We start from the raw sequence: 72089 nt of genomic DNA on the forward strand, positions 1-72089 counted from the left end.
TCGCAGATTTTAAGGGTTTACTAGCGATGATGCAGGAACTTAGTTAAAAAGGGTCAATCTTCAGCATCAGAGAGCATTTGCTTAATATTCTTACATGAGTGGAAAGATATGAACATGTTTATTTGACACATGACACAGCAGAGGGATTGAGATGAGGACAGTGACAAATTACTGTGTAACAGATGCCCCCTAAAGCATGAAGCCCGAGAGAGTGGGAGGGGTGAAATGCTTTACAAACTGTCTAAACTCGAAAACCAACTGGAAAAACCTGCAAGTGCAAGTACAACTGATATCTCTGATAGTGAAATACATGTAGTCTAGGCATGGGTGCAGCCATCCAAAAGACATATAAAACTTGGTTTGTGGTATGGACGCAGCCACCCAGTTGATAAGACCATATATAATGACAAAGGTATGGTCGCAGCCATCCATGAAGACTCAAGTATGGTCGCAGCCATCCATCAAAGAGTCATATATGTAATCACGAACCAATCCACGCAGCCCGAACATATGTAATCTTAGTCTGGGGTCTTGAAACCCAACCAATCATAGTACAAATTCTAGCATGCAAACAGATGTGTTGAGGTCGAGCATGATAGAAAGTCACTTGATTACCGGTCAATGATGAAAACCGTTAACAAGCGCGAGAGAAACCATCAATAATGCCAATGGCTCTCAAGGTACTGTCTAGTAAAATCCACTAAGTGTGAAAAATGAGCTGAAGTCGAACACTCGTGGAATCACCCAATCGAAGACCAATGATGAAATTCTATCGTCAAGAGCGAAGAACTTTCCATTGAGGCATGCAAGCTCCAAGGTACCGAACGAGATCTCCAAACCAATCTCCTGGATAATGAGCTGATGTCGAGAGGAGACAATTTTTCGTAGGAGGGCCATAATGTTTCCCCCATCAACGACACGAGATAAGGAATAAGTGGTAGATGATGAAACAAAGTATCAGAGGAGGAGGTAAGGGTATGAACTACAGAAGGATTATACTCTTGAACATATTGGCGACATGACTCTGGAATGTGGCAGCATTTTGGTACCAAGGGATCGGAGGCTCGATGGAGACAACATGGATCAGATGGAATGAGGAAAAATGGCAACCCAAAACCCCGGAAGGCCAAATGATGATGTATGGATATCCCAACCCGACAAGAAGCAAAAGTGTCGATGTTCAAGAGTGACTAGCTGTCGCAGATAACCAATGATGACTTCCAAATTTTCCCCCACCATTGCTGGCGAGTACCCCAATTATTTTTGGAAACAAGCTTGAAGGGGATAGCATATGCTTGTAATATAAGTTCGACCTTCGGACGAATCCAACCTAGTGATAGTTTAATGAGCCCTAGGGAGGAGAAGCTCGAGTCTCATCAAGTGACGATTCCAATGTCGTCAGGGTTTAACGAGTCCGACACAGGTAAAACTTGGAGTCTTTTTCATGTTTAGAGAGTTTGAAAAAGACACGGAAAAGAAAACTCCAGGGGGGTCCTTTTTCATACATTTGTGTCTCTCGAGCCCGAAAAAGTATAAAATAATACTCGAGAGAACCGCTTGACCATTACGATCAAGGAGTACTTTTCATAATTAGTGGCCTCGATCCGAAAAAGTAGAAAAGAGATCGAAGACACGTCGTTTTGTAACCAGTATCAAACCTGAAACGACAAAATTCCGGTGATCTTTTCACATTTATACGGTTAGAAAAGAGCTGAAAGTGGACTGCCTTTTATTCCGTTTAATGAGCTAAAAGGAAAAACTTGGCAATCTTTTCATATTTTACGAGTCAGAAAAGAGCTTAAAAGTGACTCGTCCTAGAGGAACAAGTGGTATAAAGGGTAGCAACTGGTTCCGGCAATGGTGGAACTGCTCAAAACATGTAATGGTCAAGAGGCTGGCTAATAAAACCACTCATCGTTGTGGTCCCTCAGGAAAGGAAAAACAACCAAGTGAAAGCATATGATCGGCCAAAGAGATGGTGGCAATGGAATGAAAAAACCAAGGCTCATCTAGTAGAATTTAGCGGAAAATATGGCAATCATGAGATGTAAATCAAGTATGGGTTCATTTTTACACAAGCTTGAACCATGGAGAACTCTGCTTGGATTCGGTTTCATGTTTACACAAGCTTGAAACGAAAAAACTATGCTTTTTATAAGTTCGCATGCCCCCAGCATAATGATGCAAATCGAGGTACATGCCCCCCAAGCTTCATTGCATCCAACAGAGTGGATGGAATGAAGGTTCACTTTCGAGATCTTAGACAGACTCGATTTGGATTTTACGAGATCTTAAGCAAAGACTCGATTTGGAAAGGGATTTGTTTAATTTTTTAATGAGGTTGACATGGGAAAAGAACTATCCTCATAACCCTTGTTTCATTTTTTAACGAGGTTGACATAAGATCAAGAACCGTCCTCGGACTCCTTGTTTCATTTTTTAATGAGCTTGACACAAGACAATGAACTATGCTCCACACCCCTTGTTTCATTTTTTATCGAGGTTGACACAAGAACAAACTATTCTCGTAACCCCTTGATCATGGGCCATACGAGAACATGGCTCCCAAGAGGTCTTCACTAGATGGAAGAAATGTACTCTAGGAGGAACACATGTCATGAGGCACAAATGACAGATCAGGTTCCAATGCCCCCAGTACATGATGTACGAGACCATTTGCATGATCATCAGCAGAGGCAGAGACCGAATGGGTAGCCACATAATTGACCTATGGCAAGGAAGGTACTGCTTGCAGATGAGAACCAATGGGGGATGATGGTGTTACAAAAGGCACCGAGTGACTAAAGAATGACAATTGATCAATAGTCACCATTCTTCCATCGTGCGGAAAACAAACCACATGGAAAAGTGAAGAAACAAGAGCTCCCGTGGCATAAACATAGTCACGGCCAAGGAGAAGACTGAAATATAAAGCACCTTGGACGACCATGACATCTATATAGACGGTTTTGCCCCCCAAAGTAACAGGAAACTTTGGGAGGATCCCTAAAGGTTGACTGGTTCCTCTGTCGAATGCCAAAAGATTCTGTGTGACTGGCACAAGCTGTGGGAGCCCAAAGCTTGCCAAGTAGTGGAAGGCATAAGACTGATAGACACACCCTCATCCAAGACAGTGCCAAGTACTGCCTTATCATAGGCATGTACTGTAATCTGCAAAGGCACATAGGATGGAAGGCGGAAAGCAATCAAGTGACTCAGTCGAAGGAAATGACCGAACTACTTGGTGGGGGTATCATATGATTGCCCCCATGCTCTACAGGAACCAAAGAAGGACTCTCTTGATCAAAATGGATAGGAGGGTTTTTTTCGGACTCAAGAGAATTTGACGAGACAAGAAGAACATAAGTAGTGTAATCATGATGCTCTTTCGGAACGGAGTGATCAACGGGTGGTGAATCCAAGTCGACACTCTTTCCAACCAGTGATTGGTCAGGAACAGGTGGAGCACAGCCAGGCTCAGAAGGAGGAGGACAGACAAGAGAAGAATCTAAGTTAATCTCTTTGTTGACGGGGAGAGGGTCTGGAGAGAGCCTCTGATAACCAACGGGAAGTTGGGGTGAAGAAGCTGTAAGACTTTTCAAAATGGCAGAAGCTTTATCCATGAGAGGACAAAGGTCAAGGGGATGGTTGCCTTCACATAGCCTACATGGGAATCGAATCTTCCCTTTCTTCTTACTGTTGCCAGTTGATAGGGTAGCATCGCCATAAGTTTTATAGGATGACGAGGGACGAGCCAGATCGTGAGACCATACTTCTAAGATCCTAAGAATACCAGGACAATCATGAAGAAGATGGTCACCCTTGCAAAATTTACAAGGAAACTTAACCTTCTGCAGAGGAGCAGAAGGTGGTCCGACCTAAGATGTACTCGGAGGAATAGCTACATAGGTGGCCTCGCGTTTATCAGACATCTTCTTCTTCTTCTTCTTCTTCTTCTTAGTCTCCTGGTTACTAGATGTGGAACTTTCACCAAGCGAAGGAGGAGAGGAGGAGGAAGAAACAGGGGAAGAAGGCATAGGCTCAACCTTGGAATCATCGTGTCATGGTTCAGACGAAGGAGACGATGGAACAGGAGTCATGACACTCGGGACCACCGAGGTTGAAAACAACCAAACGGGCAAACCGATGGTTAACCCAGGCAAGGACAGTGTTGCCATATACGGAGCACCGGTATTTCCAAAAGGAGGAAACAGACCAGGATTTCCATCTGGGGGAAGACCTTGACTGGTAGACTCGGGGACTGTTGCCATCGGGAACGAGCCTGAGAAACACTCTTATCACAACTAAGAACTTGAACTGTTACCAGGAATATTTCGTGGGCAGTAAATTTTATGACACAGGAACAAAACTTGACCTTTTCATGTTTCAAGAGTCGAGAAAAGGACGAAAAAGGTGACTCTATCTCTTTCGAGGTTTAATGAGCCTGAAAGGACAAGTGCTCAGATGGACCTTTTCTTTTAAGGAGTTCGAAAAGGAACGAAAGTGACTGCTCTGGAGAAACTAGGAAAAAGGTTTGCCAAACAACCCATAAAACTACATATACACCTTGGCGATCATATGAAAACCAAGGACTTTCCGTACGGCAATCAATCTTCCCGAATGTTGTGTTCGGTGCGTTACGGTTTGCAAGGTGGCAGACACGGCTTCCTAAGGATACAGGATGATAACCTAGTGGGGTATCCCAACATATACTCGACAGTACTAGGAGCACAATTCCATACTAGACCACTATTGAATCACTGAAGGAGGAATCACCCAACCTTAAGTGAAAACAATAGTGACTAGGTTTAACAACGTCGGAGCACATCTCTAGCCTAGACCTCTGAATAATGTGTGTTATGTTCCAATGCATTGTTAAGTTCATTCAGTTCATTTTAGAGTTGATCTTGAATTATGTTTCAGTTTCTAGGCCTTACCGTATGTATAGCAAAAAAAAACATAGGATGCAGCTAGAATGAGTAAAGCATCTTTTACTTCAATGAACACCTACCTACAGGAGGATAGAGAGAACATTCCCAAACCAAGAAAAACCAAGATAAGCTAAGAGACACAATGCATAAACACATCAACCCTACAGTGCATGGATACTACTGATGATAGATTTTATCATTTACTTTCCAATATGCAAGCTCGAAATGCAAACACACTTTCACTTTCGTATACTAAATGAATGTAGTCTTTTGATTTTGATTGTTTTGAATTTAAAAGAAACAAACAAGCAACTGTAAAACTGGTTGATCCAAACAATTGTGATTTATGTTCGGTAGTGAAAAGAAATCGAATCAATACCAAAGATTGGTTAAATAATTGTCACTAAAAATCAACCAGAAAGAAACAAGCAATGAAGAAGGCTCAAACAAATTGACAAGAAGGTTGCAGATGAACCTTGGGCAAACTAGCAACCAAGTCAAGTAATTCAAGAATTTGAAAAAACTAGGTCACAAAGCCAAAAATGCAAGATCCATTCAATAAAACCAAAGAGAGAGCACCTTAACCATAAGCAATAAAAAACAAGCTAATGGGCAAGAGAAAGAAAACAGGGGATCAACAGGACTGGTGAATTCATGAGGTAGAATTGAAAAAAAAAACTCTACAGGAATTATCGTGTGCATAACACCAGCAACTAGGGACGATTAGCCACTAGTTGTAGCAACAAAGCGACGTTGTCGTGAGAGTACACGTCTCTTCTGCGATGGGCCGATTTCAGGAATTGTCGTGACTGTACAACAGGATTCAGCGACGCACAGAACTTTACAACAGAGACAAAGTGACGTCGGCACGACTGTTAAACTTTTTTCAACGACGATCTTAAAAACAATGAAAGATAAACCAAAAACTCCCAAACAAAGACCAGCCTATTCCACAGATAATAAAGGGATTTCCCAGATTGACCCAGGTGACCCCAAAAACTGATAGTTTACCCCAAAATTCAAGAGACACCAAATCAAAACCAAAACAAGAGCAAACAAGAGAAGAAACATGCAAAGGACTCCCTAGCGGAATCACCAACTTGTGAAGCAGGAAAGTGTTCCCTCTGCGGACAGAGGCAACCCCTCTAGCCCTAGAGTGGGTCTAGTCACAGCAAGGACAAAACAACAATTAATTCCCTTAAATAGTCTTCGTTGGAGACCTACCTCAAACCGGTGGTTGATGAAGTTCTGTTGTGCTGCTCTAGCTTCCGTTTCCTTCTCCTTACTGAGCAATCAACCTAAAACACCACAAAGAAACAATAGAGCACGTAATCGAGAAACAACAATGATATATTTACTCATAAAGTCAAGAAGTCATGAGCTATCAAGTAAATTACATACAAGACATAGGAAATAATCATTGATTGTATTAATGATAAATCAAGAGCAAAGCTTACAACCAAGTCTTGACGTCGCAAGCCTTCTCGGAGGGTCCAACCAGTATGTTTCTTCAAGAATTCACTCTCAAAGATGGGTCTCCCAAACAACAATATATATCTCTCTCTCTCATTCACAAGCTTTAACACAAGGTTAAGGGCACTCCACACCTTCTTTCAAACTATGTATCAATCCCACACTTGTCACACTCATACCAAAAACTATCTATCAAACTCAAAAGCAACAGCACTATACAACCAAAAGAACTAAAAACTAGCAACTAGTAGATCATAGCAATGGTGAGTGATTTTATAGGAGAAGGAGCCTCAATGAAACGAGGGAGAGGGAGCTTATCCTCAAGGGAGGTTGTACAAGAAGCGGAACCACCATCCCAGAGGCGGAAAGGCGACCCAAACTGACCCAACAACTAGCTCCAAAAACATCCAAAAGGCCGATTGTTTGAACTAATTCGCCAAATCTGGATTGTCGCGGGTCATGAACTGGGGACTAGCGATGGCGTCGCAACGATACAGTGCATGATAGCCGTCGCGGATTTTAAGGGTTTACTAGGGACGATACAGGAGCTTAGTCAAAAGGGTCAATCTTCAACATCAGAGAGCATTTGCTTAATCTTCTTACATGAGTGGGAAGATATGAACATGTTTATTTGACACATGACACAACAGAGGGACTGAGATGAGGATAGTGACAAATTACTGTGTAACATTTAGGATCACATTTTTATTAAAATGCTCACAGAAAGTCTTCTTGTCTAAATATGGGGTATAACAGTTAACCAATGTCACCGCTCTTGAAATACCCCTTAGATTACCTTCAAGAATAATGCCAACTTTGGATTAAAAAAATGAGAAAGATGCATAGGAAGGGTCCCATACAATAGCAAGATGCATGAATGGCCATATGCCTATGAAGCACAAACACACCAGCCAGGGAAAAATTTCGAAAATAAATCCAGAGCCTTTGCTCCAGTAGACATAGTTTCCTAGATGAGCATAATCGCAGGGCAATGAGCTTCTAGAAAACATTTTAAAGAGAGGAATTTGGAGGCTCCTCTGAGACCTCTAATGTTTAGAGAAAGAATTTTCATTTCAAAGAATTAATTACGGGCATCATTTCTGCAAGGGCCCGGGTAGAAGTAATGTTGAGGCCGCCATGAGAGTTAGCCTCTTTGGCTTGGGATTTCTTATTATCCTTTTTCTTTCTGCAAACTGTGACTAGGGAGAACGTTGCCTAAAAACCTAAGTTTTGGCATCTTTGCTCCACTGCCTTCCCACGCTAATGGCAGGTTTCTCAATTATAAACTTGCCCTACCAGCATGGGTTTTCATAGGAAAACCTGCATTAAACCTCTTCTGCCAGGTTTTCCCAAACTAGAGGAGAAGCTTCGCTCTCTAGAACCTTCGGGAACAACGAGCTGGATATTGGTTGTTGTTGATATGGTTGAGCTCTCTCATTTGGGTCTCTTTATCTTATCATCATGGGATTTACCCTTGATATGTTGACCTTCCTCCCTCTTTTTTGGATCCCTAACTCCCTCTCCCTTCCTATAAATTCACTCCCTTCCATCCCCAAATGGTTGGTCATTGATTGTTGCATCCCTATGCCGAGATTATGCTTACATGCTACCCATTATAGGTTGGAGAAGGAGTGTTTGATGGGTCTTTTCTTGGACTTGGACATCCACCAAAAGGAGGGCTCCAACATCAAGGCATAGGTTTTATGCTTCCCTTTTTAGTTTCTTAATATATACATCTGATGTTCACTTTCCATAATTGTGTAAATGTTTATGCTATTAGCTTAATGTTCCTTGATCTGTTAAGTAGTTTATGTTTGATGTATGTCATATATGCTTTCGTATCTTGCATAGTACTTTGATCTTCCTTGTAGGTACCTGGACATGAAGAACAAATAAGGAGCGGGACTTGGAGCGAAAGATTCAAAGCCACCCTTAAGGATTGAGCGATTAGCATCAAAACGAGCTAGGTTTCTTCTTCCTCTTGCATTTGTCAAACATAAGCTAGGAAAGTGTATGTTAGTTTGTTTAGTTTATTTCTAGACCCACTCATTGGGCTAGAGGGATCGCCTTTGTTCGCAGAGGGGATTTTCCTTCACAACAAAATGGCAACTCCACTGGGGAAGCTATAGCCTGTTCATCCTCCTTTCTCAACTGATCTCTTGATCAGTTTGACCGACCATCATGTTCTCAGTTAGTTTGGGTTGATATAAGTTTGCACAATCACTGGTTTCTATCATAGAGTTCTCAGTCTGGATGTGTTTGTGAAATTCTTTTTATTTTTTGCCTCATTCCTCGCCTAGCGTGCTTTTCGATCTGAAAATCGCACTACCATCGCATTTTTTATTAAAACAGTCGTGTTGATCCCTTGTTCAGCGCTAGTTTGGCCTTAACAGTGACGTTGATCCCTGAGATTGGAAAAAAATCTAGGGTTTATCTATCAAACCCTAGTGTGTCTGAGCCCCTGAGATCCTGTTTTGTCCTGTATGCTTAGATTTGTCAGTGTTTTTGATTGATTGTCTTGATTAATTTGCAAAATTTGTCTCATTGGCTTTGAAGTGAAATATAATTGAGTTCTAAGGTTTCTAGTCAATTGGTCATCACTTGCTACTTGTTGGTGTCATTGAGATGTTGGTTTTGTTGATTTATTGAGTGTTGTTTTCTGTGGAAATCATTGAAAACATCATTTTGCATTTGTTTTAGCCTGTCTTTCAAAATTTACTTTTCGTGAAAATGCATTAGATTAGTTGCATTGAAAAGTTATTTTTTGAGATTCATCATTGAAAATAGATCACATTTTTTCAGTTATTGAAATCTAAAGATTGTATTAGGTGCATTAAATCGTTCAAAACGAAAAGAAAAGCATAATTCATATAAGTGCATCTTAGTAAAGGTGAAAATCATTTTACTTTTGAAAAGTTGAATTTGGGAAGTGCAAAGTAAAAAACTAGTTAAGGGAACTTTGTTTGTTGCATTACTACTTATTGCATCATTGTTTGAAATCTCTCCCCTTACTAGTTTAGCTTTCATAGAATTTGAAAAGAATAATTTTCTCATTTATTTGCATTTTATGATTCAGGTGACATCGTTTGAGCCTAAAATTGAAACTTAATTCAAGAAAAAACATTAAAATTTACTGAATTAACATAAGGAGAATTTGGAACTTAACGCAAACATTTAGAGGTCTAGGCTAGAGACATGTTCCAGTATCTATAAACATAGCAGTTGTCTTTAACTGCCTGCATTGCCCAGGGGTGAAATCTCATTCTAGTACGAAAGTATATCAGAGGTTCTCCAGTACTCTAGCGTATATCAGAGGTACTATAGTATGGTAAGTATATCAGAACGCTCTCACCAAACAGTTATGCATTAGACAGCGTTAACACGGACTTGTGCTCCCCGTACCGTTAAGTATATATTAGGAGACACCATTAGGTTTCTATTCTTTAGCCACAGGTAACCGAGTTAGCCGCCTTGTAGACATGATACACCAAACACATCATTCAAGGATATCGGTCGTCGTACATTAAGTCCTTGGTTTCAGCTAAGGTGTATATAGCGGTTCACGGATACTTGGTAAACCATCTTTCCTAGCTTATCCCTCTTTTATTTGTTTTGTTAATTTCTAAAATCAATTAATTGACCGCGGAACAACATACTTCCTGTGGAAATACTCCTTAGTAGATCTTAGGTTGATATTGATGGTAACATTTCATGAGTTTACCAGTCAAGGAAACCCTTCTAACGAGAATCCTAGTTCTTTTCCTTCTTTTGGAAATACTGGTGCTCCCTATATGGCAACGTTGTCCCTTCCTAGATTGAACATTGAACTACCAGTTTGGTTAGTGTCGACCTCGGTGATTCCGAGTGTCCAAACTTCTTTTCAACCGAATTCTCCTCCACCTTAACAACATCAACCTCGTGTTGATCCTAAAGTTGACCCCTCGCCTTCTTCACCTTCTTCATGTAGTATACCTATGGGGGATAATATGGGGTACAGAGAGAGGTACCCAAGGGAATAATGTAATAATGGGATGGGTTATAGTAATAAATAAGGTGGTTAACCCGTATCATGTAAGGGACCACAAGTAGTTAGCAATAATGTAATAATCCCATGGTATTAGATAGATGGTATTGAGGTAACCATGGTAATGACCCATGGTATTGTATGTATGAGGCCTATATAGAGGCTAGAGACTCCCCATTAAGATATGTCAAGGATTATTATATGAAAGGCATATGGCTTGTGGAGTGTTCTCCTTCCTTAAGGAGTGAATGTATGGTGTTGCCATACCCTAAGGGTTTGATTAATAAAGAAACATTTCTATCTATTTCTATCTTATTATTTATTGGGTATATTTGTATTTTCATATCAAAGCTATAACAAGTGGTATCAGAGCTATAAAAATCAACTGTGTTGCAGACATTTTTTGGGGCGGCGAGTTTGCAGATCAGATATGTACGTTTTGGGACAAAATTTGCATGATCTAATTGCATATTTGTGTTTTTTGTGAAAAAATACCCAATTTGAAAAAAAAAATCGGCCGAATCGGAGTCCAAATGAGGGAGATATCGCTGATTTAAAAATCAGTTGTGTTGCAGACATTTTTCAAGGCGGCGAGTTTGCAGATCAGATTTGTACATTCTGGTGCAAAATATATAGAATTTAATTGCAGATCTGAGTTGTTGGCAAAAAAATACCCAATTTCAAAAAAAAAAAAATCAATCAAATCGGAGTCCGGATGAGGGAGATATCACTGATTTAAAAACAGCTCTTTTTTCATAAATTTTTTGTGATGGCGGGACAAGTGCAGCGCGAATATGAAATTCCAATGCCTAGATCGAGATTTCTATCACATGGGAAGAAGCAAAAGGGTTGTTCCATTTCAAAAAATAGGTCATAATAGGGATTCTAAGCAACATTGACTAAATTGTGGCCATTTCAAATTTTCGCCAAGTAAGTGAATTTTTTCAAAACACACTTCATGGCAATTCCAAATTTTATAGGAAAAGTAATGGTCCTACTATTGAAGAACACATAAAAACACAAAAGTCGTTATGGGCAAAACATTGGAGATTTTGGGTAGTGGCTAAATTTAAAGATGAGGTGGCCACATGGTGGGAATTACTTAACCAAAAGAAGTGTTCCAACCTGCCCGATGAAGAATTTGAAAAATTCCTTTTAGACAGATGGTCTCATGCCAGAAAACAAGATAATGAGAAACATGTGGGGTTATTTCCTACTGGTATCTCCTTATTACAGGTTCATGGATTGATTCAGAAGGAGAAGATCATTGTGTCTATAAATCCTAGTTGCAAGCATAATTTTATCAATGTTAATTTGGCAAAAAAATTGCAAGTTCCAACAAAACACATTGAAAACACACAGGTTGATAATGAGGATGTTCAAGTTTATAAAGATTTGAAGCTTTCTATGGATAAGTATGTGTTGCATTGTGATTTTTATACTTCAGATATGGATAACATGGATGTTGTTTTGGGATATCCTTGGATGGAATCTGTGGGTACTGTCAATATTAATGTGTAGAAGAAATTCCTGAAGCTCTAGTATAAAAAGAAGAAAAATTACATTGCAGGATATTTCCATTAAGACCCGAGCAAAGACCATGGAGGCAGAAGCACAAAGCTCTAATGACACTTACACATCAGATAATGAGCCTTTGATGGCTGACAATCAAACACAAACATCAAACCAGGTACCAGAAAAACAGGTAGTGTCCAAGGAGGCTGAAGCAGAAAAAGTTATAGGTACGGATACATCAAATGAGGACTCGGTGGTTGAAGTAATATTGGAGGATAAGAAACAACAGCATGCACCACAACATGTACTAGATATCAATTAGCCTCCATTAGGTGGTGAATTAAAGAAAGATACACTGTTGGTTAACACTTCAACATATCACCACCCACATCACCCCACAAGAAAACAACCAACAAGATGGCAATGAATTAGCCACAAGGACAACAACCCTCGCATGACAGATAGAGAGGAGTGACGATCCACCTACTACACATCAACACAGAAGAGCCGCCAGGGTCAACTTCCATCTCAAGCGAGCGAGGCACCAGCTGGATCGAGGGTTCACCTTTCTCTTGGATGGCTAGATGCATGTGCATGGTACCAGTGGACTACTCTTTTGAGTAGATCTTATTATTTGTGTTCTTCGTATGTTTCGTGGACGAAACATGTTAAGGGGGGTGGAATGTAGTATACCTAGGGGGGATATTATGGGGTATAGAGGGAGGTACCCAAGGGAATAATTTAATAATGGGATGGGCCATAGTAATAAATAGGGTGGTTAACCCGTATCATGTAAGGGACCACAAGTAGTTAGCAATAATGTAATAATTCCATGGTATTAGATAGATGGTATTGAGGGAACCATGGTAATGACCCATGGTATTGTATGTATGAGGCCTATATAGAGGCTAGAGACTCCCCATTGAGAGATGTCAAGGATTATTGTATGAACAGGCATATGGCTTGTGGAGTGTTCTCCTTCCTTAAGAAGTGAATGTATGGTGTTGCCCTACCTTAAGGGTTTGATTAATAAAGAAACATTTCTATCTGTTTCTATCTTATTATTTCTTGGGTATATTTGTATTTTCATATCAGAGCTATAACAAGTGGTATCAGAGCTATAACAGAATCCTAGTTCTTTTCCTTCTTTTGGAAATACTGGTGCTCCCTATATGGCAATGTTGTCCCTTCCTAGATTGAACATTGGTCTGCTAGTTTGGTTATTGTCGACCTCGGTGATTCCAAGTGTCCAAACTTCTTTTCAACCCAGTTCTCCTCCACCTGAACAACATCAACCTCATGTTGATCCTAAAGTTGACCCCTCGCCTTCTTCACCTATTTCTTCACCCCGTTCTTCCTCTTCGCCTAGTGAAAGTTTGGATTCTAGTAGCCAGGAAGCTAAGAAGAAGAAGAAAAATAAGCAAGGGGACAACCAAACAACCATTACTATGGATGCAATTGATGTAGAAAAATATTCCAACCAGCCACAGAAAGTAAAATTCCCTTGCATGTTATGTAAGGGTGACCACCTTCTTAGAAATTGTCTTGGTATTCCCAAAGTCGTAGGAGTGTGGTCCACGGGTTCACATCAACCTTTGTCATCGGCATCAGGCGATCATGCTGGTGATAAACCTTCAACTAGTAATAATAAGGTTAATGGGAAAAAAGGAAAAGTCAAATTTATTTGTAAGTTTTCTGAAGGAAATCATCCCATTCACCTTTATCCTTTTATGGATGAAGCTTCCAAAGAGTTGAAAAACCGTACTGCTTCCCAGCCTTGTTTTTTGATTGGTTATCGAAAGCTTTCCCCTGATCCTTTGCTAGTTGATCAAGTGATTGATTAAAAGCCATCTTTGGTCAACCCCACTCTCTCTGAAAGTGAGTCTCGTGAGTCCATTCTCGACCAACCATTGATTGAGGAAATGGTAGTCTTGGCTCCACCTTTAGTTAACCGTACCTTTCTGGTAGAGAGTGAACCTCGTACTGCACAGGTTCTTCTAGTTTCTTCAGTTTCGAATGAATTGGAGGAAAATCCTCATGTTCCCGAGGTGCATGAGAGAAATTGCCTATTCCCATAGCACAAGAGGGCAGCTCTCACATTCCTACGACACCCCCTCAGAGTATTTTAGTCACTTCATTTGATTGGAGTCGACTAGAAGGATATCGTCTTCTGTCATATGTGCCTTTCCAGATTACAGTACAGGCTTATAATATGGTTATACCGAGCATAATTGTAGACAAGGGTGCATCTGTTAGTAATATGTCCTCAGCTGCTTTGCAAGCTTTAGGTTCTCTGCAACTTATCCCCGTCACTTAGAATATCTTAGCTTTTAACAAAGGAACCAGTCAACTGTTAGGGACCCTTCCTAAGTTACCTATTACTTTGGGAAGAAAAATTGTCTATATAGATGCGATGGTTGTCCAAGGCCCTTTAGATTTTAATCTACTCCTTGGTTGTGACTATGTTTATTTCATGAGAGCTCTTGTCTCTTCCCTATTTCGAGTGATGTGTTTCTCGCATGACGGAAGCATTGTGATCATTGATCATCTTACATTCATTAGTCCTAAATCAACTCCCACTCAACCATCATCCCTAAATGGTTCTTATATGCAAGCGGTATCACCCTCGGCACAGGTTAATTATGTGGCCACCTGTTCCATGCCCACATCTACTAATGATCTAGTAGGTGATGTAGTGCATCATGTACTGGGGGCATTGGAGCTCAATTTTTCATTTGGATCCCTGGACATGTATCCCTTCCAGAGTGTTGTTCTCCCATCTGATGATAACCTCATGGAAGCCATGGTCTCTTATAGTCCATGATCAAGGTCATGAGGATAATTATTTTACTATGTCAACCTCATTAAAAAATGAAATAGGTGCTACGAGGATAGTTCTTTTATTATGTCAACCTTATTAAAAAATGAAATAAGTTCCCACGAAGCAAAGTTCCTTGTCTTGTGCCAAGCTCGTTAAAAAATTAAACAAGGACCATGAGGATAATTCTTTTACCATGTCAACCTCATTAAAAAATGAAATAGGTCCCATGAGGATAGTTCTTTTACTATGTCAACCTCGTTAAAAAATGAAATAAGTCCCTATGAGCATGGTTCCTTTACTTGTTTCAACCTCAGTAAAAAATGAAACAAGATGTCATGAGCATGGTTGTTTTCCTGTGTCAAGATCGTCAAAAAATGAAACCATTCCCAAGCATAGTTTGTTTCCGTTTCAAGGTTGTGTAAAAATGAAACCAAATCAAAGCATAGATTTTTCTCATGTTTCAAGCTTGTGAAAAAATGAAACCATATTCAAGTATACTCAAGCATAGTTTCCCATGTTTCAAGATTGTGTAAAAATGAAACCATTCCCACTTTACATCTCGTGATTTCCATCTTTATCAGCCTGCTTTGCTAGATGAACCTTGTTTTTTTTATTCCATCGTCACCATCTATTTGGCTGATCATACGCTTTCACTTGGTTGTTTTACCCTTATCTGGGGAACATCTGCAATGAGTGGTCTTATTAGCCAGCCTCTTGGCCTTTACATGTTTTGAGCAGTTTCATCATCACCAGAACGAGTTGTTATCTTTTTATAACACTCATTCTTCCAGGTGAAGTCATCTTTAAGCTCTTTTCTGACTCTCGAAAAATGAAAAGATCATCGAGTACTTGTCGTTTCGAACTCGTAAAAGTAAATGAAATGACGTCTACTCAGTATAAGTTTAACCCTTTTTCGAACTGAGATAGACTATTGTACAAAAAAGGAATACCTTAGTTGAACATGGCTAAGAGGTTCTCCTGGATATTATTTTCTACCTTTTCGGGTTCAAGAGACGATTTATGAAAGGGAACTTTGTAGTTTTTCTTTTCGCTTCTTTTTCAAACTTTCTAAACATGAAAAATATGTTGAGTTTCACCTCCGTCGGACCCGTAAAACTTAAACAACGTAGGACTTGTCACCATGACAAGGTTGAGTTTCTCCTTCCTAGGGCTCGCAAAACTTACTAGGATAGATTCATCTAAAGGGTGAACTTATATGGGGTACTCGCCAGAAATGGTGGGGGAAAAGTGAAAGTGTTCATCTCTTGTATCCTGTAAAGGCAGCATGTTGCTCTTGAACATGACACTTATTTGTTACTTGAGTCCGATTTGGGACATCCTCACTTGGTCACTTGCCTTCCTGGGTTTGGGGAATCCATTTTTCCTCTTATCTGATCATACTATTCTATCATCGTGACCTCTGGTCCTATTTTGATTCAAATGTTACCAAACTTCAGATTTGTGTCGCCGATATGTTCAAGTGAAGTCGTATCCTATCTGCGATTCTTTACCACCTATGCATTGTCTTACTTTATGCTATATTCATGGATCAAACTTATCTACTCTACTACATCCTTTTGTTTCATATCGTGTGGGATGCATTATGTCCCTCCTTCGACAAATCACTTCCTATCGACTTCAGCTCATTATCCGGAAAGATGATTTAGAAACTTCCTTCCAGTACCTTAGATCTTGCATGCCTCAATGGCAAGTTCTTCGCATTTGATGACAGGTTTCCATCATTGACCTATGATCGGATGATTCCAGGGGTGTTTGACTTCATTTTCACTATTCACAGTTGTGGATTGTGTTGATTGTACCTTAAGAACCATTGTCATCATTGGTGGTTTCTCTCGTGCATGTTAATGGTTTACATCATTGACTGGTAATCAAGTGGTTTTCTATTGTGTTCGACTTCCACACATCTATTCACATGTTAGAATTTGTACATTGGTCAGGTCGAGACAGAGCGCAAGACCCTAGATTTTGTCTAATAAAATCCAGGTTGCATGGAGTTATGATTCATTCATGATTTTACACATGTTTCCTCTGAATGGATGCCTGCGGCCATACCGTCGGTCCATATTCATGATCCTTTCTATTCAGATGGTTGCAACCATACTGAGGATCTTTGCACATGATCCCCTTTTTACGGATGGTTGCGTCCATACTGCAGATTCATGTATTACTAAATGCCTATTCCTATATTATTAGGCATGGCCATCAGAGATGTCAGATATGTATATGTATATGTATATGTATATGTATATGTATATGTTTGATTTGCAAGTCTCCTAACAGTGTTGTCCTTGTCCTTGCACTGACTTGTAAAGCATCTCAGTCATCAATCCATGTTCTGCTTTCATGCTTTAGGGGGCATCTGTTACACATCATTTTGTCATATCTCTTGTTCACTTCCCATACCATATCCCAAAGTGACAACACATTGACTATTGTGCAGCATATCCATCATGATATACAGACCAAAACCGCCCTGAAGAATCAAAAGAAAACTGCCTTGAATCCATTCAGGAGAAGGTTGCCTAAAAACCTAATTTTTGGCAACAGGGCATTTTTCTCCACTGCCTGCCCATGCTGATAGCAGGTTTCTCAATTATACACTTACGCTACCGGCACGAATTTTCATAGGAAAACCCACGTTGAACCTCTTCTGGTAGGTTTTCCCAAACTGGAGGAGAAGCTTCATTCACTAGAACCTTTGGGAACAACGAGCTGGATATTGGTTGTTGTTGATATGGCCGATCTCTCTCATTTGGGCCTCTTGATCTTATCATCATGGGATTTCCCCTTGAGATGTGGACCTTCCTCCCTCTTTTGTGGATCCCTAACTCCCTCTCCCTTCCTATAAATTCACTCCCTTCCATCCCCAAATGGTTGGTCATTGATTGCTACATCCCTATGCTAAGATTATGCTTACATGCTACCCATTCTAGCTTGGAGAAGGAGTGCTTGAAGATTATTTTCTTGGACTTGGACATCCACCAAAAGGAGGGCTCCAACATCAAGGCATAGGTTGTATGCTTCCCTTTTTAGTTTCTTAATATATACATTTGATGTTCACTTTCCATAATTGTGTAAATGTTTATGCTATTAGCTTAATGTTCCTTGATCTGTTAAGTAGTTTATGTTTGATGTATGCCATATATTCTCTCGTATCTTGCATAGTACTTTGATCTTCCTTACAAGTACCTAGGCGTGAAGAACAACTAAGGAGTGAGACCTGGAGTGAAAGATTCAAAGCCACCCTTAAGGATCGAGTGATTAGCATCAGAATGACGTAGGTTTATCCTTCCTCTTTCATTTTTCAAACATAAGCTAGGAAATTGTATGTTAGCTTGTTTAGTTTGTTGCTAGACCCACTCATTGGGCTTAGAGGGATCACCTATCTCCGTAGAGGGGATTTTCCTTAACAACACCGAGACAGTTGAAAGACGTTTTCTAGTAATCCAAGATTTGGATGTAAGATCTATCATCACATGAGATTAGTATTTCTTCATGGAGGTTGGCCTCTAAATCTAACTCCACAAAAACCTAGGCGACACGTTTTTCGATCTCCACCAGGGACTTGTTATCAAAATAAATAAACTTCCCTAGTGTATTAGCAATGTTGACCAATATTTCTCTTGACCAAAGTTCGAGGAGGAGCCCTGGTAATTTAACCTAAAAATATTTTAGGTAGGGCTTCTCAATGGCAGGTTTAAAACTTACGTGTCACCTTTGTATCCAGAGAAAATGCTTGTCGAAGTCCCATGAATTTGTACAAATTTTGAGCAAGTATTTTTCACTGAGAAAGTGAAAAGCAAGCAAATCATTTTCCAAGAGACTAATTTTTGGCACATAACCAATGATAGGTTTCCAAGTTGAATGAACCCAATTATGTATGCTCTCCCTGGTGAATTATATGTACAACATTTTACCTACGAAGGTCCTCTGAACTAAACTTGAAATTATTGAAATAATAACATCCACTCTCAAAGTTAGGGATGGCTTGAAATGCTCCAACTTCCTAACCTTCTAGGTTCAACACTCCTTGGAAGCCTCTCCCCTCCACCCCGAATGAGATTTCCTGCCTAAAGAATATTAATTTCTAGGAGGGGCCTTATCCTCCTACAACTCTTTAACAACAAGAACTTCGGGGGAGGGATTTAGGGGAAATAATATTTCCCCCTCATGAGCTTCAGAAACATAATAAATCTCCTTTGAGGCTGAGGGATTAAAGGGAATGTTGAAGCCTCCTATTACCACTATCTCTGTTGCAGAAGGAGGTGGACTAAAGATCTGAGTAGGAGGGAGGTTTTGAAAACAAGGAGAAATGAAAGACGTCGAAACAATAGGAGAAGAGGTTGAAATGGACATAAATAAAGAATACTGGGAGAAATGAGTTGGAAAGATATTGGATGCATTCTGACGGATTCCTAACGAACGATGGAAAATGGGGGTTGCGTCGTTAGGTTCACCGAAAAACCTGTAGTCAAGATTTTATATGGTTTCTAACATGTTTGACCATCAAAGGGCTACCGACAAGAAACCCGAGTTTTAATAATGATCATTGAGTTAACAAACCACAAACAACTAGATAATAGGATATAAAAGCATATCAAAACAATGAAGATGAAGCCGACAACCAGAAATCACCGAATGGAGTGGAGAAAATAAGAAAACAGAGCATTCCCACCTTTCCCGACTCAAGGTTCAAAGACTTCCTTGAAAAGCAACAGAATAAATCAAGAGCTAACCACCTAGTCTGATCAATGATTGTCACCTTGGGATCTTCGAGTGCCATTAAAATGGGTCTTAATGCTTGTAATGTATATGCACCATTAGGGTTTCTGCACCATGTTAGGGTTTATGCACTATGAATCTAGTCTCTCTTGCTTTAATTATGTTGGGAAGTAACTGATGGTAAATAATTTATTTACCCAAGTATGAAGTATTTTCAAGGATTTTATTTTTTGATAGTTTTTGTGCAAATCTTAAGAATAAAAAATCATTACACAAATATGTAAAAACCATGCATGAATATTGCAACCATGTCCATAATTTATGACATAAAATATGCAAGACACTTATCCATGTGGCATTATATTGTGCAGAGATTGCATTAAGGCCTTCAAGTTATGGTTCAATCAAATTTTTGAAAATTAGTTTTTTTAATAATATTGAAAAATAAATATTTATTTTTCAAAGTGAAACATTGTAATTTGCATTGGTTAATGCTAAACTAATAGTGATCAACAGACAAATCGATTGAAATTTTTGAATTTAGACTTCTGTGATCCATAATAATTATAACAACATCTTTCGGTAAAAATCACATTAGAGATAAACAGACAAATCGATTGTTAGAGTCCTACCTTGGGAAGGAAAAATAATGATTTTGTAACAATAAACTTGCAATAAACTTACAATACATCAACATTCTTAACCATGGATATTCACCCTTTCTAAACCATGGATATTATTAACTTGTAAATAGGTTTTGTTACAATACCATGGACCAATATCATGGCTTATCAATACCACATGCCCAAAAACCATCACCCATTTCACAATAAACAAGTGTAACGTGCAATTTTCTTATGCAAAAAGTAATCAATAGTCAAAGATAAAAAGAATACTACTACTATGTAAAAAATTGTCTTTGTTTATAGTGATTTTGCATAATCTATAGTAGAAGTTATTGTAACTAAGATACAAAGAATACTACCACTATGTAAAAAATTGCTTATGTTTATAGCAATTTTTTAACATACTTTTCTAGGTAGATTTTTATTTTTTTTAAGCTTGGTAGGACTCTCCAATTTTTTAGTTTACATGTCCATTATTCACCCCACTACGGGGGAGGGTAGCACAAGATTTGAACCCAAGATCTTCGGTTTGGTGAGACTTCATTCCAGGGCCATAGCCACTTGAGCTACACCATGCGGACTTTTCTAGGCATATTATTATGTTGAGTAGCAAATTTACTTTTATACCTGCTTTGTTAAATGGAATTAGAAGCACATCAAGTTTTATATTAATCCCATGCACAAAATTATTGTTATAGTTTGGATGAAGTTGTTTCGTAAATAACATGTTAAAACACCCTATGTGAAATCCATCGATTAGTACAATGTGTTATAATGACATCGAAATACAAGAAAGATAGAGTGTGATATTTCATGAAATGAGGACTAAATGAAAAAACTTGGACGAAATCCATTGGTTAGTACAACGTGCTATAATGGCATTCACACTTATAATTATACTTTAATCCACTCCGCTCCTTGTTATGTTGTGATTGCCATTATTAAACATCTATATGAAAATAAGGGTGGAAGAGCATAGATATGTAATCCTTTATATTTCATGGATGAAATTTAATCATTTTTCTGGTAACACACTTTATTTCAAGTTAATGTGATCGTTTGTAAGTATTCAATTCCATTGTGATTGTGATTTTTTCATATTCATAATATAATATTCAAATCACATACTTGTTAATATTTTTTAAAATAACCCCGGATGCAGGTGTTAGTTAAGGTTATTAAGATGATGAGATAGGGTGACGGCGGGCGGGGTGGCCACATGGCCCTCTGCAACCATCCCAAGGTCACCATGAATGACATTCATGGCACCTCGCAGGCGGCATTTAATGCCTGCTCAAGTCGAGGCAAAGCCATTACCTGCATAACCATGGAGCCGAAGAACATTCATGTCATTCTGCCATTGTTTCACTGTGCATGCCCTCCGCAGGCGAGAGAGCCGACTGAACGAACCAACACTGGGCGCAGATGCTGGATTGTGAGTTGTATTGATTTGGGTAATGGCTTCCACCATTCCCATACAAACCTCTGCAATTCGGCTCACGTCCTCCAGCACTCTGTGACTTCCGTGCAAAGCTCTTCTGTCAATTCCTCTTTTGCTCCTCCTGACTCTTTACCTGTTCCCATTTCCACCATGGTCCGCCACCGAATGTGTAGCCGACACGGTGGCACGCGAGGCAGAAATTATCGCTCCCCTGCTTTGCATAGCCATAACTTTGCTTCCCCTGCCTCCTGTGCTGAAATCCCCACCAGTACAGTCCTGCAGGTCAGTATTCGAATACCAGGAGTGGCAAAGGCAGAGCCGACCTCAACAGCTCAAGACGCAAAGAGGCGATTGTTCGCACTGCAACATTTCCTCTGCCTCAGCATCCGGTTCCTCACACAATGCAGTTTCGGTTCCGTAGCTCTTTGAATTGCCCAGTTATTGTTGCCACTGTCTCCATCTCCATTACAGAAAACACTGAGCAACACACTCCCATGACAATTTCCACGGAGGAGACGCACAGAGCCGGCCCAAGCAGGAACAGGGGCAACAATGACGAGCAGGAAGGTGATGGAGGTCAAAACAGAAGGCATGGTAAAGCCATTGCTGGCAGCTCGCATGTTGAAATGGGCATTCAAAGTGACACGCAGACCATGGAGAGCCGTCTAGATGACACATCGGGCCCGCAGGTTGAGGCAGGAAGCAGGGAGGAAGGTGTTAGGCCCCTATACTACTAGTGTAACCCCTTATTGTTATTAGTATAACCCACTTATTATATTGATGTAACCATGTAGTGCCCATATTGTTACTATTGTGCCCCATAGAAGCTCACTATTGTTATTATTGTGCCCTTACATTATTATTGTTATGTCGGCTCTGATTATGTTATAACCCCTTAGACTCCTATATATAGAAAGGAGGTCTTTTCATTTGTATCATCCAAGAATTGTTCATTTATGTAATGTAAAGGAGGTTGCCCCCTCGAAGAGGCTAAATTCTAAGGCGTTGATCTATCTTTTCTATCTTTTCTTGAGCTGGTTTCATAACATTTGGTATCAGAGCTTTGGATTCTAGGGTTTCGCTGCTCCAAATAGGTCATCGTGGCATTTTCGCTATAACTTTTTTCTATGACATTTCAGAAGTTGCAAAAAACCCCATTTGAGAAGAAATCTCGCTGAACCTAGGGTCCGAATTTCAGAGCTTTTCGCGCGATATTTGCGGAGATATGATCTGAGGAAGTTGGTCTTTTTGCAGACTCCTGAATTACATTCAAAACAGGTGACCTGGGGAAAATCGTCATAACTTTCTTTCTAAGCATCGGATTGAAATTTCGTAAGAAGTTACAGAAAGAGGACGGACTGTAGTTGTTTTTTATATATTTTTTAGATTCAAAGGTTGAAACAGTGACTAGTGTCACGTCGTACAAGTTCGCTCTACTAAACTAGTCTAAAAGCAAGTCACTGTGGGAGATTTCACATAACTCTTTCTTGGAGAATCCAATTTGGACCAGACTGGTGGCATTGGAAAGAGGACAGAGAGGGCTACTACAAGTAACAATTTCAGAACTTAAAGATCTGAAAGTACAGAGTTATAGTCGTTTCAAGGTAGAGCTCCTAAAATCAAGAAAAAGCAAGATGAGGAAGTTTGATGGCAAGGATCCGGTAAATTGGATACTTCAGATGGAGCAATATTTTGATATACATGGTGTACAACTGTTACAAAAGGTATGTATTTCATCTTCATATTTAGAACCAGATCAATTTTTATGGTACAAAGGGCTTTGTTCTCGTAAACAACTTGTTACGTGGTCAATTTTCACGGAGGAAATGATAGCACATTATGAGGATACAAAGAGCAACACCTTCTTTAGAGAAACACCACAACAATTGGAAAGAGTAAAAGGGCTTTGTGACATAGTGGAAAGCAAAATTATGGAAACCAGGAAGTGTACCCCTCACAACTATAAAGATGGAAGTGTTGTTTCTCCTAGCCTTCCACAACCTACAAGGGTTACACCATAACAATTGGAAGAAAAAAGAGAAAAAGGGCTTTGTTACAATTGTGATAGCAAATGCACTAAAGGTCATAAGTGTGCTGAGAAGAAATTATTTTACATAGAATATGAAGAGGAGGAAGAAAAGGATCAAGAAACAACAAAAGAAGAAGATATACGCTAGGACCCCACCGCAGAGAAAGAAGAAATGAATCAGACCATATCTTGTAAAGCATTGGCAAGAATTACCACTCCTCAAACTCTCAAGATAGAAGGACATATCAATAAGAAAAAGGTGCAAGAAGTGAAAGATCACATCGAGAAAGAAGAAATGAATCCAACCATATATTGTAATTCATTGTTCGAAATTACCACTCCTCAAACTATCAAGATAAAAGGACATATAAAGAAGAAAAATGTTCAAGAAGTGAAAGATCACATCGAGCATCAACAACAAGTTCTCCAACTTTTAAAGGATAACGCCACTTCGGTGCAAAATCAAACGAAACAACAGGCACTTAAAAAATGGCGACCTTACCGAATGGGAATATTCTTCAAGGATGAGGATGTGGAAGCATTGTTATGTGCTATTTATATTATCCAACCAGATTGGATAAACGAAGTAAGGGATGAATGGAAGAAGGACGAAGAAGTATGGCCACTTATTCAAAAGTTGCAAAAGATCCCAATTCAAACAATATTGCAAGAAATTAAAGAGGAAGGAAAAATCATATTGGAACCTAGAGCAGTCACAGAAACAAGAACCCGACAGCTACAAAATCGATCAATTTCAGAGTATCTCATCAAGTGGAAGAACTTACCCGCTGAATATTCCACATGGGAGGACAATAATTTTATACAGAAGCATCAAGAACTACTCAAGCGTTGAGGACAACGCTTTTTGAAGGAGAGGGGCATGTTAGGCCCCTATACTACTAGTGTAACCCCTTATTGTTATTAGTATAACCCACTTATTATATTGATGTAACCATGTAGTGCTCATATTGTTACTATTGTGCCCCATAGAAGCCCACTATTGTTATTATTGTGCCCTTACATTATTATTGTTATGTCGGCTCTGATTATGTTATAACCCCTTAGACTCTTATATATAGAAAGGAGGTCTTTTCATTTGTATCATCCAAGAATTGTTCATTTATGTAATGTAAAGGAGGTTGCCCCCTCGAAGAGGCTGAATTCTAAGGCGTTGATCTATCTTTTCTATCTTTTCTTGAGCCGGTTTCATAACAGAAGGCCATCAGGTTGTGGGACGTGGTGAGTCGGACAACCCAGATGACTGGGCATGTCCAATTGTGGAGGAACCTGCTCCAGAAGACTTTGAGACACGTGTCACATCTGCCAGGTGGCATTTCTTTTAGTTCTTGGTCTAGTTTTGTCTAGTCTTATGTGTCCTCAGGATAATCTGTTGGTTGGTTGGTTCAGTCAGGATAAACTGTTGTTTTTAGGGTGGTTTTTGATGTTGGTTTTGATCGGTTGGTCTCGTCAGGAAAACTGTGGGTTAAATTTGGCTGTTTTTTGGACTTATTTTCTTTTGGACTGGTTTCCCCTTTGTTGGGGCAGTCTCAGACAACTTTCATGGCTGCGTGTTGATTGAGGCCGGATCCCTTTTTGGCCAAGAAACTCTGTAACTACTTTTTGTATCATATTAATAGATTAACCTTACTTAGAAAAAAAAAAAAAAATATATATATATATATATATATATTAAAATATAAATTAATAATTTATTTTCTTAAATAAAAATGATATTTTTTTTTATAAATACATACTTCCATTAAAAAGTCGTTCTTACTATTAAAGAAATGAAATAAGGGGCGATTGTTACTATATATTCTATTTATTTAATAAGGTGTGATGGTTAGTATATATTATTAGTGTTCCTCAAATCTATACTTTCTAGCAATATTTTAATTGATTTTTAAAAAATTATTAGATTTTCAAAATTTTGTTTTAATGTTTTGGAAAATTAAATAATTATAAAAATATTATAAATAAAATAAATATATATTTTTAATTAAAAAAAAAAAAAAAACGAAATTTAATTAATAAAAAATATGAATGAATAATTAGTCATGTTCAACAATACACAAGCACATATATATATATATATCTATATATATATATATATATATATATATATATATATATATATATATATATATATATATGAGAGAGAAAATTACAATTCGCAGGCGTGCTTTACATTATGGCTCAAAAATGAACACAAGCATATCAAATCCTCTAAAAATAAAAAAATACAAAGATATATTGTACAAAAATATATTGGCAAAGATCATCCCGTGTGACTTTGATAGATAAGCTCATGGACAACTACCACCGAGCATTTAGGATTTATGAGCCATCATAAATGATATATTGTTTTTATGGATACGTGGTTCGCTTTAGTGTATGCACTTTGTCCCCAAGTAGTTGTGGTTGCGTCTATGTGAAGCTTCAAGTGCTGAAGTTCCGCACATCTAATTAGTAACGAGGATGAGGAGATCCAAGAATTCGATCTGGAAATTTTTGGAATGGGCTCCTTGTCTACCATAGTAAACCTTGATCTAAAGAAGGAGAAAGCTGGTGATGACAAGTCGATGTCAACAACGCAGAAGGCTGAGCCAACCCCGACTATTACTGTCGAAGCTAAAGATTCAAAGCAGTCATCAGCTAAACCCTAACACCGACATAAGTATACATGTGCTCCCATTTTAATATTAATTAATGTGAGGAGTTTGCGTAAGATATGACATGGATGCATGGTACATATAATTAATGGTTAGGACTCTTACCTTGAATTCAAATTATATTAGCTTGTCCTATATAAAGATTTGATAGTACACATAATTAATAGTTAGGAAACTTGGTGATAATAGTTTTTTTTAATAATTTTAACTTTTGACAATTCTATTTAAGACCACATAAAAATAGTCATTTCTTGTACATCCCTTAATCAAAAAATAGAAATTTTAATTCTAAAATGTTACAAATCATTTTTTAATTTCCAAAATATTCAATTTAATATTTAAATTTTAAACTACTTTAATAAACTTTAACATTCTTTTCAAAAATTTAATAACTAGTTGAATTCAACTTAGTTTGACATGCAATCAATTGCAATATAACCTGCATTAGGCAGGTATAAAAATTCAAATGTAAAATATACTGTAAAATGTAAGGCACCGAGCTACAAATTTTATCTGAAGAAATTAGTCTCTCTATAATGTAAAGTTAACATATTATAGCTTCTTTAAGAAGTTATTTATTTATGTATTATTATTGGTATAATAATCAATGATATTGATTTTTATTGTTCCAATATGTTATAAGAATAATCGTCTCCATTATAAGTATTGTTATAGTAGAACGTACATAAGAGTGATGATTCTCGATCATATGGATGGAGGGGAGACAGGGGGGAGAGGAAAAGAGAGAGAGGGAGAGAGAGATGGAGGGTGGACAGAGAAGGAGAGAGGGAGGGAGATAGCGACAGAGTTGGAGAGAGAGAGAGAAAGAGAGAGACGTGGCAAAGAGAGGGGGAGATAGGAAGAAAGAGAGAGAGGAGGGGGGATAGAGAAGGAGAGAGGGAGGGAGAGAGAGATGGAGTTGGAGGGGGAGAGAGGGAGAGAAGAACAAAGACATAGAGAGATAGAGGTAGAGGGAGAGAGGGAGTGATGAGGGAGAGAGGAGAGGAGGTAAGCAAGAGAAGGAGAGGAGACATGGAGAGGGAGAGAAGGGGAGGAGAGGGGGAGGGGGAGACACACATATGGAGGGTGGGGGAGAGAGAAGGAGTAAGGAAGGGAGATAGTGACAGTGTTGGAGGGTAGAGAGAGAGAGAGAGAGATGAAGGGGGAGAGAGGGAGGGAGAGAAGGAGAGAGGGATGGATATAGTGACAAAGTTGGAGGGCACAGACACAGAGAGATAGAGAGAGATGGGGCAGAAAGACAGAGGGAGGTGGGAGAGGAAGGGGGAGATAGTAAGGAAGAGATAGATAAGGAGAGAGGGAGGTAGATAGAGATGGAGTTGTAGGGGGAGAGAGAGGGAGGGAAGAACAAATACATAGAGAGATAGAGGTGGAGAAAGGGAGAGAGAGCGACAAGGGAGAGATGGAGAGAGAGAGTGTGGGAGAGGGGAGAGGAGGAGGGAAAAGAGAGAGGAGAGGAGAGGGAGAGGGAGAGAAGGGGAAGAGAGAGAAGGGGGGGGAAGGAGAGAGGGAGGGAGATAGTGACAGAGAGATGGGAGGGAGAGACAAAGGGAGGTGGGGGAGAAAGGGAGAGAGAGGACTTGGTAGAGAGAAAGAGAGAGGGAGGGAGATAGAGAGGGAGTTGAATGAGGAGAGAGAGGGAGGGGATAATAAAGGAATAGAGAGAGAAAGGTGGAGAGAGAGAAGGAGTGACAAGGGAGAGACGGAGAGAGTAAGGGAGAGAGGAGAGTGAGAGGGAAGAGAAAGAGAAAGAGAGAGGGGGGGAGATAAGGGGAAGAGATATCTATATCTATATATATATATATATATATATATATATATATATATATATATATATATATATATATATATATATATATATATATATATGGAGAGAGAGTGTGTATGTTTGGGGGGTGAGATAGAGAGAAATAAGGAGAGATAGAGGGAGATAGAGATATAGATGGAGGGAGGAGCAAAGGAAGAAGAGAGAGGCAAAGAGAGGGAGGGAGGGAGGAAGAGGGAATAAGAAATATATACACAAAGGAAAATACATATATTATTTAGTATTATATAACATTTAATATTATTAACCATGAAGGAAGAGGAATTTGTGGCTTTTACAAAAGGTAAAATAAGTTGGATTTAGAAAGCCATGAATATTTTAGTTTTTCAATGAAATAGATGCATTGATTTTAGTGTAGACCTTGATTCCTAATCCTATTTGATTGCTTGCACTAGATGCATTAATTTCAGTATAGATGTTGATTTCTGATTTGATGTAACTAGATGTATGATGCACATTAATTTCAAAGTAATTAGATTAATAGTGTGCATTGATTTCAATTTAAGCACAAAAAAATATTAACGACATGCATTGATTTTTGTGTTACAGTAATTCAACCATAAATAAAATACATGAATTTTCATCTTAAATAAAATATCTACTTACCTAAAATCGTAACATCCCCTGGGTGATTTTCCATGTAAATAAAATAAGACCAAGGTCATGGCCACGTATTCAAAGCTAAATGTTGGGAAAAAATTAGTGATTGGTACCACTTGTGCTTAATTTATGACTATGGAAATTCGCAAAGGCAAAGTGATGTAATTGGAATTTTATTTAGAAAAATAGGAGAAAAGGAAGGTGAAGAGACACAAATTTTCATGAGAGGGGAATTGAAGCTTTTTTACAGTTAATTAATAGCTTTTTGATAGTTTCTGGGTTGAGCTCTCATTTCATTCTCTCATGCTCTTGCACACTTAGAGAATTCTTGGAACATGCTTAGAGCACTCTACTATTCATTTGGATTTGGAGAAAGAAGGCAAAGGAAAGAAGGAAAGCGCAAGGGAACAGTTGGATCAATAGCTACAGTTGGATTGATTTTCAAGTAATAGGTTGCATGTGTGATTTTTGGATGCATGGTATATGCATGAGATTTTATGGTCATGTGTTGTCATTGGCATGGATATTTGTGTTCATTGACAGTGGTTTTATTCTTGCCTTACCATTTCCTAGATAGCCATGGTGTTGTGGGTTTTTTCCACTTGTTTTTATTTTCATTGGTGCTAATGTTCCTTATGGTTGTGGATTGGAACAAATGCTTTGGAAGCCCTAGAACAACTTAGGTTGAGTTACTAGTTCTAGAGCCTAGGTTGGGACAATAGCTCTGGAGCCTTGGAAGGATGTGGGTTGAGTTACTAGTTCCTAGAGCCCTAAACAACTTGGGTATAGGCTGATATGGTTGGCGTTAGTGATGTATAACAATAGAGGTGAAATCACTGTGGTTGAGGGTTGAGGTGGTTTTGCCTCTGGAAACCCTTGTTGGTTTTGTCCTGGTTTATTCCATGAGATCCCACATTCATGCTTGGAATATGGCGCGGGGGTGATCAGTTGAAAGAGAGTTTTAGTTAATCCTAATCTATGGTTGGGTGGTACGTGGAAGTTCCTAACTTGGTTGGCATTTTCATATTTTAATATGAGACATTTTCCTATTGTGATCTATAATAATTTGTAGTGATTATGTCAGTGATATTATGGTTGAGTTGCCATGGTTTTTATGTTGGTTATTTTCTAGTTATATGTTGGTTATATGACGTGTACCATTTGTGGCTCTTGTCATGAATTGTTTAGCTATTGATTGGTTGATGAATATATGGATTAATAAGTGTTGTTGCAGCTATGTGTAGAGGCTATAGAGCCTTCTTGGTGATTCTTAGATGAATCTCAAACTAATACGATTTTATATGCATTCATGACCTGTAGCTTACATTTTTTCCATGTGTTTGACGAATTGTGTAGTGTGTTCTAGGCAGTGTAGGTCAAGTTTCTGAATTGAGATTGAATGTTTAGTTTTGTTGTCATGTTATTTATGATTCTGGAAAGTCTTAGGGAATTATGTGCAGTGGTTTAGAGGCTGGCTTGAAAAGGTGGCACAGATATCGGGACAACATGCTCATAACTGAAGATTTTAGGTCATAACCGCTAGCATCTAGGCTTATGAGTATGGTTATAGCCTCATAACTACATGCTTGCCTTGTTTTGGGTGTAGTTATGGGCCCAGGGCAAAGAAAAAGGGTTCCAAATTAGGGTTTGGTCACCGGGGGTGGTTGTTCAGGCTCTGAGTGTTCTGTAGCCCCTGTAGGATGGTAGTATGTGGTTAGTTTGTAGACCCCATTTCCTTAGCTAGAACTAGGAGATTAGGCTAGGTCATAGTAACACTCGTCTCATATTTACCCTGGCAGGCTTGTGAAATTGGGTAAATGCGGGGGGAAGCTTTACAAAAATGTTTGCTTCTTGAAATTATAGACTATTTCTAATTGTCTACATTCTTATTATTCCCATTTTCCATCATTCAACATTGTTAGTTAATTTGCATTCAAATGAAGTAATAGAAACAACTACCATTGACACTTACTTGGGGTTTAACACTCCATAAGTCACAATGATTGACTTTGGAGAAAACTACTATTAATATTGGAGGGAAAGAGAGACAAGGTATGATTTTTACTACAATTTCTCAAGTTAAAGATTTGAATGGTCTACAATTTCAACTGCCCTTTTCATATGATTGATATGAAAAGATGGAAAAACTAACAAGTGTGACAATAAGAATAGTAGAAAAAATAGTTTGAGACTGATCACAATGAAAAATTATTGTAATTGACTACATTCTTATTATCCACATTTTCTATCATTCAACACTATTACATTGTCACTTTGCATTCAAAATTAGTATTTCACCATTCAAGTTATTAGTAGTTTCTATCATCTCAACAAATTGAGGTAACTGAGCAAATTTAAAATTAAAAGACCAGATTAAGATTAGACATGTTTAGCATATTTAAAATGATCAAAATAATTATATGTTTAACAAATTTTCTATGATCGTGCATGACTAAAACCAACCTAGATCCATCTTAACCGTGGAGCTATCAATGATCTGAAAATCACTCTTGAGTGACCTCAGTTAATTAATTAAAGAATGAAGGTATTACAGACTCATGTGCTGGTGTGTGTCTATGTTATCTTAGGCAACTGATCGATCAGATTGCAAAATACACAGACACTGGAATGGAAAATAGTAAGAGACACAGTAAGCAAATACAAGAACACAACAAAATTAATAAGGAGTTCACCCTATCCTCCAGGGCTATGTCTCCGGTCCAACTCTTAGTGGTGGCCTTCTTTTATTTTGTCTTTAAAGCAGATATTTACAATGAGGAGCTCAACTTGAGTCTCCTGAAACAGAGGATGCTTAGTAGGGTGGTTCTTGGATTTCCCAAGCCACTAGAGTGCACAGACTCTTTCCTTACCAAGTCTTGACCTCTCTGGTCTTTAATGGGAGGAGCCCAAAGTGGTACTCAATTCCCGACAGATGTCCTCTCAGGGATGGCATGAACCTCTCAAGCCTTCTGTCTGCTCAATGCTGCCTTACGCTGCAGGTCAGCTCGGCTCTCTGTTTTTCTGCCTCTTACTTCACTGTCTCTTCTCTGTTTCTTCCCCCTGTTCTTTTCTCTATCTATTCATGGCTTAAAGCCAATTTGTCTCATGACTACTCTCTTCCTCTTCCGCCCCTTCAGATCGCCTGCTGATGTTCGCTTGGAGTTCCTTACCTCTACGTCATCACTGACATCTCATAGGGAGGTGGCCACTTGTCTTCTCACGAACTGCGTCAACTCTTCCTCAACGGTTCGGTATTTCAATTACACTGTGTAATGATTCATCCGCCAGCTCAGCTGTCAAATCAAACTTCAGACTTTTATATGTTGTGGCTTAATTCCCCCCGTCAAATCTGGTTTCTCCATCAGGCGCAATCTCCACCGTTAGATCTGGAGCCCCCAGATCCGACAATGTTCGCTTATTTCACGCGGTTGACTTGCTCGATCGTTAGCCCGCGATGAGAGGCAGTTTTCTCTCTCATCCGCCAGACACGCGTCATGCGATGAATGGAATTGGTCGTTTTCTACCAAATCCACTTACCACCCCAATATGCCTTCGATATACCGCCAGTTTTGGAGCGCGAGACCCACCATTCGCTTTAGCGCTTTCCCCGCAGTTTCCCAGCTTCCCATGCGACTGAGCACTCAGGGTCCTTCCTTCTCGAGGGGTTTTGCCCAGCGATGCATAATTAGCGCTAATCGTGCATCAGAAATGGCCTCTGTTTCCTGATCTGGGCTTCCTAACTGCTAGTTTTGCCTCCTGTGCGGTCTCCATGGGTCTTAGTCAGCGCGCTTTGACCGAGGTCCTCGTCATTTCTTGTTGGCTGCAAACTGCCACTGTCCAGAGGTCTTCCTGATAACTCTTTGTTTATAAACTTGAAGTCTGTCCTGATTTGATACAGTCATGGCACTTTGATAATTTTCATGGATCCAATTTGGATCACGGCCTTCCCACTGAAAAAGCTTTTGGACCACCAAAATTTGGTTTTCAAACATTGACTAAGTGAGGGTACAATTGTCTCACTTGTCCAATTTCAATCCACTTTGCACTGCTCAACATTAAACCCTTGAGCCCAATTTTGAGGTACTCAACGTCTTCCCTGCACGTTGTCCTCACCTTCCTGTCCAGAACTGTGTCTTCCTGCAATTAATTAAGATATTCAGGTAGTAGGTCATCAATAGAAGGCAATTGACACTGCTCTTCGGGATCCTCAATTAGTGAAGGTTCAAACAAATCAAGAAATCAGTATTTACGACTGAGTAGATGTGCATGTAAGCTAGTAGATCAAGGCGAAAAGCATTCTCACCAATCTTCTCAGGTATCTTGAAAGGTCCATACCTAATAGGCTTCAACTTTTTGCCTTCACCTTGCATCCTGTCTTTGCTGATATACAGCCAGAATTGGTCACCAACTTGGAAACTATGCTCCATCCAATGCTTGTCATGCCTTGCCTTGTATTTGGCTTGGCTCTTTTCCATCTGTTCCTGTACTACCTGGTGGATCTCTTGGATACGTTCAATGAACCTAGTTGCCATGTCCACATCACTGTGTCCCTCAACCATGGTGTCTTTACCAAAGGAAAAATCCAAAGGAGACCTTGGTGTGAAACCAAAACAGGTCTCAAAAGGAGATCTCTGTGTAGAAGAATGTTTTGCTCTGTTGTAAGCATGCTGCACCTAACACAAATGTTCATCCCAAAGCTTAGGATGTTCGCTGCAATATCCCTTGAGCAACTGGATCACTGTCCTATTGACTACTTCTGTCTGGCCAGTAGTTTGCAGATGAAAAGTTGTGCTTTTCTTCAGTTTGGTGTCCATCAGTTCCCACAGACTTGACCAAAACTTTCCCACAAATCGGGTGTCTCGATCAGATACAATGGAAGTGGGTAATCCAAAATGAACCCATACATGTTCAAAGAACATTTTTGCAGTTTGTTCAGTTGTAATTTGTTTATTACAAGGTATCAAAATACACATTTTGCTGAACCTATCCACAACAACATACAGATAATCATGAACTTTCCTAGATTTAGGCATCCCTCCAACAAAATCCATGGAAACACTTTCCCAAGGGTGAGAAGGAACTGGTAATGGAGTGTACAAGCCTAGTTTTCTATTGCTGGGCTTGCTTTTAGCACACATAATACACCCTATTACATATCTAGAAACTGTCTCATTCATTTTTGGCCAATAACAAAATCTTTGCAGTTATGCAACTATTTTACTTACCCCAAAATGACCCGATATGGGAGAAGTGTGTGCTTCTCGAATTATCTTTACCCTTTCAGTTTGTGGAATGCATAGCTTCCCACAATGATATAGGAGTCAGTCCTTTACATGATAATCCAATTCTTCTACTCGTTTGCCTTGACTTAAAGTTGCATATACATCTTTGAAATCTATATCTTGAGCATATTGTTCAATGTAACTCTCATGTAACATAGAATTATGCTTAAGTATAGTAGATTCATTTATAATGGGTCTAGATAACATGTCTGCAACTTTATTGTGTATGCCATTTTTATATCTGATGACTAAATGAAACTGTTGTAGAAAACCCATCCATCTATAGTGTCTTGATTACTGCAACTTAGTTTGGGAGTGTAGATATTGAAGTGGTTGATGATCAGTATGTATTATTGTCTCTTTGCCCATTAAGTAATGTTTCCACTTTTTCACACTTTGTACTAATGTATACATTTCTTTATCATATGTAGGATAGTTAACTACTGCAGAATTAAATGTCTCAGAATGATAACATATGGGTTTACTGTGCTGTGTCAACACTGCTCCCATGGCATAGTCACTGGCATCCGTTTGGATCTCAAATGGTTTTTGAAGATCAGGCAGTGCTAGTACAGGTTTTGTACTAATCTTTTCTTTCAAGGTGTCGAAGGCTTTCTGATGTTTGCCTCCCCACTGAAACACCTTGTTCAATCCTGTTAAAGCATGTAAGGGAGCTGCAATGTAGGAAAAGATAGAAATGAACTTTCTCCAATATTGTGTTGCTCCTAAGAAGCTCCTAAATTCTGTAGCAAATTTGGGTTTAGGCCAGTTTACAATGACTGCCACCTTAGAGGGATCTATCTTCAATTCACCACCCCCTACTATATGACCCAAATAATTCAGAGATGTTTTGCCAAATTCACATTTTGAGAGTTTAACATAAAGTTTTTCTCTTTTCAAAACATCTAATATCTGCTTAACATGCTTTAAGTTTTCTTCCCATGTTTTGCTAAATATCAGAATGTCATTCAGATACACAATAACAAAATCATCAAGAAAAGGTCTAAGTACATCATTCATTAATCTCATGAAAGTAGCAGGAGCATTAGTTAAGCCAAAAGGCATAACCAACCACTCATACAATCCCTGCTTTGTTTTGAAAGCAGTCTTCCATGCATCTTGTTTTGCAACTCTAACCTGATGGTATCCACTGTGCAAGTCTAGCTTGGAAAAATAAACAGCTTCTTTCAATTGATCTAAAAGATCATCTATGCAAGGAAGGGGGTAACAGTTTTTGATTGTTATCTTATTCAGTGCTCGGTAATCAATGCACATTCTCCACCAGCCATCTTTCTTTCTCACCAAAGCGATTGGTGACCCACATGGTGATGTGCTAGGTCTGATGAACCCATTCTCTAGCAACTCCTGCACCTGCTTCTTGATTTCAGCATTCTCTAAAGCGGACAACCTGTACATTCCAGTGTTAGGCAATGGAGCATCTTGCTGCAAAATAATATCATGCACTATTTCCTTTTTGGGTGGCAGGCCTTTAGGTTCTTAAAACAAGATATCATACTCTGAAACAACATTTTCTAAATCAGCTTGTTGTTTAGCATTACAACCCTCAAATACATTGGTTCTATCAGGTTTCTTTTCCTTTACAACCATCAGTAAGAATTTTTTACATGAGTTTATCATTCGTTTCATCTATCCTGACTTTATGAGAGTATAATTATTCTTGAGCTTATGAGCTCTTACAAAATATTTGATTCCATCTTTAACAAGTAGATACTTGTTCTCAGCTCTATAGAGGATAGCTTTTCTGTCATACAAGTAAGGACTTCCTAAAACAATTCCACATATATCCAAAGGAATTATGTCTAACTCAACCTCATCTACAAATGTTGACCCAAAAGAAAACTTGAGTTTGCACTGTCTAGTCACTTGTAGTTGTGCTTGATCATTTAACAATCCTAATGGGTATGGTTTCTTGTGAGGTGTAGTCACTAATCCCAATTTCTTTACAATTGCTTCAGATATTAAATTTACTTGTGAGCCACTATCAAACAAAGTATCGATCTTTTGATGTTTGGAAATAACTCGAATATGGAAAAGCTCACGTCTTTTTCTCTCATTTTCTTCATCAATAGTAGTTTGTGCAGAATTACTAGTAGAAGCTTCAGAATTCTTACCTTTTATACATGTGGCTGCAATAGTTGTTTCATCTCCTGAGTCTAACACCAAATCTTTCAAAATAGTTGCAGCAGTCTTTTTCTTCTTTCCCTTGAACTTCTTAGGTCTCAGCTCCGGATGCAAAATCCAACAATGCTCATCATCATGTCCATCCTTTTTATAGTGAGTGCATGAAGCCTTGCTTTTCTGTGCAGTGTTAGCCTTCCTTGCTTTCCACTTCTGCTTTCTTTTATCCTTATTCTTGCTTGCAGTGGATTGGGATGATCCCCCAACTTCTGGACTTCCATTCTTTCCTCTAGCTTCTAGATAAGTAGCTTGTACAAATACCTCATATATACTAGTGGTATTAAACATGAGGATAGTGTGCCTCATGTAGCTGTGTAGACCACCGATGTACTTCAACAGAGTCTCAGGTGAGTCTAATGAGATTCCTAGAATCAATGCTCTCTTTCTAAATTCTTGAGTGTATCCCTGTACACTATGCCCTTTCAACTGTCGAAGAGTTTGCCAGCTCATCATGGCTTGTTGCATGTAGGTCAATGGATAGAACTGCTTTTTGATTGCATAAACAAATTCACTCTAGACGGAGATAGTCTTACCATGTCTCTTCAGGTCAACTTGGGTCCTGCCTTCCCACCAAACTAAGGTAGTGCCTCCAAGTCATAGGCTTGCCAACTGAATCTTGCTCTTGTCTGAATCGATATTCTACACTCTGTAATAAACATCAATTTTCTAATCCAATTGTCCAGCTTTTCTACATTCAACTCTCCATCATATATAGGTAAATCAAATTTAACATCTAGTTTGATCAAAGATGCTTTCTTTTTATGTTCATGGTTATTAGGAGGTGTGAGAAAGCTTTCTTCTTTCCCTTTGCCTTTTGAGTGGTCATGGAAGTGAGACTCATCTTCTCCTTTGTCTTGTTTGGAGCCTGATGAATCTTCATCCTTGTGTTTTCTAAAGTCCCTATACATTTCCTCTACCATGGACTTTATGGCTAGGAAACTATCTATGGATTGAGGGTCTGGCCCCATAGAACCTTCTTCTGACATTGTCTTCTGAGGGTAGACTCTCCCAATTTCAAGATTAGTTTCGACCAACTCTCCTTATCCTAATTTGAGCTTTGATCTAGTTACCTTTCAACAGCTAAAACCAACACAAGCTTGTCTAACCTTAACAGTCCAGAGCTCCGATACCACTTGATCTTAAAATCACTCTTGAGTGACCTCAGTTAATCAATTAATGAATGAAGGTATTACAGACTCATGTGCTGGTGTGTCTATGTTATCTTAGGCAACTGATTGATCAGATTTCAAAATACACAGACACTGGAATGGAAAACAGTAAGAGAAACACAGTAAGCAAATACAAGAACACAACAAATTTAATAAGGAGTTCACCCTATCCTCCAGGGCTACGTCTCCGGTCCAGCTTTCAATGGTGGCCTTCTTTTATTGTGTCTTTAAAGCAGAGATTTACAATGAGGAGCTCAACTTGAGTCTCCTGAAACATAGGATGCTTTGTAGGGTGGTTCTTAGATTTCCCAAGCCACTAGAGTGCACAAACTCTTTCCTTACCAAGTCTCGACCTCTCTGGTCTTTAATGGGAGGAGCCCAATGTGGTACTCAATTCCTGATAGATATCCTCTCAGGGATGGCTCGAACCTCTCAAGCCTTCTGTCTGCTCGATGCTGCCTTACGCTGCAGGTCAGCTCAGCTCTCTGTTTTTCTGCCTCTTTCTTCACTGTCTCTTCTCTGGTTCTTCCCCTGTTCTGTTCTCTGTCTGTTCATGGCTTAAAGCAAATTTGTCTCATGACTGCTCGCTTCCTCTTCTGCCCCTTCAGATTGCCTACTGCTGTTCGCTTGGAGTTCCCTGCCTCTACGTCATTGTCAACGTCTCACAGGGAGGTGGCCACTTATCTTCTCACGAACTGCGCCAGCTCTTCCTCAACGGTTCGGTATTTCAGTTGCACTGTGTAATGGTTCATCCGCCAGCTCAGCGGTTAAATCGGACTTCAGACTTTTATATGCCATGGCTTAGTTCCCCCGTCAAATCTAGTTTCTCCATCGGGCGCAATCTCCACCGTTATATCTAGAGCCCCCATATCCGACGATGTTCGCTCATTTCACACGGTTGACTTGCTCGACCATTAGCCCGTGATGAGAGGCGGTTTTCTCTCTCATCCCCCGGACACGCGTTGTGCGATGAATGGAATCACTTGTTTTTTACCAAATCCACTTACCGCCCCAATATGCCTCAAATATACCGCTGGTTTTAGAATGCGGGACCCGCCATTCGCTTTAGCGCTTTCCCCATGGTTTCTCGGCTTCCCATGCGACCGAGCGGTTGGGGCCTTTCCTTCTCAAGGGGTTTTGCCCAGCGATGCGCGATTAGTGCTAATCACGCATCAGAAATGGCCTCTGTTTCCCGATCCATGCTTCCTAACTGCCAGTTTTGCCTCCTGCGTGGTCTCCATGGGCCTCAGTCAGCGCGCTTTGACAGAGGTCCTCGTCGTTCCTTGCTGGCTGCAAACTACCACTGTCCAGAGGTCTTCCTGATAGCTCTTTGTTTATAAACTCGAAGTCTGTCCTGATTTGATACAGTCATGGCACTTTGATAATTTTCATGGATCCAATTCGGATCAATCAAGCGCCAAGACGGATCAAATCTCTCAAGGTGCAAACCTTTCCTCAAGTTTTTCACTAAAAAAAGAGGTTTGAATCTCAAAAGATTTGATCCCTTAGGCGCTTGATAGATCCGAGGTTAAGATAGATCTAGGGTTGTATCATAAAAAGTGAAATATATGAATGTAATGAGTCATAATGCTAATTTGGGAAAAGATTATTAAAATTTCATTTATGATGTGTACATATGGAAAGTGAAAAAGAAAGATAAAGTGAATGCAAATTAGCAAAAATAAAGTTTCCTCTATTTTGAGTATGAAATGATATGAAAAAGTAAACAATAAAATTGAATTCCCAATTTATGGTCTAAACATTGTATATTTCTTTGCAAGGCAAACTATGGTATGTGAAAATCATTATCCCTCAACATTTATTAGTTGCAAGATTTATCTGAACATATATATGTCTGAAGCTACAAGTCAAACTCTCGCTTATGATAATACATGTGTATAACTCTTATCGAAATACAATTATTGTATGTAATCCATTATTGAAATGTCAATGTTTAACCAATACTTACCATATGCCATGGAGCTAAACAATTGACCACGTCTTCACTTTATGTGAAATCAATTAGGGTTTTACTTAATTATTTTTTCTTTTAGTTGTGAAGTAGAATAACATTATTTGCAAATAGTTTGTGTAAATCATTTAATTTTTTCACTATATTCACTGTAGTTGGTTTAAACCCACGAAATTTAACACTTGAATTATATAAACTTATTATCATAAACATTTTCCAACCACAACTTGGATATGGAGCATAGTTATTAACCAATAAAACACTTCATACAATATTTAGAAGCGTCATTTTTTACTAGAGCTTACTAGTTTTTCAACCCAGTCTTAGTATGAGTTATATCATCATATTTCCATGCAAAATGTTTCAAATACTAAAAACGTAGTGAGCCTATGAGGAAAATAGTTTTTTTTTCAAGTACAAAGATCAAATGAACATTGTGCAACTTTTTTACAACAACTAAACACAATGACTGAAAACTCATTCATCACCATATTCTTCTAAAAACCAAAGAGAGGGTGAAAAGGAACTTCACATACATACTCTATCTAATGCTCTATTTAATGTTTATCAATAATAAAGGAAGTATAACATACCACATTTAGTACTGACCTTTGTCAATTTGGGTGAAACAAACTTTATACTTCCTGACTGAATAGTTGAGCAACCAACTTGTAGAGCAGTTTCAATTTTGCTAGAGTAAATCATAAATACTAGAGATATGGAATGAAGAATGGAATATGATTCATAAGGCAAATGACCAATCTCAATGAAAGCTAACCGCAAAGCTAACGTAACCAAGGCCACTTTCCATCAAACGTTAATGGATGGGCATGTGAAGTCGGCACATTAGATCACACTATTATCGATTTCACCATCAATCTTATATTAACCATATACCATATCCATTCGTTATCACCTCAAAATTGTAACATGTCATTTCTATTCAATGCAATATGTCTGTATAGGGTGGTAGGTATAGAAAACCCCTTATTTTTAAAAACTTCAATACGTATTACCACCTATTTTAATGTTTGCAACATGAACCATCAACCATACATGTGAGCATGACACTAACCTCCTAATCCATAAGTTATACGCAAAACTTTTATTTTTTATGGTCACTTTCATAAAGCATTCAATCAATAATTGCAAAATATTTATATATGTATTCACATTTGTTCAAAATGCAAAGGATAAACCTCTTCTTTGTATATGATGTTGTTATACCATGATGAAATATAATGTCATAATTAAGTGTGTCACAAATACATTTAAAATATACATGAATGGTAGAAGATACCTAATATAATATAATCTTGGTCAAAGTAATGTAATCATCCTTGCTTGCTCTGTTATCACATTTAGATTGATGCATATAGACCAATTTTCATCATGAGTAGAAAATAACAAATGTGATGCAAAAATAAAGTTATCGTTTCATTATATACCATGAAAATAATTTCCATGCCTTAGTCGATGTTTTTCTAGGGGGGCACCTATTTAGCTATTTATTTTTTAACACAATAGTGGGACTTTGCAATGCTTTTCAAGTCTTTGAAAAGTCACAAGGGTCTATGTGTCAACAAATAGCACATGTTTCATTCCTTCCACTCCTTTTCCACATTAAATGCAGGAGTTGTACATCTTCCCTAGTTTGATTCCTTCCATTAACTTTTTCATTCAACATGCAAGAGCTTTCAATGTTTTATTACTCCCACCTCCTCAAGCAAAACATGAGAATTTTTTGCATGCTCATGATCTAGGAGCTACTCACATTAGTTTTGTAATTTATGTTTCACGTTGTGATTAACAAGGATAACTCCAGAAGAAAATCCCATATTATGATAAGGGACCTATACAACTAGTACATAATGAAGAATAACTCTTGTTAAAATAGCAACAAGAAATTCCAATTTAATTTGTCCTTGAATTAAATTGTAATTATATTCTCATAGCAACTTGTAATAGTTAATTAAGTTAAATTAACTTAATTGACTTAGGAAATTTGAGTTGGAAGTCTATCTAGAGTCACGTAGAGTGATACCAAAATTTTAGGGGCCCAAGTTGAGTTCTTTTGAGTTGTAATTAGATAACTCATTATAACTGAGTTATAGTCAATTAAACCAGTTCTAACTGTTGGAGAAACTAGTAGAGGTATAGTAGTGGAGTAGTGCACCAGTGCATCACCAGTACCACACCAGTTAACTGAATATTCACTCATAAATAACTCATGCATGTCAGTCCTGATGAAGATCCAGTTGAGATTAGAGTTCAGGGACAGTGTACTATCAGTTGTATGATTGTACAAGTTGTACAGATGGTGCATGCAATCAGTTGAGGACCTATGTTTGGATTGTGTAGTTATGGAGAGTGGATTTCCCAATTAAATATGGGTTAATTCCTCTAGGAATTGTGCAAGTAAGTAGGGGCTTGGCAGGCAACAAAATTGGCTTAGTGTTGGCTTGAGATGGTTTGTGAAGAACAGAGATAGAGTGTACTTGTGCAGGAATTATTCGGGTTTAACAAGCATTGTATTTTCTTCTAAAATCTTCTAGTTAATGCAATATAGAAATTCGGGGTTTTTAGCAATTTCTTTCCACAGAGAAATATTGTGTTATGTGCGACTGATATTATTCATTTTCTGTTTATTGTTTTCATCGATCAATTTTGGTTTCCGCTGAAGGGTAGAGTAGATTCATGTCTTGTGTTTTAGAAAATCACATAAGCTGTTGAATCTATAGTAAAAATCTACATGGTATCAGAGCTTAAGACAGTATAGAATATGAGAATTCAAGTTTGTTGTGCAGGTGAAAAACAAATTTGCAAGTTCATACTTCAGAGCAATAATATGTCGTTCTACGGTTTGCGACTTAAGTATGCCTTGGAGGGAAGCTTGAATTTCATAGCTTGGAAGGACAGGATGGAGGCAGTGTTGGAAGAAAATGGCCTCAAGGAATTCATAGATCATGACATTCCTAAGCCTTCAGCATCGAATGCTAAAGATCTAGCTGAATAGAGAAAGTGTGTGGCAAAAGAGAGAATAATTATCCTCGAATTAGTTCGAGACCACATTGTTTTGAGTCTCCCAGGCAAGGATACTCCATACTCAATGTGGAAGGCATTGACGAACCTGTTTCAAAATATCAATGACCATAGGAAGTTGGCACTAAAGGAAAAACTCAGAAATATCAAGATGGAGAAGGGTGACCCAATTCTGAAGTACTTGACCAAGTTCGCCCATTGTCAGGATGAGCTTAGAAGTGTCAGGATTACTATTGTTAAGGAAGATATGGTGAGCTTAGCTCTTCTAGGACTTCCCAAGAGTTGGCACAGTTATTGGGACTCTATCAATGGGACGATGAAGCTACCAAATTGGGAATGTGATCGGATTTGGTACAAGAAGAGTTAGGAGGAAAACCAAAGATGAATCCTCATCAAATACTAATGATGATGAAAATTTTGCCTTAGAGCGTAAGGCAAAGAAAGGGGAAAGGAAGGCATCCCATTCCAAATCAGATTCTTGTCATGGCGGAAAGAAGAAGGACATGTCAAAAGTAAATTACTTTCACTGTCGCGAGCTGGGACATTTTTTGCGACAAAGTGTCTGCTCAAGAAGGTCGGTAAGAAGCCCTCAGGAGGAGCGCGAGGTGAGGCTCTTTCCTCACAATTCAAACTAGACTTTACCCTTATCGCATGTATGGTGTCATCGATGATGGGTAATGTATGGTACCTAGACAGTGGAGCTTCTTTCCACATGACTGGTAACAAAGAGCTCTTTAGTAACTTGGAGGAGAAGGATCTCCAGATGCATATCGAGATGGGTGATGACGGGAGGTATAGTACTACCGGGCTTGGTACAGTTACCTTTCAGAGGGAGTCAGGTTCTCCCCTCACTTTGTGAGATGTTATGTATGTTCCGAGTTTGAAGAAGAACTTGGTATCTGTTGCCATGTTGGAGGATAGAGGATATGATGTGATCTTTAGTAAGGGAAAGGCGTTCCTTCGTCACATAGCCACAAGACAGGTGAAGAGGATAAGGGTTTGAGTGAATAATCTCTACAAGTTGGAGGTAGAAGATTGTGTTACCTTGAGCACGAAAGCAAAGAAGGTGCAGAGCCATGACATCGTAAGTTGTGGCACAGGCGATTGGGTCACTTGCATCATCGTGCTTTGAAAATCATGCAACAAATTTCTATCGGTCTTCCCAAAGGTACACTAGAACAGGTTGACACATGCAAAGGGTGTACTTTGGGAAAATACACCAAATATTCCTTTCAAGACAAAGACATTCGAGCACAAGTGATCCTCGATTGAGTCCACTCAAATGTGTGTGGACCATTCTCGATAGCATCCATGGCCAAGCACAAGTATTATGTTATATTTGTTGATGATTTTTCTCATAAATGATGGATCTTCTTCATGCAAAAGAAAGATCAAACTTTTGAAAAGTTTTGTGAATTTAAAGCATTGGTCGAGAAAGATACTGGCAGGAAGGTTAAAGCTCTCAGGAGTGATAATAATGGAGAGTATGTGTCGAATGAGTTTAAAAACTTTTGTGCGGAAGAAGGCATTCGATGAGAGTTGACAACACCTCATAACCCACAACAGAATGGGGTGGTTGAAAGGAATAATAGAAGCATAGTAGGGGCATCATAGGCGATGTTACATGATCAGGGCCTACCACTACACTTGTGGGCCGAGGCATGCAACACAACTATTTATTTGCAGAACATAAGCCCTCATCGAATTCTTGGGATGAGTACACTAGAAGAGGCTTTTTCAGGGAAGAGACCAGATGTGGGTCACTTCAGGATTTTTGGTTCATCAATCTACTGCCATGTAACCAAAGATGCACGGAAGAAGCTTGAGCCAACAACATAGTTGGGGATATTTGTGGGGTACACTGATACACCTCACAATTATCGGGTGTACCTGTCGACCATCAAGATGACAATGGTTCGTCAAGATGTAAAATTCGATGAAGTGAAGGCCATGAGATGTTCCCTAGAGAGGCAGCTTCAACTACATGCAGTCGAGAAGCTTTTAGTGCCTAAGGAGGAACCTTATATTGATGTGGAGTAGCCACATGCAGAGGATCAAGAAGTGGAGACACCCACTCATCCACAGTCTTCCAGAGATGGAAGAAAGCGCCCCAGAGAGGCTGATAGGTTATTGCATGATGCAAGAGAGAATGTGGGAGCACCGACATCACAATGCATGCAGAGGAGGTCACTAGAGAGGTATGCTGGATACATGGCTCTTATGAGAGGATTTGTTAATACTGGGCCGTCCTCTTTTGAGGAAGTAGTGCAACAACAAGTTTAGGTTGATGCCATGGTTAATGAGTATGACTCCATTGTCAGGAACAATGTTTGGGATGTGGTCCCAATACTGGCAGACAATTCAATGGTGAGTTCCTACAAGGTAAAGAAAGCAGCGAATGGTAGTGTGGACAAACACAAGGCTAGGTTTGTGGCCCGAGGATTTTCTCAGGTGGATGGGTTTGATTACGATGAGACATTTGCTCATGTTGCAAGGTACTCATCAATCAGATCTATTTTGGCACTGGCGCAGATGGGATGGAAGATACATCAGATGGATGTAAAGACAGCCTTCCTTAATGGCATGATGGAGGAAGAGGTGTATACTTAGTAGCCTAAATGTTTTGAGACCTTGAACAGAGATTCGATTGTGTGCCGACTTAAGCGAGCATTGTATGGGCTGAAACAAGCACCCCGACCTTGGTACACTAGGATCGATAACTACTTCACCAGTTTGGGCTTCACCAAAAGTGAAGCAGATGCAAACCTTTACCATATTGTGGTTGAAGGTAAATTGTTGATTATTGTTTTATACGTTGACGATTTGATTCTAATAGGTGATGATAAGTTGATCAAGTCTTGCAAAGAGGACATTGCAAGAGAGTTTGAAATGAAGGACTTAGGGCTCATGCACTGCTTTTTGGGCATGGAAGTATCACAAGGTGATGAGGAACTTTTTGTCTCTTAGGGAAAGTATACCAACGAGATACTCAAAATTTTCCACATGGAGAGCAGTAAACCCATGGAGACTCCTCTAGCAGGTAACTAGAGGAAGGAGGATGTTACTTCTGGTGAAGTAGTGGAAGCTACTATTTATAGGCATCTTGTGGGTTCACTCATGTATTTGGTGAACACACGACCAGACATGTGTTATGCAGTTAACCAACTTAGTCAAGTGATGGTTAAGATGACCAAGTTGTATTGGAAGGCAACCAAGCATGTGCTCAGATAACTCAGAGGCACTACTTAGTATGGTTTATGGTACAAACAGACAGAGGGAGTGAAGCTTCAAGGCTTCACCGATGCAGATTGGGTAGGGAGTCCATCCGACAATAAGAGCACATTAGGAGGGATCTTCAGTATTAGGTCAGAAGATATTTCTTAGTACAACAAGAAACAAAGATCAGTTGAACTCAATTCAGCAGAGGCAGAGCACATGGTTGCTAGTTAAGCAGCTTGTGAGGCTATATGGATGAGGAAGATTATGGTTGGTTTGTTTGGTTAGTAGATGGATCCAACTGTGATTTACTGTGACAATCATAGTTGTATCAAACTCTCTGAAAATACAGTTTTTCATGATCAGTCCAAGCATATTGATATCTAGTATCATCATCTTCAAGATTGTGTGTAGAGGAGAATTATGTTGTTGGAGTACATTCCCACAGAGGAGCATGATGCAGATATTTTGACAAAGGCATTGTCAATATGCAAACCGAGTTTCACAGAGACAGGATCGGGGTAGCTGATAATCCCTTTCTTGTTGAGAGGGAGTGTTAAAAATAGCAACAAGAAATTCCAATTTAATTTGTCCTTGAATTAAATTGTAATTCTATTCTCATAGCAACTTGTAATAGTTAATTAAGTTAAATTGACTTAATTGACTTAGGAAATTCGAGTTGGAAGTATATCTAGAGTCATGTATTTTGATCCATAAATTTTAGGGCCCCGGGTTGACTTCTTTTGGGTTGTAAATAGATAACTCAGCCTAACTGGGTTATAATCAGTTAAACTAGTTCTAACTGTTGGAGGAACTAGTAGAGGTATAGTAGTGGAGAAGTGCATCACTAGTACCACACTAGCTAACTGAAGATTCACTCATAAATAACTCATGCATGATAGTTCAAATGAAGACCCAGTTGAGATTAGAGTTCAAGGACAGTGTACTATTAGTTGTATAATTTTCTGAGTTGTACAAATGGTGCATGCAATTAGTTGATGACCTATGTTTGGATTACTCAATTATGGAGAGTAGATTTCCCAATTAAATATGGGTTAATTCCTCTAGGGATTGTGCAAGGAAGTAGGGGCTTGGAAGGCAGCAGAATTGGTCAAGTGTTGGCTTAAGCTGGTTTGTGAAGAAAAGAGATAGATTGTACTTCTGAAGGAATTGTTCAGGTTGAAAAAGCATTGTATTTTCTTCTCAGATCTTCTAGTTAATGCAATATAGATAGTCAGGGTTTTTAGTAGTTGCTTTCCCCAGAGAAATATTGTGTTATGTGCAATTGATATTCTTCCTTTTCTGGTTATTGTTTTCATCGATCAATTTTAGTTTCTATTGAAGAGTAGAGTAGATTCTTGTCTTGTGTTTTAGTGAATCACATAAGTTGTTGAATCTACAGTAAAAATCTACAACTCCAGTGAGTATGCTCTTTCAATTGTCATGAAGTATAAGCCCTTTCACAAGGGAGAAACAAACTATTCTAGTAACAAAATATCTCTAGTTTGATATTTTTAGCTTGAACCAGGTTATCTAAGAAATTTCTTAACAAATGTTGTTGTTGTTTTTTAATCTTTTCCAAGGTCCTAACTTAGTAGACAAGGATATCTAATCATTAAACAATACAACAAGTTTCTTGAAGTAGAAAAGGAATTAGGGATGTTTGAAGGTATGCTCGCAAATTGACAAAGGTAGTGTTCTTAGGAAGGGGTGAAACTCATTGTGCCCCAAACCCCCCCAAACCCATCCCCAAATAAAATAATAAACTAAGGGGTGTTTTAAAAAGGAAGGAGGATCATAGGCCTATTACTTAGGTCTTATCCATCCAAGGTAAGAGGTAACACCATATCACACCAAGTTAGTGTAGACTTAGTGAGTGAAATCCCTTTTAAAAACCACTCTATATATGAAGGCCAAAACCTTGTGCAACATGGGTGTGCACCTCATTAGCATAGTGTAATAACCAATTGCGTTAAAGCCAATGCAATGACAAGGATTCTCTATTGTATTTTCACCTTCCATCTCTTATAGTGGATGGCCATGATCTAACACTGAATTTAGCATAGTTATATTCATACCATCCATTTTAACGCAATGTAGTTTTCCTAGTAAGTATTTAGAACATGCCAAAATCCAAATAACAAAGTGTTAAGCAACATAACCATGAAGGCATAGGATGGTTTTAAATTCATATCACATAATAGTGGGACTACACGAAAAGTAGTAAAGTAGTGGATTTTCTTCGAGATAAATATCTGCATTTTTTTTGCTTTATACATGAACTATTTAAATTTTTGCCATGTGAATGAGATGTACATTATTATGACACATCACAAGTAGAAGCATTAAGGGTGTGCATTGAGAGTCGTTGGACAAACTACATTCAATTAACAAGAAGATTACAATCCTTTATGATTAGGTAGTTTTGAATGTTATTTTTATTTTCAACATTTTGTTATTGTTTTCTCATACATATTTTTTGGGATTCTAAAAAATTATATCAACTACAAGGTCTCATTTGGGAAAACAATTCCTCCTTAAAAATAAGAATGGTTAGTAATGTAACCTACATACTATATAATGTATATTAGACAAACTATGCCTTCAATTCTATTGCCATGACATACTTGGTATCGCGATCTTTATTTCCTTCGCATGGTAATAACTCAAAAGCTTCCATAAGCTAACATTACATTAAAACAATAATATTTAATGGTTAAAATGCTTAGATTTTACATTTAAACAAAGATTTCCATGCCTTAACAATTCTATTTCAACTTGTTAGATTAAGTGTCGTTCTTCTTTTTCTTTCTAAATGAAGAGTTTCAACACATGAAACATATAAATAAAAAGGTTGTTTGAAACACACTATCTATGCAAGTGCTTTATGCACCTAATAATACTAGTAATCAAATTTATGAGGTATGGGAGGGCCTCAATATGTTCAACATTTCATCTACCTCTAAAAATTTCTTTAATCTATGAACCTTAAGGCGTGATAGGTCTAATGAGGAAGAACGGTATAGGATTGGCTTGTAGTATCAATGATAGTAAGGTCGCCCATCCAAACAAAGTATGTATAAAGTATAATGATTAAGCGAAGTTAAGGTTGGTTAAGTATATTTTATGGGATTGTAGGCCATCCTTACCTTCAATTTCTCTAACCTTCCTTGATCAATCTCTATGTTGTATAAATTATAACCTAAATTAAGTGTGATAAAGGACTGATAGATGCCATGTAGCTTTGTCATGAGATGACCTTACCTAAGAAACAAGTAATAAGTGCCTTGTTATGAAAGCTTGCAGTGTGAGAGCCATAATTGATCTCACATGAGTTAAGCATAGATAAAGTATAATCAGGCATGATTGAACCTTGAAGCAACATTTTTGCGAGTGCGGACTGACCTCACTTAATTGGAAAATATTTTTGCTTGATGTTGCTTTTTTCTTGTTGGGATTTTACCCTAAGTTTCAATCCATGCAACTTTGCAATTGCCTTGATTTTCCTTGTGCCTTCTTAACTAGTCTCTCTTTTCTTGATTTAACATAGCTCCTACGCCTTTATCTAGAATCATGAAATTTCATTGTGTGGATCTCATTATTGCATACAATTTTATAAAAAAACAATAAATCTTCTTGCATCCATGGTGTTACACATGTAGAAAAAATAATAAATATACAAGTTGACCTAATAACAATACACAGAAGACATAGATTGTCACTATGCAAACCTTGGTTTTAAGATGTGTTCATTTATTTGGGAGTTACATAATGCAATTTTGATATTACTTGTAGATTATTTTTTGGAATTGCATGATACCATTTTAATATTAATAGCCTAGATCCATCTTAACTCCAGTGTCGAGAGGGATCCAATATTTTTGCATCTTACTATATTTGCATCTCAAGAGATTTTGATTCCTCTATGCGCTTGGTAGATCCAAGAGTTAAGATGAATCTAGGTTGGTTTAATTCCCCCCTTTAAATAGGCTATATTCCACATGAATACCATGGGTTTTCATAAACCTGGACCTAAAAACCATGGGAAACTTGAAGTCAAGTTTACCTTAACTACCCAACAAAAATTAATTAAAAAAATAACAACCTAAAATTTTTATTTTAATATAGGGTTATTTTTATTTTTGCTTCAAATTTATCTTAAATACCCTACAAAAATTGATAAAAAAAAAAACAATAACGTAGAATTTTTATTTTAACATACGGTTATTTTTATTTTATTTTATTTTGACCGAGTCAAAATGTTTACATGACGTTACAACATGTCTTGCATAATGGGAGTGTCTTTTGGCCCAATTAAAACAAAATATTTATAACATATTTTCATTTTGAAATGAGTTATAGCTTTTTGGCATCGCTATTGATGATAAGCCATGGTATTGGCCCATCGTGTCGTAACAATGCCTATTTACAAAACCTATTCATAAGTTAATAATATCCATGGTAAAAAGGGTTGAATATCCATGGTTGTGAATCTTGTGATATTGCAAGTTTATTGTAATTTTTAAGCATTAAGTTTTTATGGCTTGGGTTGAATATCCATTGTTATGATTCTTGTTATATTTTAAGTTTATTGTAATTTGCAAGCATTAAGTTTTTATGGCTTATTAAATAAATCCATACATTTTTCCTCTTAGATTTGATTTAAAAGATGTTATTAAAAAAAATTAAAATAAAATATTTTGATTTTGAAATGAGTTATGGCTTTTGGGCATCTAGTATTCATGACAAGCCATGGTATTGGCCCATGGTATTGTAACATAACCTATTTATAAGCTAATAATATCCATGCTAAAATGGGATGAATATCCATGGTTATGAATCTTGTTATATTATAAGTTTATTGTAAGTATTAAGTTTTTATGTGCTTATTAATTAAATTTAAATATGGTTACATCATTATTTTACACGAGTACATCTCCCTTATATCTTTTTGTTTTTAGATTAAATTTTAAAAATGTTATAAAATTAAATTAAAATAAAATATTTAAAAAATATTGACACGCAATCTTTCTTACATTACATCTAACACTTACACATCTCCCCCACACTAGTTTGTAGAGCACCTCTTGGTGCAACTAAGAGGTTCTTACATGAAAAACTTTCACAAAATTGGTACATAGGGTAGATTTGATATAATATATTTTTTATATATATCTTGCTACCACATCTACAAGGAAAGAAATTTTAAAGCAAATGTCTTGTCTAAGGAGGGCTCTCGACAACATTGGGGCATCTGGTAGGTTCTATAACATATGGACGGGAGTATACCTGAATATCAACATCAGTGTTTTATTGTAGATTAAATTATGGAACATAACAACACTAGATATGGGTCACTTTGCATACTTTTACAACAACAATTTTATTTTTATTGTTTTTTATGATTGGGACATTCATCAGTGGCATCTGGTAGGTTCTATAACATATGGACGGGAGTATACATGAATATCAACATCAGTGTTCTATTGTAGATTAAATTATGGAACATAACAACACTAGATATGGGTCACTTTGCATACTTTTACAACAACAATTTTATTTTTATTGTTTGTTATGATTGGGACATTCATCAGTAGACACATATATATTATCTAATTTTATATTTTGAGCACTCATATGATGGACTCATGTTATTTTTTGACATTGATATGTAAAAACTATATGGATTGTTATATTTCTTTTATGGTTGGGCTACTCCCCTTTTAGCCTAAATCATGCTTTTTGGTCCACATGACAGTTGTAGAATGCACTTTATGGCATCTACTATATGTAACTTTTATATCTTTTAATAGAAAATTACGTTTTTTTTTTTTCCATATATATATATATATATATATACATACATACATACATATACCTCTATTCTATGGAGAAATGGGGAATTTGTTGAGTGACCTATTTTAACAAGTGTCTTAATAATGCACCCATTCACCTTGGATTCCAAAATATTATATTTATTCACTTAAATTTTATTTGTTTTAATGAAAAAAAACCAAATTTATCAGAGTTAAATAAAGAAACTATATTCGCTAAATTATTTCATCGAAAAAAATTGAAACGTCTGCATCATAATAAAAAATAAATAAATTCTCACTAAAATTGTTTTCAACTTAGGCTTAAGGTTATAGATTAAATAACATTGTAACTTTTTTCTTCTTTGCGGCTTTACAAAATTGAGCTCCCCTGATTTGCCCCGCCTGCTTCACTGTGTGCAGTGGCCCTACAACCTTTCCTGTGTGCACGACGCAGACATGGCTCTACGGCCCTAAGATCCCTTGATTCACCCCACCTACTTTGTTGTGCTCAGCAACCCTATGGCCCTGTGTGTCGATGTGCCTCCCTTTCCCTTCACTTTGTTTCCCTTTGATTCTCTTTTTACTTATCCTTTCCTTGCCTTTCCTTCCCTCCATCTCTCTAGCATGTTGGGCCTCAACTTGGCCGGGTAGTCAATCATGGACAATCCAGCCTCCCTCTCCTAGCTGGACCAGGAGATTGTAGCATTTAACTTCTTGGTATTGAATGGCCCCAAGTTCCAGAAGGCTTCATCATCTTGTTTCATCAAAAAGCTTGGTGATATTCCTAAGGTCGATTTCTCCACCCCTCAGGCAAAGACTTTGTGTTCTTCAGTTGACAGATCGAGGCCTAGTGGGATCATTTATGGGTTTGTGGCCCTCCCCCATAATTATTCGCCAATGGGTCATCAATAACTAGAAACTCTTGATAAACAATGAAGTCACCTCCTCCTTCTGTGTCAAGGGTTTCTTCACCTTCTTCTTTGAGAGAAAATGTGATCGAGATCAAATCTTCCATAGTGGTTTGTACTTCATGGGGGCTCAAGGGATTTAATTGGATCGCTAGAGTCCTGAATTCAATCTAGATTATGATGTTCATTTCATTGTCACAATATGGGTGAAGTTTCCTTTTCTCCTCCTTCACTACTAGAATGATAATACCTTTAGGAATATTGGAAATGCCTTGGGGAAATATGTTGATTGCACTGAGCTTCGTGATGGACTATTCTAATGTGTCAAAATACGTGTAGGGGTGGATCTAGAAAAGGGTCTCTCTTCCACAATCAATCTTAACTTGGATAGATGGACACCACATTCAAGAAGTGGACTGTAATCAACTCCAGTTCAAATGCAAAATTTGTCATGACTATGGGAATTTCCTAGAAACTGCCCTAAGAAACTAGAAGATTTTGAAAAAAAAAGTGAATCAAGAGATGTATGGAAATAAGTTAAAAGGAAAAAAGGGCCTCAAAATCAAAATCCCCCCAAATTAGTAGCAGATGCAAGCCCCCACTAATAAATCTAGGCCATCCTCTCCTAAGAATAAAGCTACTATGAATGGGGAAGGAATGAGCAAATCAATCAATCTTGGAGATTCAGGAAATAGGTATGAATCTCTTGCCAACCAAGAATAATAAGGGGAGATTCATCATCAAGAACACCCAAACTTAGATCCACCCTTTAATCCAGTGGTTTCTCAAAGTATTGCAGAATATACTATTGTGTCAAGATCTAATGAAGACCCAAAACCTATACAAGACAATTCCTCAGAAGAAGAAGCAAACTTCCTCTCGCTAAGGGACCGTATGGGTGGAGCTCCTTTTACTAGTTTAGTAGATGAGAAGTTGGAATCAGAAAAGGCCATAGAGAAATATCATCAAACCCATCGCTCTGAAAGGAAAACCAACATAGAAGTACGGACTGAACAAACAAAAAATAAGAAGAGTCAAGCCATTAGCCCACTCTTAAAAATATTCAAATGAGAGACAGAGGAAGCAAAGGAAATAAGAGAAGCTCTAGCATAACCCCACCCAAATGGGGCCCCCATTCCAAAAGTAAATAATGATAGTTCTCTCCTAGAATTGTAGAGGATTAGGGTCCGAAAAAAGGAGATCGAACGTGAAATCCTTAGTCAGGAAAGAAAGGCCCTCAATTACTCTACTTCAGGAGACTAAACTTGAGGAACAATAAATACTATCCCAACAGTTTCAGATGTGGAATAGTAGTTTCATCTCTTAAGTCAGTGTCAGAGGTGCATTCAGGGGCTTCTATACTCTCTAAGATCCATCTTGGGTCTAGCTCCTCAATTCCCATAAAAATGTTCACTTGCTCGCAACCTCCTTTCTTGACCTATTTTCAAACTAGGTATCGTCATGTTACTCCAACTGCCTACACTTACCTATAAGTTAGCGAGAAAAGCCTTCAACCCCAGAAGTTGTGTTTGGTGGCAGGGAACTCAGAGAAGGGGTTTTCGCATTGTTCTCTCCTCTCTCCGTCTAAGATCTCCTAGTTTAGCTAAGGGGGTGGTCCCTAATGAAAAGTTAAGTTAAAAGTGATATGAGGTTCTAGGAGTGTTATAGTGAAAATGGATTACTTTTAATAATCTATGGGAAAACTATGATATGAGCAATAACAATAAAATTCATTAACATGAGGAAACCATAAAACCAGTGCCTTGCAAAGAATTTTCTCAGCAAAATAAAAGATACATTTGCTCAAAGTAAAAATGAAATTATTTCAATAATGAAAGCAAAGTAACCCTGAAATGCAAACAAAAGATGTTAGCACAAGATATTTGTAAGATATAAAATAAATTCATGGATCAAAACATATATTGCCAAAACTCAACAATTAGAAAATTTACTTTAAAAATAAAATAAAATAGGAGATACTAAATGTTAAATCAAGATGTCAATATGGAATTAGACTTGAGCATGAAATAGAAGCACTTATTACCAATTTGAAAAATCACAATACTTGCTTTGAAATGTTTCTTGAAAATAAAATTTGCAATATAGCAACTCAAAACATCAAGAGACAAGTAAAGGAAATGTGATGGAAAACTCTCTTGGTTAATCTTATTGGTTAAACTCTAAAAGAAAGATTGCAATTGTACTATAATCCTCAAACCTCACCCTCGCCCAAAGATTTGGATCTCACTATGAGGAGTCAATAATGGTAGAGGGTCCCTAAAAGTCTATTCAACCAAATTAAGTTGGAGGTAAGTTTTAGTGATGCTTGAGACATGTAAGTAAAATAACCAAAAAATGAAAATTAACTTCAACTTGAAATGTAGTTGCTTGACATGAAATAGAATGTTACTTTATGGATAAAATTTTCTCAAATACTTTATGCATATAAGATGTGTTTAATGGTGAATCATAAGTAAACTTGGAACTATGTTCAAGCCAAATAAGATCAAGTAAAAAAAAAAAGGAATCTCGGAATCACCGGGTGCAAGCAGACTTGATTCCTGACGATGGGGACATCAGTGGGAATAAGCGTATTCACTCATCCGACAATTCAGACTCAGACAAGGACAATGCCAAAATGGATGTAGGGAATTAACTTGCACTTGTCTCTTCGGTGCCATCCCAAGGGGAATGGCGAAGGGTTGAGAAAAATAAGGGGAGAAAAGCTTAGCTTTTTCCCATCATGCATATTATCTTGTATTTTTTTGTTTGTTTCTATTTATCTTTTGGTCTTTCACTTGATTATGCGGCTTTTTAGCCAGTTCAACATGCAATTTTGTTTTCATTAATAAAATTACGCCTTTTTCCTCGGAAAAAAGATCAAATAAAAAGTGTTTGCATGCAAAAATATGAACTTGTTATAGACTTGAAACATGTAGTAAATCAAACTAAAAATGATGTGGAATGAGTGTAATGCATGATTGTGTTAATTCCCCAATTAAATGAGATGCATGCAAATGAAATAGATCAAAGATCAAGCCACCAAGCCTCTCCAAAAGGTGGAGAGATAGGGATACCAATGGGTAAAACCCACACTCCCAAAATAAAAAATAAAAAATTATTAGTTGTTACAAGAAGGAAAAGGCAATGAAGTCTTCTATAAAATCCAAGGAAAGTCTTAACAATTTGGCTTCAAACCATAGACCTTTCCAGCTGAAAATTTCTTCAATTTGAGACTCAAATAGGCTCAACAAAATTCAGATTTTGAAGAAGGAGAAGAGAGAATATGCCTCCTTTATGGCCACGGCCAAGAGAGAGAAATGGATGGCCAAAGGAACTCGGCCTCCCTTAAGAAGAACACAACCCTATCTAAAAAGAAATCGACCTAAAGGTGGAAGTAATCTCTAAATTCCAGCCCCAAGGTCCTGCATGAAAACTTGTAAGTTGTTTTTTGAAGATGAATCCCACAAGTAGCTGCAAGAGGACAAGTTAGAAATGGCTACAATAAAACAACAAATATTAGCTCAAGAAACTACAAAATATGTTACAAAATAATCTACAAGAGGCTAGGCCAAAGAGTATGAGTAAACTCTTCTCTTTGACTGGCCATGACTTGGCTCTTTGAATTAGCCAAATATTAATAAATGAAGTGCAATACTTGAAAGATAAAGTTTTTAATGTGATTTTGATGCAATAAATAATAGCCTAAAACTTGAAAGAACACGTGCAAGACAAATTGAAATAGATGAGACTTTAAAATTTATCGCATGCAGGTTCTCCTTGAATATTTTCAAGAGTGGGTTGGTTCCTCCGAGAACTTCCCATCATGCTTGAAAGCATGACCAAAGACGGATTCTTATATAAAGCTTCACCACCACACATTAAGTCCATGTGAACTTAAATAAATGCAATGGAAAGAAGTCCTAGAGATATATTTGACGTCAACTAGAATGTTTCTTTTCCTAGAGCAATTAAACAATTCCTATGCTAATATGAGATGATTGCATATCAACATAAATTGAAACAAGCATGAAAGAAAAATAACATGAAGAACACCATCACAAGTAACCCCAAAGTCTGTTGTATTATATTGCAAAATGTGTGTACAATCCAACAACGTGTCTTCAAGCCCAATCGTTCGTATTACATGATACAAATGAGAGCTCAAGGCTCTATTATATAGAACTATGGGAGCCAATCCCAATGTGAGTGCAAGTGACAAGTGTGGAATGGAGATAATCTCAATGGCAAACTGAGTTTCCAAGTGGCACCATGATGGAGATCCCAATGAAGATGAGCCCTCCAATGGAAAATCAAAATGTTGGAGCATACATGTAGATGGCCTACGTAGTCTTCCTTGGATGGAAACGTATGAGTTTAAGTGGCACAAGTGTGCAGCTATGTGGGAAAGAAGGGAAACATATTCCACAATTTTCTGTTGAAGACTACCACATAAGAAATTATATTACTATGAACTACCATTAGATTAGTGTTGTCCCATGTACCCACAATACTCCAAACATGTGTAAATTTGTCCATGCATTGACTGCGTGTTGGAATATGAACATGTGTTTAGAGGAGTTGAGATAAGGGGAGTTATCTCCCACATAAGACTCTTTCTAACTTACTGTTGAGTCTTGAAAATGTCATTCATTTCCATTACACTTTCACTATTATGTCCATTATATCACCTCCATTTCACTACTATGTCACCACATTCATCCCACTTTCATTATCATTGGGCCACCTTTATGTTTTTCCAATCTTTATTATTTCTAAGCCTTTTAAGTGAATTTGTGGTTAAACATTAGAAAATAATGTGCATATGCTTATCCCTAACAAATGGGTTGAGATTGTTGACATGTGTAGGTTGAAAGGAGGCTTCTAGAAGACCCTTATGTGGCACTCTAAGGCCAAATTCGAATTTGAGTGGAAAGAATCATAGGATCATGAGGATATGTGTCTCATCTCCTAATTGTATTGTAACTCTAAGAAGACATGTGTCTTATCAGTTCCTATTTTGATTAGGACTCTAGAGGTAGAGGGAGAGATTCACGGATTCTCATTAATGAGATGGCTCTCATCTTTTTATATAAATATGAGATCTCTCTCCTTCATTTGTTAGTCCTCTTTAGCTTAGAGTTTGGAGTTCTTAAGTCTTTTTAGCTTGTGAGTTTGTAGTTCTTCCTTGATGGCTTTTGAAAGCTTTGGAGAGCTTTGTTGTACTTTGTAATTTTGAAGAATTTGAATAAAGCTTTGATGTTCTCAACATGGAAGGAGATGTGAAGTAGATTTCATGGAGCATATTAGAATGAAAGGTAGAGTAGATTTCATTTTGTAATTTTGCTTTGATTTCATTATGTCATTTAATTGCTTTCAAGTTTGATAGATTAGATTTTTCATTCATGCAATTTTAATTCATGCAAGTGTGTTCAACCGGTTGATTGTAGGTTAGTAATGCACATAGATTTTTAATGACTAATGACATGATGGAATCATCTTGTCCTTCTACTGATTTATTTTTTTGAGTTCTAATTCCAGCATTGTTATTTCAATCAGTTTTGTTTTGCTCATTTACTTTCCTGCAATTTAGATATCATATTGCTTAAATTGTTCATGATTGCTTTCCATAAGGTAGATTGAGCTGAAGGGTAAAGGATCAGAAGAGTTGAAGTAGTGTGATTAGTTTCCTTTATGCAATTTAATTTCTTGCAATTTAGATATCATATTGCTTAACTTGTTCATGATTGCTTCCCATAAGGTAGATTGAGTTGAAGGGTAAATGATCAGAAGAGTTGAAGTAGTGTGATTAGTTTCCTTTATGCAATTTAATTTCTTGCAATTTAGATATCATATTGCTTAACTTGTTCATGATTGCTTCCCATAAGGTAGATTGAGCTTAAGGGTAAAGGATCAGAAGAGTTGAAGTAGTGTGATGAATTAGTTGCTTTGTTTTTAGTCATTGAGTTGCTTTAAGTTCAGTTTTTACTTTATTTTTCATACAGCAGCAAGGATACTGGGTTTCATAGTCACTAGCCCATTGACTGGTTATTGCATTCTATTTTGATTGAAGTAGTTGCATATTACATTTTTGTTTAAGTACTAATTCCATCAATAACATGTTTTAAGATCTTTTGAAGTGCTAAGTTTTTGAAGTTACCATTAGGGACATAGGCCTTGTCTTGAAATCTCTATCCATACTTGTCCTTTAAAAGTATTCTTAAGACCTTAGAATAGGATTTTCATTTGCATTAGACACTTTAGGAAACCAACAAGAGTGAAACCCCCAAAACAACATAAACTATAAAACAATGAAGTAAGAAAAAGGTTAACTAAGCACATATGGTGCACCACACTTCATCAGTTTACGATACCCGGATTGATAATTTATGTAGAGCAATTTAAGACATTAAATTGACTAGACACTTACCACGTAAAACTACCTCCCAACTCCCAGGTAAAACTATTGTTGTGCGTATGGTTGAGATAGATAACAATGTACATGTGGATGGTGAAGTGTAGATTGGTGGAGACATACTCCACGATTCCCTCAATTCAAATCTCATCAAATAAATTTAAAACCAAGTGTTTATTTTCCTTTGCTGCGTGGAGTTCTGACTGGGCCAACGTGGACATCACTTAGTTTTTCATGTGTGTATTATCCTTTGCTCGTTGTACGTAGAGTTTTTATTTATTTATTTTGGCATGTGCACTTTAATTTTCTTATATACCATGGAAAGTGAGCGGGGTCCACTACCATTCACTAACTTTACCTTTGCACATTTATTCCATAACATTTGATTAAATGAAAAGTTGAAACTTTGGCCACACGTACATCGCATGAGCTCAATGTGGGCCCCTTTGACTTTTACTTGAGTTGTAATTGAGCTAGCCTCTTTTTGGTGGGCCCCATGTAACTTCCACATCACCTTTGACTTCCCCTCAATTTGTCTTGTCACTTTTTTGACTTTGGAAAATTTTATAAATTTTTATTTTTATTTTTATTTTTTCTCTTTTATGCCACTCTCATTAGAAAAATCGTCTTTTGAGGGACTATAAGTCGTTTTTTGACCCTCAATGTGGGTCCTAAGATAATTTTGGACCTTTTAGGATGAATTCAGAGTAATCACACGCCCTAGACATTTACGAAGACCACTTATTTACATCATTAAATAGAAATTAATAAAAAAACTCATTTTGGGGGAATTTTTTTAATTATTAAAAAATCCTACTTAGACCTAGTTAAATTCTGAGAAATTTCTGAGATGACCTAGCATGGTAATATACATTGACTCTAGACACTAATATGCATTAGGGGATCAACCTTCAAGCCGCCACCCCGACTTTGGGGTAATGTAGTGAGTGAAAAATCCCAGAAAATTATTCACCGCTAAAAAGTAGGAATAATTAACCAAGTAAAAAAAACACTCAAAGGTGTAACCGCTTGTTGATCAAGTCTCAAGACCTTAGGCCTGTTACATGCCTTTATTCATCATGCTAGTGACATTTATACAATATCTCCGTAGGGCTGTAGAAATTGAGGACAGGAGAAGAAAATGATAAGAAGAAATAGAGTTTAAAAACTCTCGTAATATAATCAATATTTGATAGCAAATAAAAAACTGCGTGCAGCTCTGCGGGCTTGACCTAGTCGGCGCGCCCTCCCTTTCTGAGCTGCCTCCTGCAGCCTGCCCGCCTGGCAGCCTCCTGCTACTGGGCTCGCCCGTCTCCGCCCCATCCATCCTGAGCTCCAACCCCCGCATCAGCCTGATCGAAGCTGCTCCTTGCTGTGCGATTGCCTGACTTGATCAGCTGCGCCTAGCCATGGCGCCCCCAGGGGGCCCGGACCCTTTGGACCCTCCTCTGCCCCCACCCCCGGAGGTGACTGCATTCAAAGCAATGATCGCATCAAGCTGCAAGAGATCGCCCTCTTTCAATCAGCAGAAGTTCGTCAAGAAGATGGATTCCATCCCCACGATAGCCCTCCCTGAAGAAGAAACCTGCAAAGCAGCTTTGAACCTCCCTGAGAGAGGCCTCATAGGCCAGTTCACGGGCCTCTGGCCATCGCCCAAGTCGGTTGAGGACTGGACACAAAGGAACTGGAAGCCGTTAATCAAAGAAGGTATAAAAAGCTACTTCGTATGCAAAGGTTTTTTCATCTTTGTATTTGAAAGTGCAGAGGATAGAAGCTTAATATTCATAAACAGACCTTACTTTATGGGCCCCCAAGGTCTATACTTAAACAAATGGTCGCCAGACTTCGACCCAACCCAGGATGTCCCATCAGCTGTACCGGTGTGGGTGCGGCTCCCCCACCTCCCCCTACACTGTTGGAACCAGAAGTCTCTCCAGATCATCGGCAATGGATTAGGAAAATACATAGATCAGGCAGTAAGAAAAGATCAATATTCATGTGCACACATATGTGTCGAAGTCGACCTGGAAGAGGGCTTGCCGGAAGCCATAAAACTTACAGTCGCAGGCTGGACACATGTCCAAGAGTTGGACTATGAACAACTGCCATTTAAATGCAGACACTGCCATGGCTACGGGCATTTCGCCAAACACTGCAAGAAGAAGGCGGAAGAACAGCCAGACAAACAGAACGGCGAGCAATGGACTCAAGTACAAAAAACCACTAATCAAAAGAAAGGAAACGGGAAAGGCACTCAGAAAGAGACTCCAAGCAGCTCCAATCCCACTCAAGAAAAGATCTCAAATGTTAAAGAAAAGAGCCAGAGCAAGTCAGTCACAGCAGCCCCGGAAAATGTGGACCAGACCGATCCTCCCATCACCAACACAGAAGATGTAGAAATGGCTCATCTGGAAGCTTCCCAAGGAAGCCCCTCCAACCCTTCATGTGAAGAAGTAGCAAGGAAAAAACCAGCTGAAAGCTCTAACTCCTTGAAGGAGGAAACCCTCGAGCAACCCACAAGAAAATTTGGAAGGAAATCTCGTAGAGAAGCAAGGGAAGAGGAGGCGGAAAGGCTCAAAAATCAAGGGAGCCAACCTACAATAGAGATGTCAATCGGGAGAAACTCCAGGAACAGGCCCCCTAAGGGAGGCTCCCACCCCATCCTTGGTAAATAATGCGCCTCATCTCTTGGAACTGTAGAGGTCTGGGAAACCCCTTGAAAGTAGAAGCGATCAAGGATCTCCTCAAAATAGAACCCTCAAACATTCTAATGCTCCAAGAGACTAAGATAGAGGGGAAAGCCCTGCTAGACATCAGCAAGAAGAAATGGAAGAAAAGTTCAGGAAGGGCAGTCAGTGCAAGAGGCTCATCTGGAGGGCTGGCAACTCTTTGGACAAAAGATCTCTTCCAGCTGAACAAATACCATGAGACCCAGCACTGGATCTACACGGAACTTACGCACTGCACAAGTAAGTTAACCATCTCCCTTTTCAACCTTTATGTACCTGTTTTGTATTCTGAAAAGAGGTATTGTTGGAAATCTCTCACTGAATTCCTTGAGCAGCACTCCCCTAGAAACATCATTCTTGCCGGGGATTTAAATATAGTCTTAAAAGCTAAAGAAAAAAGGGGAGGAACTATTAACAGAGACCCCATGCTCCCCATGGTGGAAGACCTCATCCAGCAGTGGGATCTTCTTGATTTCACTCCGGTCAAAGGGTCCTACACGTGGTCCAACTACCTAGTGGGCAAGGACCATATCTCTGCTTGACTGGATCGTTTTTTAGCACAAGGTACACTGATGATGAATAAGAATATAATCACCACCAAAATTTTGCTCAAACTGACCTCAGATCATAAGCCAATCTAGGTTATTCTGGAAGATGAAGAAGATCTCGGCCCAATCCGCTTTCGATTCAGCTCTCTTTGGATAGAAAGGGAAGGCTTCATAGACACAATGAAAACTACATGGGAAAAACCAGTCACTAGATCCTCCAGTTACGTGTGGGAAAAAAAGCTCAAAGCCACAAAGAAAGCCCTAAAGGATTGGATAAAGAAACCGGCTCCAAATCCAACCAGCCAAAGAAAAGAAACTGTACAGTCCCTTGAGGCTCTGCAAGCGGAAATGGAAAGAAGAGAAATCACCCCAATGCTCCTAGACAAAGAAGTTAAAACTCAATGCTCAACATATCGATCTCTCCGGATGGAGGAAGAGTATTGGCGAACTAAATCTCGAAGCCTGTGGCTGAAGGTTGGCGACCGGAACACCACTTTCTTCCACCACCAATATCGAGCAAGACTCTCCAGAAACCATATTTCTGAAATAACAACCACAGAAGGGCAGATCTGCAAAGGGTTCAGTGAGATAAAAGAAGCAGTCGTTGAACATTTCAGACAAATCTACACCGCAGATAATCATGTCAATGAGGAGGAAATTGCTGACCTCCTCTCCAACATCCCTCATCTGGTCAGCCCTGAAGACAATTCCGTTCTCATCAACCCCATTACAGAAGAAGAAGTTAGCAAAGTCATTTGGTCTATGGATCCGGACAAGGCCCCCGGGCCTGATGGATTCACCATTCACTTTTATAAGACCTGCTGGGACAGTATCAAAACTGATCTGCTAAAGATGGTAAAAGGTTTCATGGGAAAATCTAAGGTAGGGGGAGGAACCAACTCCACTTACCTCGCCCTCATCCCAAAAGAAACCAACCCTGAAACATTCTCCAGATTCAGGCCAATATCGCTTTGTAACGCCTCACACAAAATTTTGGCAAAGCTGCTAGCTAACAGGATCAAGCCACTGCTCAACAAGCTGATCTCTAGCAATCAAGGGGGATTTGTAGAACGCAGGCACATCTTAGATAATGTCATCCAGGTGCAGGAGATAATCCACTCAAGTAATCAGCGCAAAGAAAAAGGCATGCTGATAAAACTTGATATGGCCAATGCCTTTGACCGTGTCAACCGCTCCTTCCTCTACAAAGTCCTCCTCTCCTTTGGCTTTTCCCCCCATTTTGTCAATCTTATCACTGCCTGCACCCACAACCCCTAGATTGCCCCTCTTGTAAACGGTCAACCCTCCTCCTTTTTTGAAGCTCAGAGAGGTCTCAGGTAAGGATGCTCGCTCTCCCCTTTCCTTTACATCCTGATGGCAGATTCCCTCGGTAGAAAGCTAGCTGCCAAAAAAGCCTCAGGCTCCCTCCCTGGCCTCAAACCCTCCTCTTCCTCCCCAGCTCAAAACCATGCTCTCTTCGCGGACGACTCCCTCCTCCTGGGAGGTGCCTCAGCCAGAATAGCCAAAGCCTTTGACTCTGTTCTCAATTGCTATTGCAGGGTCTCGGGAGCCTCTATCAATGAAAAAAAAATCGAAGTCTATGGCTAGAACATTGGGCAGCAAGAGCTCACAAGTATCTCCAATCTGTTAGGCTTTAAAGGACATGCTAAATGGGAAAAGATCAAATACCTTGGCCTCCCCGTCAAAAACGACTTCAACAAGAGGTCATTGTGGTATGAAATCATCAGCAAAATTAAAATAAAAATTACAGGTTGGGGAGGATATTGGCTCACAAAAGCAGGCAAACTCATCCTGATCAAGACTGTCTTATCGGCGCTCCCTATCTACAAGGCAGCCTTCCTTCTCGCCCCCAAAAGCGTAATAGATCAAATCTCTAAAATTCTCAGGGAATTCCTTTCGAAGGGGGGGAAGGGAAATCATAACAAGTTTCATTTAGTGAAACGGGACGTGGTCAAGTGCCCAATCTCTGAAGGAGGTCTCCAGATTCGTGATCCAGCATTAGCCAACCTGGTGTTGGGAGGCAAGATCATTTGGAAACTCTTCAAAGAGCCAAAGCACCCTGTCAGCGACATCCTGATAACAAATATGCGCAAAACGTCCAGCTCAGAAATATCCAGTCAGCGCATTCAAATCATTGCTCCCAGGTATGGAAATTATGTAATAAAACAATGAGTTTCTACATGCGCAGCGCGTACAGGATCCCAGGGAGCGGTAAACACATAAATATGTGGCAAGACAGAATTATGAATCGTGACCCCCTCGCGGAAATAGATGAAATAGCAGAGTTAAAATGTTGGCTTGAACGCGCAGGTATAAAAAGTCTCTACGATCTGTCAAACTGGGATTGCCACGATAACTGGCAAAGTTGGGATTTTTTTGGAATTCCAGAGCGACTAAATCAGCAGAAGAGCGTCCTAGAAGATCTGTTAGAGGAAGCTGCCCCAGTGAACAGAAAGATGAAGGATAGCTGGGGATGGGGGCGTTCTGGAATTTACACAACAGCCGCAGCCTATAATGCCCTTCAACCAAACAGGAACAGTAGTAAACCGCCGGAATTCTGGAAGAAAGTTTGGGAACCGTTAGCGCTACCCAAAGTAAACTTTTTCTTCTGGACGCTGGTCCACAACAAGTTGCTAACTGGAGACAATTTGATGAAGAAAAGCATAGCTGGGCCGCATAGATGCGAGCTGTGTAGAAGTAGCTCAGAAACAGCCAGACATCTCTTTATGGAATGCAAGTTTGCCAAAGAAGTATGGGGTCTCATTCTACAAGAGTTACAAATCCCAGCCCCCTCTTATAATTCTGTTGCTGATCTATTCGACTCATGGAATCAAAGCTACCCCAGCAAAATTCCCAGCAAGTCCATCTGGAGAAAAGTCTGGAACGCTATCCCCAAGTTTGTATGCTGGCAGATTTGGTTGACCCGGAATGACTTGATATTCAATGACAAGCTGCAAACTCCTTTCGTGGCAGCGGCAAAGGCCAAATCCCTTCTCCTTGAAGCAGTCCAACAGCAATATTCTCCAGAAGACTCCTTGCTCCTCCCCGAAGAAGAGAGGTGGCTGGGCCCCCTCTCCCCTCATTCTCAGAAGCAGTTAACAGCCCCTCATTCAGCGAATCTGGAATGGCGCAAAAGGGACTCCGAAGCCAACTTCCATGAATGGTGGCATCAACAAAAAACAACCACGATTTTCTTTGACGGAGCCTCCAAAGGCAACCCCGGGACAGCAAGAGCCAGAGGGGTCATCTATGCCCCGGATGGCACAAAAAGGGACAGTTTTTGCTGGGGCATTGGGCAGAAAACCAACAATCAGGCAGAGATTCAAGGCCTCCTTATAGCTTGTCAAATAGCTAGAGATGACAAAGAATTCCAAGCATTTGGAGACTCAGAGATCTTAATAAAAAATTTAAACACGGGCAAACTGTTTAACAATACATGCCTCAACAAATCTCTAAACAGATTAAAGAGCGTTCTTCTTGACTTTGACTCCTACAAATTCCTCCATATTCTCAGAAGCTTGAACACTGAAGCAGACCTGATGGCAAACAAAGGTTGCATGCTGGGGAAAGGACAACTCCTCATAAATGGCAAAAGCTCTTATCACCCCTGTAATCCATGAGGTTCCTGAATATTGTATCAGCATAAGAATCAGAAATGGAAGTAATGTAATGATGGCTACTATGGTGTGAGTCCAATCTATTCCTCACATTAATAAAACATACCCGTTTCAGTGAAAAAAAAAAAAAACTCTCGTAATATGATGATATTTGATAGTACAAGTGTCCTTTGGTACATCCTTGGGCATGGAGTCTTCATATAATCATCAGGTGCCACTCCAGTGATAAAAATTTGGCTCCATATGGGGATTCATGCTAGATATGAACCGATAGTGTGCAAGATCCTGGAATTTGCATCCACCAACAAAAGACGTATATTAGCAGTATCCATTCGAAATATCATCAAATGAAATCAAGTACAGAAAAGAAGAAATGGAAATTTATTCTGAGAGCATAAATGATAATGTATTCATGAAATAAAACTAATTAAACAAAAATGATAATGGATAAGGTTAGAAATATGATACAAAAAGATGTCCCTTGGCATCAAAAGTCCTCAATGAAGTTCATGTTGAGAACCTGCTTACTTTCAGGCAAATCCATGGGTTGTTTTTCTGATGTGCCCTATCCAATTCTAAATATCTTAGGACTTTGATCTATCCCAACACTGTGTTGTACATGGTCATCATATTTATCAAATCCTTTCTGCTTTTTGTTTTTCTTCTTAATAGATTGTGATGCGTATGTTGATGCAATCAAAGTAGACCTTTCTGCTCGATCTTGAAGATGCTCAGATGGAAAATTTTAAGTATCCAAGACTTCTTTGACCTGCCTTTCTCCATTTTGCATCTAATCTAATATGGGTGATGGATCAATCTCATAAGTATTATTTCTCCGAGTTTCTTTTTTATCCATGTCACCTTCAATCAACCATTTTTCAATGGAATAAATGAGCTCCTCATAATAATATGAAGCTTGCTTCAGTGGATTGGGAGGCTTATGATTTGTTTCTTTATTCTTTTCCCATTCGTCATCTGACCTAAGTTGGACTTTTTATACCTATGATTTTTCCACTTCCTCCAACCTATTCTGAAAAGTGATCTTATTAGCCTTCATAACACTTATTTCCTTGGCATGATTTGTTTCCATTGCGTTGATTAATTGCACTTGTTTTTCTTCCATGGCGAACAACCTATTTTTAATAGAGGTCATCTCATTAGAATGATTGACCTCCATGGCCTCATTACTTGTGGATGATTTACCTCCACGGTCTTAATGATTTGAGCTTGGTTGAGGTGAATATACTTAATCATTCGAGTCAACTCCTTGATGAGATCCTTATCATTCTCACCAGCTTTCGTTTTGATCTTTATTTTATCTCCATATTTTTCTTCAAAGGCATCAATGATCGATTCTAATGGATCGAAAAGGTTAGCAGGTAAGTCTATGAACCAATCCATAACATCGTGATCAAATTAAAAGTCTCATTTTAGCATCCTCGTGGTTAATATCATGGCACATTTTCTCACAAAAAGGTGGAAATTCCTAAGGTGAGTTTTAATATGAATGGCATTATTACCTAGAAAACTAGGCGACTCTTCAATAGCTGCAATGGCTTCATCCAGAATAAAATCCGGATAGCCTGTAATGTTAGTAAAATAACAAGGGGCGAACAAATCATTCATGATGTCATGCTCACTTGACCCTGAAATAGCAAATGGATACCAGAGATGATCTTATCCAAGATTAGCAAGAAGTCTATGAGAAGAAGGCTTCAAACGAAAATCCTGGTAGAAAATGAAGTAAGTGGAGTCGCCACTTGAACAGGAATCTAACTCTAAAATCCAACATGCAAAAACCAAAAGTTAGTTGATTTCCTATGTACAAGAAGACTTGTCCTCGGCAACGACGCAAAAAATGTTACTCTTTCCACCTACACATACCTACATGTTAGTGAGAAAATCCTTCAACCCCACAAGGTGTGATTGGTGGAAGGAAACTTAGAGGAGGGGTTGTCACACTATTCCCGACTCTCTCCATTTAAGTTATCTCCTAGGTTAGCTAAGGAGGGTGGTCCCTAATAACAAGTTAAGTTAAAAGTGATATGAGGTTCTAGGAGAGTGTTATAGTGAAAATCGATTATTTTTAAAGATCTATGAGCAAAACATGATATGAGCAATGACCATGAAAATCATTAACATGAGGAAACCATAAAACCAATGCCTTATAAGAATTTGCTCAACAAAATAAAAGATACATTTTCTCAAAGTAAAGATGGAATGCTTCCAATAATGAAAGCAAAATAACCATGAAATTCAAACAAAATATGTTAGCACAAGATATTTGTAAGATATAAAATCAATTCATGGATCAAAACATATCTTGCCAAAACTCAACAATTAGAAAAAATATTTTAAAAAAGAAGAAATAAAAATAGGATATATTAAAAGTTAAATCAAGATGTCAATATGGAATTAGACTTGTGCTTGAAATGAAAGCACTTATTACCAATCTGAAGAATCACTTGCTTTGAAATGTTTCTTGAAAATAAACTTTGCAATATAACAACTCAAAACATCAAGAGACAAGTAAAGTAATTGTAATTGAAAGTGCTCTTGGTTAATTTTATTGGTTAGACTCTAAAAACAAGATTGCAATTGAACTCTAATCCTCAGACCTCACCTTCACCCAAAGATTTGGATCTAACATTGAGGAGTTAATAGAGGTAGAGGATCTCTAAAAGTCTATTCAACCAACTTAAGTTGGAGATAAGTTTTAGTGATGCTTGGGGCATGTAAGTAATTTAACCAAACAATGAAAATTAACTTCAACTTGAAATGTACTTGCTTGACATGAAATAGAATGTTACTTTATGGAGAAAATTTGCCCAAATACTTTATGCATGTGAGATGTGTTTAATGGTGAAGCATAAGTAAATTTGGAACTATGTTCAAGCCAAAGAAGATCAAGTAAAAAGTGCTTGCATGCAAAAATATGAACTTGTTATGGACTTGAAACATGTAGTAAATCAAACTAAAAAGGATGTGGAATGAGTGTAATGCATGATTGTGTTAATTCCCCAATTAAATGAGATAATGCAAATGAAATAGGTCAAAGATCAAACCACCAAGTCTCTCCAAAAGGTTGAGAGATAGGAATACCAATGGGTAAAACACACACTACCAAAATCAGAAATTTTATTAGTTGTTACAAGAAGGAAAAGACAATGAAGTCTTCTCTAAAATCGAAGAAAAGTCTTAACAATTTGGCTTCAAACCATAGACCTTTCCAAGCTAAATTTGTTTGCAATTTGAGGCTCGAATAGGCTCAACAAAATTTAGATTTTGAAGAAGGAGAAGAGAGGATACACCTCCTCTATGGACATAAGCAAGAGAGAGAAAGGGATGGCCAAAAGAACTTGGCCTCCCTCAAGAAGAACACGGCCCTATCCAAGAATAACTCAACCTAAAGGTGGAAGTAATCTCTAAATTCGAACCCCAAGGTCCTGCATGCAAACTTGTAAGTAGTTTTTTGAACATGAATTTCAGAAGTAGCTTGTTAGGAACGGGATCCCCCAAGGACAGTTTTGGAGCTAAAAGCCCATGTTTTGGGACAATTTTTGTAATAAAGTTGTAAAGTCTCCACATTTTGTGGTCGCGGAGTACAAAGGTGTCTTGAGTCATGAGGGGTTGTCCGCCCCTATTTTGTAAAGTGTAAAGTCGGTTGTAAAGATCTACCCATGGTCCACGTACCATGGGATTGTATAAAAAGAGCTAAGTAAGTAAGCTATAAGTAGTCTTAAGTTTTCTAGAGTAGAAGAAAAGGCTTGGAGTCTTGGTAGAGAAGTCTAAGATTCAGGTCTTAGCATAGGTAGAGGCTCTACAACTAAGTGCGAAGAGGCCTAGCGTAGAAGTCTGCAGCTGAGTGCATGGACCCCTACAATTGTGTGCACAGGGTGGATAGAGTTTGTAATAATCTGAAGATATCAATAAAGAAAAGTAGTTGGCGAAGGACTAACAACATGAGGTCAATAGCTCTGTACTAGTGACGATCCGGAGAGGTAACTAGAAATATGAGAGGAACGCTTTATAAAGTGTCATGAAGATGGAATGAGATGTTGCAGGCTAGTATACATACCATTTTGTAGCGTCTCTAATGAGCGTTCGTTGGAATAGCCGAACACAAATGGAGTCATCGGTAATGGAGTTGGACGAACATCACATGTGGAAGGATCAAACATGTTTGGTAGGATCCTCTCCAACATTACCCTCAAACTTCGGGATGTCTGAGGGAAGCTTAATCGACATAGAAGGCCAACCATAAGAGGGAGGATGGGGGCTGCCAGAATGGTTCCTGAGGCTGTTCCACTTGATGTGACCACCGGGGCCAACACCAGGTTGGGTTCCTGCACCAGCTGTGGGTCTAGATATGGTGACGATATGTGGTGAAGGAGGCTTAGAATTAGATGAGGAATCAAAAGAACCAGGAGAAGAGTTAGTATGGGGACTCAGAGGGCTATGAACTCGAACCCGATGGGTAGGGGTTTTATGCCCGGGTGGAAACTAGGGGTGAAGGCCTAATAGTCTTTGCGACAAATGCCTTGGTGGCGCAATGGTGGAAAGGCACACGTGCCATGAAAATGGTGAAGGGATATCAACAATATGCCTTTGTCTCGATGAGGGGAGATAAATTTATTATGTTAAGTCTTGGCTTGGCGGTGTAAACCAAGCGCCCATCGCTTAAGGTGTGCTTGTGTGTGTGACTATATTTATTGATTAAGACCAGATCTTTCTTGTAAAAAAAATAAAAAAGCTTGCTGAAAATAAACTGAAATTAACAACAGAAAATGAACATCAAAATAATTAACTAAATCCCACCCAAACTGGGTTGCAAACACTGTGCTGGTTGGTGGCTAAATCGACGGAAAATACACTAAAACGGTCAAGAGATCTAAATGTTGGTGTGATTGGGATTAAGTGACACTAAACTGCTGGAAAGTGGTGCAGTAACAACAAAAAACCAGAGAGGAAGATCGTTGCAAAAAGATAGGGCAATGGGTGAAACACTTAGGGCAACCGATGGAACCCTAAGGCCAATGACCAAACAAGTTGTAATGTGAAACTATGGAGGGTGACAACCTATCTTTATAGATATGAAACAAAAGGGTACAAATATGGAAAATATGGTTGAAAGCACTGCAGGAACTCAGACTACTCACTCAGCTAAACTCCTGCTATAAAGGTGGAAGCGTACTAGAAGCCCTAGGGTGGGCTAAATTCCATTTCGACGAGTAAATTAGAGTATATCAAGGCCTAAGCAGGATGAGACAGAGGTTAGAAAACCCAATAGACAACTCTCTGCACAACCCAGAAACAGATCTGAGAAAAACCCGGAAACCCAAAAATTGCAGGTACTAACCTGTTTTTTAGGTGGGATCACAATTTTTGTGCTGATAAGTGTGCTCTGGTCTCTAGATCGTACTTTTTGGGCCTAAAAGTGCAATTTTTTCTCCATGGATCCCGGTCGGCAAATATTGGAAAAAACTACTGCCTTTGTCGCAACTGGTTCCTGTGACTTGCAGAAAAGACCAGAATGCTTACAGAAGTCAGAAATTTAACAGATCTAGGGTTAAAAAGCTAGGAAACAGTAAGAGACTTGAAAAAAGAAGAAGAAACCCTAAGCTGAAAACCAAAGGTCACCCAGGTTTCTGGATCTGAAGTATAAAACTAGTGGAGTCGCTAATTTTGTGACTGGAAACAATCAGAAAATCTCTAGTGGATTCGCCAATTTTGTTGTAGTGTTTTCTTCTCAAAGATGTATGAAAAGAACCAACTTAAGATTGTGGATGACAAACAATCTCAACAATATAAATGGCTGCTAAACATTGCAAATCTGCAGCAACTGATAGAAACAAAACTTGCCAAAGTCCCGATCTATGTTACAATCATAGTTAAACAACAAAAAGAAATAGTAATAACTCCAATAATCCAATGGAAACCAGATATAAACAAAATAGTTTTATTATAACACCTGTGAAGGGAACAAATAAATGTTACCAATCCCCCTCTATGGGATGGGTTTTTGGTTATCCTCAAACATCTTCAACTTGTGTAGAGTCTCTCTCCTCTATAATGTGTAAACCCAACAAAAATATGGTGTGCGACAATGAAAATAATCAGAGTTACAACAAAGAGTGCAACAATGAAAATAATCAAAAGCGAATAATGAATGGAAAACCCTTCTATTTATAACAAAATATTGAGTTATCCTCAAATGATGAGCAATAATAAAATATTATTAACCCCATTCTTGGAATAATCTCTTGGAATAGTTTATTATATTTGGTTAGGAGGGAAAAAGTATTTAAACTTTTATTTAGAAATAATAAATACATGAATGATTTATTTATCATCTCAAGGAATTGGTTAAGGAATAATAAATAAATAAGGATTTATTTAGTTATTCCTAAGGGATTTAGTCAAATTTGACAAAGAAT

The sequence above is a fragment of the Pinus tabuliformis genome, chromosome 1_2 (assembly GCF_031772625.1).
Source record: "Pinus tabuliformis cultivar Carrire ecotype Pingquan chromosome 1_2, CPIR1, whole genome shotgun sequence".
Taxonomy (NCBI): domain Eukaryota; kingdom Viridiplantae; phylum Streptophyta; class Pinopsida; order Pinales; family Pinaceae; genus Pinus; species Pinus tabuliformis.